The 72,089-nt window shown below is 34.0% G+C and overlaps 2 protein-coding genes across 3 annotated transcripts; both read left to right on the forward strand.

Moving 5' to 3' along the window:
- The first annotated feature begins 4,440 nt into the window (after nucleotides 1-4,440).
- Nucleotides 4,441-24,101, forward strand: LOC132722755 (flap endonuclease GEN homolog 1-like). Of its 2 annotated transcripts, XM_060707300.1 has the most exons (7): nucleotides 4,441-5,791; nucleotides 6,567-6,747; nucleotides 7,321-7,410; nucleotides 8,097-8,183; nucleotides 11,653-11,843; nucleotides 12,709-12,809; nucleotides 13,784-13,943. In XM_060707300.1, the coding sequence occupies exons 1-7, from the start codon at nucleotides 5,778-5,780 to the stop codon at nucleotides 13,801-13,803; spliced, it is 684 nt and encodes a 227-aa protein (XP_060563283.1). In that variant the 5' UTR covers nucleotides 4,441-5,777; the 3' UTR covers nucleotides 13,804-13,943. The 2 variants fall into 2 exon arrangements, with proteins under 2 accessions (XP_060563283.1, XP_060563282.1); XM_060707299.1 differs by lacking the exons at nucleotides 4,441-5,791; nucleotides 6,567-6,747; nucleotides 7,321-7,410; nucleotides 8,097-8,183; nucleotides 11,653-11,843 and adding exons at nucleotides 14,540-14,745; nucleotides 18,108-18,169; nucleotides 19,020-19,154; nucleotides 22,356-24,101 and having other exon boundaries at nucleotides 12,720-12,809; nucleotides 13,784-13,969.
- A 3,703-nt stretch (nucleotides 24,102-27,804) lies between these two features.
- On the forward strand, nucleotides 27,805-49,098 carry LOC132722756 (uncharacterized). The gene is made up of 7 exons (XM_060707301.1): nucleotides 27,805-28,085; nucleotides 28,332-28,362; nucleotides 34,406-34,454; nucleotides 37,181-37,367; nucleotides 39,943-40,028; nucleotides 44,767-44,824; nucleotides 49,026-49,098. The coding sequence occupies exons 1-7, from the start codon at nucleotides 28,072-28,074 to the stop codon at nucleotides 49,096-49,098; spliced, it is 498 nt and encodes a 165-aa protein (XP_060563284.1). The 5' UTR covers nucleotides 27,805-28,071.
- Nucleotides 49,099-72,089: the final 22,991 nt, after the last annotated feature.

Consider the following 72,089-nt stretch of genomic DNA (forward strand, 5'->3'; position numbering starts at 1 on the left):
TAAAAAAAATAAAGTATCCATGTATAACTTTTATAAACAATATTGCTATACGGTAATGTACATGTATCTTAGCAGGACCGGAAAGCACACGATATATTTTTTTCCTAAATACTCGGTAATAATTATCAATATATTTTTTTTATAAAAATAACTTGTCTGCAAGATTTTGATCTAATAAATCGATTGGTAAAACACTTTCAAAACCAAAAAATAAAGTTTTCATGTATAACTTTGATAAACAATATTGCTATCCGGTAATGTACATGTATCTTAACAGACCGGAAAGCAACTCATCGATATATCTATTTTCCTAAATACTCGTAATAATTATCAATATATATTTATAAAAATGACTTGTCTGAAAGATTTTGATCTAATAAATGGATTGGTAACACTTTCAAACCGATTAATTAACGTTTTCATATGTTTTTTATGAGAAATTTGAGTGCTTTCCGGTTTTTCGGTGCTATCCGGTGCTTTCCGGTTTTTCTATGCACCCCCAATGTACCGACATTCGAAAGTGGTCAGACTTTGATGAAACTGGACAGTACATAACAAAAACGTCTGTAAAATGGGTCTGCACTAAATCTGGGGCATATCATATAACATGACAAACCAGTGGGGCCCGGGCTTCAGGGCTGCAGCCCCCCAACCCAGCTCGGCCCAAAGATACCTTTACCAGCTGGGCTGGAATATATTTTTGCCAGTTGGCTGCAGTGTACTCCCTTATCAAAACAGTTATTGCTGTCATTCAGTTGTTAATCTCCTGCCTGGGGGCTTGATAGAGATCTTTATCTATCAACATGCTTGAATGACTTCAAAGTAACATTGCCACCCTGCCCAACCTGAATCAATTCAAACAGGCAGTGGTGGGTTTGCAGTACTAGTCTTACTCCCAGTGTTTTTAAACTATTTTATCTCTTATCATCTTGTTTCACTATTAACATTTTAACCATGACTAGAATACATTTCCAGTCTCACCTTCCAAGCATGTCAATGTTTGGACTTTTCTTATTTAGCTTTTCTTTTCACCTTTTACTAACAATCCGACGTGCACTAATTATAAATTCCTGCCTTTAACACTCGTAAGAGGGGTTGGCAGTATCCAGAGATAGATAGATAGATGTTTAAACTGCATAATTGATTGGTTTATTACTTTCCAAAAGTCTAATGAAATTAATAGTCACAGATAGTGGCAAATAGATGTGTAACATTGTACACTATATTTTACTATTATTTAGGAAATAGATATCAATTCTGAGTGCATTGTTGTAGAATAATGCACGGTTTGAGTTCAAATGCATAGTAATATAATCACGAAGGCCGATAGGCCTGAGTGATTAATTACAAAGCATTATAACGAAAAACGTGCATTATTATACAATAATGCACGAAGAATTAATATCTATTTCCATTCTAACATGTCAAGAAAAAATATAATTATTATGCCCCCTTTTGAAAAAAAGGGGGTATATTGCTTTGCACTTGTCGGTCCGTCGGTCCGTCGGTCCGTCGGTCCGTAGACCAAATGGTTTCCGAGTGATAACTAAAGAACCCTTAGGCCTAGGAACTTCAAACTTGGTATGGTGATTGGTCATGACAAGTAGATGACCCCTATTGATTTTGGGGTCAAGGGGTCAAAGGTCAAGGTCACATTGACCTTGTAAGCAAAAACGGTTTCCGATCAATAACTAAAGAACCTTAAGGCCTAGGAACTTCAAACTTGGTATGGTGATTTGTCATGATCAGTAGATGACCCCTATTGATTTTGGGGTCAAGGGGTCAAAGGTCAAGGTCACATTGACCTTGTAAGCAAAAACGGTTTCCGATCAATAACTAAAGAACCTTAAGGCCTACGAACTTTCAAACTTGGTATGGTGATTTATCATGATCAGTAGATGACCCCTATTGATTTGGGGTCAAGGGTCAAAGGTCAAGGTCACATTGACCTTGTAAGCAAAAAACGGTTTCCGATCAATAACTAAAGAACCTTAAGGCCTAGGAACTTCAAACTTGGTATGGTGATTTGTCATGATCAGTAGATGACCCCTATTGATTTTGGGGTCAAGGGGTCAAAGGTCAAGGTCACATTGACCTTGTAAGCAAAAACGGTTTCCGATCAATAAGTAAAGAACCCTAAGGCCTAGGAACTTCAAACTTGGTATGGTGATTGGTCATGATCAGTAGATGACCCCTAACGATTTTGGGGTCAAGGGGTCAAAGGTCAAGGTCACATTGACCTCTTGGGTAAAAACGGTTTTCCGATCAATAACAAAAGAACCCTTAGGCCTAGAAACTTCAAACTTGATATGGTGATTTGGTTATGACCAGCAGATGACCCCTATTGATTTTGGGGTTAAGTGGTCAAAGGTCAAGGTCACATTGACCTTGTAGGTAAAAACGGTTTCCGATCAATAACGAAAGAACCCTTAGGCCTAGGGACTTCAAACTTGTTATGGTGATTGGTCATTGATCAGTAGATGACCCCTATTGATTTTGGAGTTAAGGGGTTAAAGGTCAAGGTCACATTGACTTTGTAGGTAAAAACGGTTTCCGATCAATAACGAAAGAACCCTTAGGCCTAGGGACTACAAAACTTGATATGGTGATTGGTCATGATCAGTAGATGACCCCTATTGATTTTGGGGTCAAGGGGTCAAAGGTCAAGGTCACATTGACCTCTTAGGTAAAAAACAGTTTCGGATCAATAACTAAAGAACCCTTAGGCCTAGGAACTTCAAACTTGGTATGGTGATTGGTCATGATCAGTAGATGACCCCTATTGATTTTGGGGTCAATGGGTCAAAGGTCAAGGTCACATTGACCTCTTAGGTAAAAGCAGTTTCCGATCAATAACTAAAGAACCCTTAGGCCTAGGAACTTCAAACTTGGTATGGTGATTGGTCATGACCAGCAGATGACCCCTACTGATTTTGGGGTTAAGGGGTCAAAGGGAAAGGTCACATTGACCTTGTAGGTAAAAATGCTTTCCGATCAATAACTTAAGAACCCTTAGGCCTAGGAACTTCAAACTTGGTATGGTGATTGGTCATGACCAGCAGATGACCTATTGTTTTTTAGGGTCAAGGGGTCAAAGGTCATGTAATATTGACCTTGTAGGTAAAAACGGTTTCTGATCAATTAACTAAAAACGCTTAGGCCTAGGAACTTCAAACTTTGTATGATGATTGGTGGTGACCAGCAGATGACCCCTATTGAGTTTTGGGTCAAGGGGTCAAAGGTCAAGGTCACATCGACCTTGTAAGTAAAAACGGTTTCTGATCAATAACTTAAGAACGCTTAGGCCTAGGAACTTCAAACTTGGTATGGTGATTTTTCATAACCAGCAGATTCCCCCTTTCGATATTGGGATCAAGGGGTCAAAGGTCAAGGTCCCATTGACCTTGTAAGTAAAAACGGTTTCTGATCAATAACTAAAGAACACTTGGGCCTAGGAACTTCAAACTTGGCATAGTGATTGGTCATGATCAGCAGATGACCCCTATTGATTTTGGGGTCAAAGGTCAAGGTCACATTGACCTTGTATGTTAAAACGGTTTCGGATCAATAATAAAAGAACCCTTAGGCCTAGGAACTTCAAACTTGGCATGGTGATTAGTCATGACCAGCAAATGACCCCTATTGATTTTGGGGTCAAGGGGTCAAAGGTCAAGGTCACATTGACCTTGTAAGTAAAAACAGTTTCTGATCAATTAAGTAAAAACCCTTAGGCCTAGGAACTTCAAACTTTGTATGATGATTTGTCTTGACCAGCAGATGACCCTTATTGAGTTTTGGGTCAAGGGGTCAAAGGTCAAGGTCATGACCAGTAGATACTTGATAACCCTTATTAATTGTTTGATCACTTGGTCAGAAGTCATGCATAATTACCTTATCACATGAATAATTGGCTGCTGATAGGGGGCATACATGTTTTACAAACATATCTTGTTATTATAAAGTTGGACTTTATGTTTGGTGGTTAATTTTTTTTTTCGCCTCAGAGTTTCCAATAGAAACTGTTCCAGCGGGTTGAACTACCATGTGTAGAAACATTTTGAGGAAAACGTTGATAAAACTTTGTTTGTTTATTTTATTTCAGTCTATAATTTTTCAAGCAAAATACAAATTATTAAAAGTGAAATAAATGTTAAACTTAACTCGTTTGCGACATTAAAATAGCATACTTGATTTGATTGTTTTGCACGTGCTGTTTGGCGCTGCATTGTGACGTCATGTAAATAACACTTTTAAACGTCTGTACAGCGTTAACGACTGAATTAAAGATATTGGTGTTTGGATTCATTTTCTTTAGTTAGACCATTTTCTTTCATTCTAGATAGTTTTCACAACGAAATTGGACAAAAAAATTGTTTTTTATTTATCAGATTTTTTAAACAAAATGGTGCCCTGAATGTGAAAATACAGTGAGTGAGGGAGATAATAAGAACGGCGAGTGCATTGTTGTAGAATAATGCACGCTTCGGGCCTTCTTTGTTTATATAGAAAAATTTATGATAGTGTTAGAATTTTGTTTTTCCATTTTTTTTGCGAAAGCTCTAAAATTAAGAAATTGAAAATTATTATTTGTAAATTAAATGGTGGCAATTTTTATAAAGATTATATTTAAGGAATCTCATCATCATAACTGGTTTTACTAAGATTTTTATTAAGATTAAATGATTGGTCATTTGTTTTTTAATATTTTTTTATGGCAGTAACTGTTATATTTCTTAAATAAAATTTAAATTGTACTGACCTCTTCAATATCTAAAATGGATATATTGATGGAAAAAAATTCTTATTGAATATTTGTTTGAAATTATTATTTTTTGTACAATAGAAAAGCAGTATTTTAATAACACTTTACTTTGGGAAAGCGCTATTATATATTTAATATATAAAACTATTATTCAGACAAGTAAATTGATCGAGTGTTTGAAATTATTTTTATCAACGGTCACGCATACATTGGTAAGTATGCTGTTATTTTATAAATGCTTACTACTAAACACCAGGAGAATACTATTTGAAAGACGTTGCAAACACTAACCTATAAAAAAATACAATGTGATGTTAAATCATCCAAAAGGTATCATACACAGCACTAGAAAGTCAAGGAAATAACACCATTTTCAATCTCATATTTCAAAATTTTCTCAGTCTATGGGATGGGACACCCCTCCCATACCCACCCCAATCACATGAAAATAAATTATAATTTGATCACGTAAAACAAAGATGCTGGCCCAAAAAAAAAAATCTTCAAACACGGGCGATTTTCACCTGTTCCACTGTTTTTCTTTTTTTTGTCAAAGTCTTCCATCCATATACCCTGTTCTGTATCCTCCCCTGCAAACAACTGTGGTCTGAAAATGATATTATGAAAATTTATCAATGTAATTTTTAATAAAACTTTTAGAAGCAATTTATAATTTAAACACTATGCTTATTGGTTGTTTGGGTGTCAGTTTGATGTTAATTAAAGTCTGTAACATAAGACATCTTGTCTAGTCAGTTGTTGCTTGTAAATAAGGCAAAAAAAAATCATAATAGAACCAGAGATTGTTTGAATATTTCTGTTAATTTTATGTAATTGTTCTCTTTCAGAAATTTATTTTATAGGACAACAGAATTTATGAAGGAGGATGTTGAGTTGGTATTTGTGACTGATGGCCGAGCACCTGATATTAAACAACAAGCGTTGCTGAAAAGACAACAGAACCAATTTGGTTCATCATCTAACACTGTGAACACTGACAGACCTTATCTTAGAAATGCTGTATCTCAGGTAAAGAATGATAGAAAAGATTTAAGGTGTTGAAACTGTTGGACAGTACATAACAAAAACATCTGTAAAATTGGTCTGCTCTTATATAACATGACAAACAACTGTGGTCTGAAAATGATATTATGAAAATTTATCAATGTTATTTTTTATAAAACTTTTAGAAGCAATTTATAATTTAAACACTATGCTTATTGGTTGTTTGGGTGTCAGTTTGATGTTAATTAAAGTCTGTAACATAAGACCTCTTGTCTAGTCAGTTGTTGCTTGTCCCGTTATACATGTTCTATGTTCCTGGCAAAATTAATGATGCTTATAGAGAATAAAATCTTTATTCATTGACAAGGAATATGAATAAACAATTAAATATACATCATTCTACATGTAGACCTAATCAGTATGCCTGATTGACCATAATTCTATAAATATAATTATATCATTTTGATAACTGATTTGAGATACTTCACTTTTAGGAAAAGATGTGTCTCTTGCCAGAAAAACGATTATTCAATCTTTTTTGGCATACTGGTCAAGTTCTGCTCAATTAATTATTGGGAAATTTTGGAGACTTGACATTGAACAAATAAATAACAATGAATCACTTGTTTGTTCAGTCCAGTTGTAATTTTTTTTTATTGATTGTTGACACCGTGTTGGGAAAAATTGGAATTTGTAGGAATTTGGAACATAACTGGTAAAAAAGGTGAAAAAAAAATCATTACATAACCAGAGATTGCTTGAATGTTTCTGCTACTTTCATGTAATTGTTCTCTTTCAGAAATTTATTTTATAGGACAATAGAATTTATGAAAGAGGGTATTGAGTTGGTATTTGTGACTGATGGCCGAGCACCGGACATTAAACAACAAGCGTTGCTGAAAAGACAACAGAACCAATTTGGGTCATCATCTAACACTGTGAACACTGACAGACCTTATCTTAGAAATGCTGTATCTCAGGTAAAGAATGATAGAAAAGATTTTAGGTGATAAATGTTTATCATCAGCTGGTACATATGTGTATCAAAGAATTGCAGTATATCATCATAGCATACCACATGCTATTAGATGATTGATATCAACTTTATAGTTTATATTTTATATTTGACACATTGAAAAGGCACTTGCAATTCATGTAAATTACCAAAAAGAGGTCAAAATATGTAAAAATATCACTTACTGTGTAAGTCATGCAGTGGAATTAGTCATGCAGTAGAAATATGGTGATAAATACTGTAAAATCAGTCGTTAATCACATAAAATGTAAATTATCCCTGGAATATTTAATCTTTTTGCTTTACTTAAAATCTTAGTACATTTTTTTATTTCCGTGAAATATTTTGGCTCATCTGGAGGCATGCAGCTCTAATGGACAAAGAATTATTTTCTAGTATTATCCTAGAATAGTATGGAATCATAAGTCTTGCAATTTGACCATGTGCCATGTTACTTTAAAAAATACTTTGTTTTTTTTTGTTTTTAAAGTTATATTTGTAAGGATATTCGTTTAGGTTTTATTTTGTTTATATCTAGTGTGTTAAGATGTTGGAATATCTTGGATTATTTTGTGTGGAGAGTTCTGGGGAGGCAGAGGCTTTGTGTGCTGAGCTAAACAGAAAACAGGTTTGTAATCAATTACTGTCTAGGCCTGTATGCTTCATTACATATCTGTTGCCTAGTTACATCAATAGGGAGAGTTCTGTGCAAATTGCAGTCTTCTTGATAACATTTACAGTACTTACTTGCCTAAAAGTTGGATTGCCTATAAGTCTGGGTCTATGATTTACATAATTGATGGTTGTTTGCTTCTACTTGAGTTTTAGAACTCGTATAAGTGAATGAATTGGAAAAGTTGTTATTGAGCATTGTCTCATGAAAACCTTTAAAACTACAATGTACTGATCACAGACATTAGGGCTGTGAGTTCAAATCCTGGGCATAATAATTGTCTTTTGTGTTGTACTACCAATTCAAGTTATGAATTATTTTAAGGAAATTTTCCAAATATAGACCGAACAGTAAACAGTACAGACAACACATATGTGCTGGCTAATCTTTTTCTGTGCATGACAGGGATAAAATCTTTTGCGGCAAGCAGGCAAAAGGTTTAAATGACAATATCTTGACCATATGATCCTTTTAAGCATAACCTTTATTATTTTATTAAATCACTTTCTTGTCATACTATAATACATGCCAAGTTAAGTTTGTAGTCACTGGCACTGGTAAATTTTTGTGTCAGATTATTTTGATAAACAGACCGTACAGGATGAGTTCTGATATTTATTACCATCATTTTTTATTTACAGCTTGTAGATGGGTGTTTAACAGAGGACAATGACTTCTTTCTGTATGGCGGTAAAACTTTGTATAGAAAACTTACCAAAGAAAATAAGGTAAATGTATTTCATTCTTGAGGGTAGGAGTATGACATTTCTATGGTTATTTGATAAAATTGTATCATATATATTATGTACATGTGTCATATTTTGAGGAATGGATGATAATTATGTCTCCCAAAATTTTGGGGAGATGTATTGTTTTTGCCTTCACCGTCTGTCTGTCCGCTCTCACGGGACAATAAATATGTGGCGAGAGGGACAATAGGTAACCGTTCTTTCTGTTTGATGTCATTCATTCCATAATGCTTTTATGTGGCTATTTTCTTTTGTGTGGCTAAAAAGAACAATAAAGAGAACAATAGAGTAGCCACATTATTACTGTCCCGTTAGAACATCTGTATGTCAGTCCGTGTCCGTCTGTCCGCATTAAGTTTGTTCTGCCTTCACAGGTTAAACTACTGGTGGGATTTAAATCAAACTTTACAGGAGTGATCAGTACCATCCCTAGTTATGCACATCACCGGCACATTCTGCTTTGCTGCACAAAATGGCCACCAGAGCTAAAAATAGAAAAATCTTGTCCGGCCTTCACAGGTCAAACTACTGGTGGGATTTCAACCAAACTTTACAGGAGTGATCAGTACCATTCCTAGTTATGCACTTCATCGGCATGTTCTGCTTTGCTGCACAAAATGGTGGCCAAGGTTTTTAGTGATCATTGGATTGGTCAATAATTATCACATCATAAAATAGCATAAATTTTGACATTTAAAGAATGGATAGAAATACCAAATACAGTATCAATAACATCTTTGGCCAACTTCTCAATATTGTTTCATCCAGAGCTTTTTAATTTTACTTTATGTTTATTTTTTGCAAGCAGGTGTCCAAAATATTTATTTCAGTTAGTAGCATCATTGTAAGTTGACTGGCATAAATATGATCTCTTTTAAAAAGATTCCTTAATTTAGGAAGATTTATTTTACGAGGGCTGTTCAAAAAGTGGACTGCGGCTCTACTGTTCACATCTTTTAATTTGCGTATATGATTTTACAAGAGACATATATGAAAATATGTCCTTAATAAACAATGAAAAAATCAATACAATATGTTTACAAATAACAATTCTGTGACAGTTACAAATCACAAGGGGTGCACAATCCGGCGCACGCTGATGATGAAACAAAATGATGTTCGTGACGTCGCAATATAAATGGACAATTTTACCAGCGTCATTGTTTCTGAAAGTACTCTTTTTAGTGTTCAAGATCTGCAGATCATATACCAAAACCATTTTTCTTTTTGTGATGATGACCCGAGATATATAGTGGTCATCTTTTCGCTCCATTCTCCGTATAAAGGTACGAGTGCCGCATACTTTCCGCCCTTTATCAGGATTTTTGAGTGATTTCGATACTTAACGAACAGTGTTATTAAGTTAATTCAATTGTTAATTTATAGTTTCAATTTGAAACCGCCCTCGTCCGATCTTTTAACAATATGATTATCAATGATAAAGAAAAATATTTTATCAACTGACAATTATTTTATGCGGTAAATCTACTGAACACCGGCTAGCATTAATTATCAAACAGACCAGGGTAAATATACGTAATACAAATAATAACTACAATTATTTATTAAAAATACGCATATATCCTGATGAATGAAATAAAATATTATTTTAATTATATTAAATTGTTTTGTCAGAATTGAATGCATAGACCCGATGCAGAAATTAAACATGTCGGGCATCTCGCAAAACTTTCATAATGTCTGGACTTCTGTAGATCTTTTGCAATTGACGTTATAAACGTGCTAAAAATTATCTGTTGCCCTTTCTGTCTGTGAGTATGTATTTGCCGTATTTGAATTGCTTGCGCGACCTGAAACCAAGAAACTTGCTCGCCAACTCATTGTTCTTCGTTAATTTAATCACCTCATAAAAATATAAAGGGGTATCCCACATTTATTGATAAAAATTTCCGAAAGAGCGAATTTTTAGTTTTCAAACGGGCTTTATACTTCCCAACTTACCAATCTGTCTACTGCTGCTCAAAACCTGTTTGTTCAGCTATTCAACGTACAAACGTCAAATTTCAGATTTATGTCATTTAAATATTAATAGATGATTTCTTGTATTTTACTTCATAAAACAATCATTCAGTTTGTTTCAACATTTGTTTATATTTAAACATTATATGAAAATTTCGGCATGCGCCGATGTTGCGTTACCATGGTTATTAAAGTGCACATAACTCGTATAACAATAAAAGTAAATCTTACTTTTATAGGGTTAACGCACGTTTTTCCGTGTTATAACGTCTGCAGAGTCCCGAGGAACGGTTGGTGCCCGAGCCCGGTAGGGCGAGGGCTCCAACAGTTCCGAGGGACTCTGCAGACTTTATAACACGAAATAAACGTGCGTTGACGCTATTATAGCATAAAATTTTAAAACAGATTCATGATGTATATTATGTATAAAACACAAACATTAAATCTTTGTGCTTGAACGGTATTTATCCAACTCTAAATGTTTTACGTATGCGTTTTATTTTTTCCGGGGCCAACAAATTGAGAACCGAACGAAATTTCAAATTTTAATTGATTTAACAAAGTTTAACTTTGGAGATATAATAACTTAAGAAAAACATAACATTACTCTACCCAAGACAAAACAGGTGCCTCAGAAATTCCTAGAATGATTACAGATTGGCGGTAGGAAAAAGATCAGTGACATCAGATTCAATTTCAGAATCGGTTTTTTTAAGCACGCAAGTTTAAAAAAAATCAGGCATAAAACATTATTCTCTCAAAGAAACATACAGAACATTTATCAATATAAACTTCAATAAAACAACGTTTTCTTATATTCATTTTGTGCTTTCCATTTTTGTAATTAATCGGGGGATTTTAAACTGAATGACAGATTTGTTTACACTGACAACTGTCCGTTTCTAAGAAAGGGCGACAACCAAGATAAGCGGCGATGTCTATAAGCCGTATTGCCGGCATAATTACTTGAATGCTGCTCGCCGTTATGCGACTGAGGCCCTCGAATTAATAATTCCAATATAACAAGAGCGCATTACTCTGGCAAACAGGCCAAATCGTCATTTTTTGTTTGTTTACTGGGCCCTCTATGTATTGCGCATAGGTAAAACCGGGCTATAACAAGAGCGCGTGACTATGTTAACGCATGGCTTTGGCCCCGTTATAACATGGGCAAAAAAGGGAAAAATAGCCGATTTTATGCTATAATAGAAATAAAGACACTATTTCGATTCATATCAACTAAGGGTGTTTTTATTAACAAAGTAAAAAATAACAGCAAAAATCCACGAACTTTTTGAACATACCTCGTACTTCAACTGAAAAATACTCCGTTAACAAAATTTTAATACATGATGCAGATTTAACTTGTGATATGATTTTATTGCTTTGATGTAATAGTGTACACTTCTCTAAGTGAAAGTACAGCTATTTTAGGCAGTATGATAACGCATTTTGTATTCTTTTACAGATGTATTTGGTTGACAGAGTTGATATGGATCAAATAAAATCTGACCTTGACCTAGATAGAAATGACCTTGTAGCATTGGCACTACTGTTAGGGTCGGATTATGATGAGAAAGGAGTTAAATGTATAGGAAAGGAGAAAGGAAAGGCACTGATCAAATTACTTAAATCTAGAAACTTTAATCCACTTGACAGGTAAATACGTGTATGATGAATTATGGAATGTTAGTTCTTCATGTATGCCAATGCTTTTGAGAACTTGAAATTGTGTGTGATCTAGTGGTTAAAGTTTGTACATTTGCATATGGGTTTGGTTTTATAAAGAATTTATTTTAGTTCACGATTTTGTACGAAGTTATAACCTTATAGACACACTTTCGAATTCGTTCCTGGAACCAAACCAGTACAGAGCAATGAGTGTAAATTTCTTGCTCAAGGAAACAACAACTTGCCCCGTAAGGGGTTTGAACCAATACAGTTAACAATCGCTAGATTACTGGTCAGACTTGCTAACCACTTGGTCATGCCACCACTTAATATAAAGTTTATGGGTTTAAATTGTAGTTGCAATTAGGGGTGTCATGGTTAGAAAAAATGCAAACCGTTTAAATGGCAACATAATAACCGTGTTAAACATTTAACCGAACATACTAATAAAATCCTTAGTTTTTCAACATTAACTTTGTTTTCCGCTAGGGTCGTACCATATTCGATCAGATCAGAAAAGAAACATTGTTGAGTACAGCTTAAATTTAAACAATTGTTATATTAAATCATAAAAAAACTAAGTCAAATACTAACCTCGGTTACTGTTTATTGAATTTTCTAACCGGTTTTTAGCTAAAAACCGACCGTACCTGTTTAAACAAATAAACATGACACCCATAGTTGCAATGCTACATGTTTTCATATGAGGAAAATAACTACCAAGCTGGCTTACAAAAGTTTGTTTGTTATATGATCTTCTGCTATGATACAAAATTGTGGTAGGACAGCCTTGCACACTTTGAGTGTATTGAATACAAACTATGTATAATTTATTTTAATGAAATTGTTTAAGGTTACAAGGATGGAGGGAAAATAAAGAACTTGACAGAATTCAAGAACGGTTGTCAGTAGAAACCAAGAAGGAATGTCACTGTAGCAAATGTGATCATCTAGGTTTGTTGACAAATTTTATTGAACTTTAACCCTTAGCAACTGAATATACATGTACCCATGCGACCTGCCTTCTGATAAAGATCTCCTGGCACATCCATGTTGTTTGATCATGGTCTGCAATATTAACTGTTCAGTCAGTACATATTTTTGATATTTTGTCTAAAATTAAAGAATGGAGTTGTTAAGGTTGAATGATAGACAAGTCCATTTAAGATATTTAGTGTGATAAAGTTGTCCAGTGATTTTATTTTAAAGAACCTGACTGTGGCTTTCTGAATAGGAAAATACAGCATGATAAATTAGAAAAAGGAAAAATCTGAAATGTAGCTCATACAACTGACACATAGCCAAACGTATGAGCCGTGTCATGACAAAACCAACATAATTGGTTTGCGACCAGCATGGATCCAGACCAGCCTGCACATCCGCGCAGTCTGATCAGGATCCATGCTGTTCGCTTACAAACCCTATAACAAGTAGAGAAACTGATAGCGAACAGCATGGATCCTGATCAGGACTGTGCGGATGCGCAGGCTGGTCTGGATCCATGCTGGTCGCAAACGCACTATGTTGGTTTTGTCGTGACGTGGCTCATATAATCAATATTCTAGATTTAACATGCCTGATTCACAGCAGAGGCAATCTATAGTGACAGTTTTCTATAATTCAGTTCATTAAATTTATCAACAAGCTAATCTTAGCCACTGTTTAGTCATAGTTTTGGTGACAAATGTGCACTGTGGCATTGTAGTGAAAATATAGCACTTTTTTGGGGAAATATACATGTAGCTTTTATGGAAGAAGGGTAACAGCCTGTATTTGACAGATAAAAGAAATATAATCTCTGATGTGTTATTGTATAAGTCACCAATTGGAGTGTGCAGGGTTGGTGTGACGTAAAACCCAATTAAAAAAAGAGGTATAAATTAAAATAAAGGAGTGAATATAAGTTATATGCCATTATTTATTTTCAGGTCTTATAAGTGCACAATGAATCATCAGGTTGCAAGGATTGTGGGATGGACATTGGTTGCCAGGATACAAGTATAGTCACATGTGACTGCCCCTGGCATAAACAGGAAGCTCTGAGGAAACAGCACAAACTTGAGGTCTCCTTGCGGCAGAAATCACTGGAGAATGTTTCCTTTCCAAATAAAAAGGTATACATGTACATTATCAGTTCATTAATTAAAAAAAGTTTATGATGCAATCTTTACAACACATGTATATTTGAATGTTTATCAAATCTTAATTCCTGTTTGTGTTATACTCTGTTAGATGATATCAAAGAAGCTTATTATCTAAATGAAATCATTTGAGATAAGGAAATATAAAAGTGAGAACAATCATGCCACTAAGTACAGGATTTCTTACTTTAAAGATATTTTTCCTTCTTTTAAGTCTGTTCTTTATTAACTTTAACTTTTGACTTTACCGTACAACGCTTTCCATGGAATGGCATGTACATGTCACTTTGAAAGCTCTGTGATTACGACCATGTGAACACATGTGCTGGTGTTCTGAATTCAAATCGGGAATGATTCATGTTAAATGTTGATTCTGGTTAAGCCGGTGCTGGGGAGCGTGGGCAGTAGCTTGCACTCTTACCACTACCCTCCATGAACAGACTCGATCGAATTGAGCCTGCAGTATTTTCAATTTTGACATTTTTTGGCATTCTTTAGGGATTTTTTATTACTTTTTTTTAAACAAATTTCTTATATCATTAGGTGATAGAAGAATACCTGAACCCTGGTCTCAAGTCTTGTTCGGAAATCCCAAAATCATCCATAAATGTGCCAAAGCTATTGACATTCTTGAAACATCATCTTGGTTGGCAGTCTGAGGAAGTTTTAGGCAAGATGGTTCCCATTGTGATATTGAAGGAGATGAGGGAAGCTGGGAGCCAACCTGATTTAATGTTTACTCCAGTCAGGTAAGTACAGAAAATATGGTATTATGGGGATGTTAAGAAATACCACTTGATTTTGAGTGTGTTGTAGTAAAATATAGCACAGTATGGAGTTTAGATGTGCAGGAATATAATCACAAAGGCATACAATTACCCGGTAAAGTTACTAAACATACTTTCAGATTAGACTTTAAGTCAAGGTCCCGTGAATGTGTGCTTAAACACTTGGCACGTTAAATAACCAGAAGAAGCTTCTGAAATTGGGGCATCTGCTTGTACTATCTCCAAAAAATCTAAAAATCTCGGCCATATTGGTAACCTGTGGCAAGTATATATAAAATAAATATACACAACAAGGAAAAAACATATAAACAACATACAGTTTAATATAATTATGCTACATTAAGCACTCAAAAGCAAGATATATTTCAGTTGTTACATGTAAGTGCAATGAAGGAGAAGGAAAAGCGATGTTGGACTACAGGCTACATGTATTCTAATCTGCAGCAAAAGATTTCAGAGATAAAATCTTTTGTGCAATTATTTTAAGATTTCCAAATTTTGAAAACATTAATTTACATTCCGTAAGGCCATTATTTTTTGATATTTCGGTTTACAGACCCGCCGACTCTGCATTTTGGGAAAATGAAAAAAAAAAAAAAATCTGCCCCCAAAAAAATTCTGTGTTGTCTTGAAATACGCTGCTAATAATACGACTTGTCAAAGAAATGTCGCGGTAAGTATTTTAATTAACTGTTAAACCTACCACATGCCAGACTATTTTACCTACGATTTATACACGCAACCGGTTATCTTTACTCGAGAATAGCCTGTCGTCTGCTAGTTGGGCAAAGTGTTTATTGGTGTATTATGAAAGAATGTCTGTTAAATGGGGTCAAGCCATTCTCACAGAATTATAATTAGGCTTTGATCATATTTCATCAATGCATTGAAGGTCGAAATGCGTAAAAATGTAAAACAACCAAACAACCAAACAAAAAAAAAAAAACACGCCAAATTACGTAAGCAATTACATTCAAGGACAGAGCGAGAGAAATCTGCTGCAATTGACAAGATCAGTATTTTCAGATTTAACAAAAATTTTTAGTCTTTAAAAGCAGATTGAATACAGGTTTCAAACCACAGGGACCCAGCACAGTGTTGGGATAGTGTAAAAAAGTATTTTTAAAAAAATATATATATTGTATATACAGTATAAATTTTTTTCTAGAATTACTTTTTTTACACTATCCCAACACTGTGCCGGGTCCCTTTGTTTCAAACAAACAAAATTAAAAAAAATGCCCGCACTTACTTTTAATAGATTTTTTATGTCAAAAATTGACCCGCTAATTATCCGATAAAAATATTTTCACAATGGGCAAAATTGAACATGACTTTGTGTAATCTTTTCTTGACAGTTTTTTTTTTTAACATCTGATCTATAAAGAAATGAGTGCAAGTCAGCTGATTTTCGGCACCTTTGATGATTCAGATTACACAGCAGTGTGTAAACATCAAAGAATGACAGATTCTTTTGAAGAGCTCGCTTGCCACTTGTCATAAGTCATTGTGTGTAGATTTCATGTGTGTTTTTAAACAATGGCAATATGAGCAAAAGTTTTTTTTGTGTGTATTTAAACAATCTTTGGAATAGACAATCGGCGATGTATTTAATTTCATTGCTCTAGTAAGTACTATGTATATGTATGCACCACATTTATAGTTATGAAAACTTTTTTTTTTTTTTTTTTCCCGCCGCCGACCCTACCTTTTTTTGGAAAAAATCAGTAAACCAAAATATAAAAAAAAATTGGCCTAACCTAGCTAGTTGTTGATCGTGTTTATTACACGAAGGAAATCCTGATGCGTCAGAATCCGAGTTGAACTTGAGACATGCTCATCCTTATATACAGGATTGGGAGGGAATTAGAATTGGCATTGTTTAAGAAATAATATATCCCAAACAGTGAATTTATCGCTCAATAACATCACTGTTCGGAGTTCGGTTGCGACGAATTAAATCACGAGGGCGTAGCCCAAGTGATATAATGATGCGCATCAGAATGACAAACAGTGATGTTATCAAGGCATAATATCACTGATTTGGATATATTATTTCGATTCTAACACAACATCAACAAATAAATGCTATTAAAGCAAAATTGCGCCTGATATGTTTCCGTACTTATTTTCAGCGCGTCGGATTCTTTTAGAGTTACGTCACATGTATAATGATTACGTCACATATCTATATATAGAACGTCAACTGTAACTTTATTGCAGTTGTTACATGTAGGTGCCATGAAGGAGAAGGAAAATAACAGGTTACATGTATTTCAATCGGCAGCAACAGCTTTCAGAGATTAAGTCATTTGTGCAATTATTTTAAGAATAACACATTATGAAAACATTTATTTACATTCCATAACTTACGTACATGTAGTTGTTGATCATGTTTAATTACACGAAGGAAATCATAATGCCTCGGAATCCAAGTTGAACTGGAGACATGCTCATCCTTATATGTAGGATTGGGAGGGAATTAGAAATTAGAGGTTTAAGAAATAATATATGCAAAACAGTGAATTTATTGCTCAATAACATCACTGTTTGGAGTTCTGATGCGACAAATTATATCACGAGGGTGTAGGCTGAGTGATATAATGATGCGCATTCGGACAACAAACAGTGATGTTATCAAGCGATAAAATCACCGATTTGGATATATTAAATCCATTCTAACACAACATCAACAAATAAATGCTGCAGTACCTGATATTAAAGCAAAATTGCGCCTGATTTGTTTCGGTACTTATTTTCAGAGCGTCAGATTCTTTTAGATTTACGTCACATATATAATGATAACATGACGTATCTAAATATAGAAGGTCAACTGTGACTTTATTGCATAATAACACACTTTAGGTTCTTCTATTTTCAAAAGTGAAAAATGCGGGTCGTGTTAGAATATGAAATAACACACGCTCTAGCCATCTTTGTTTATAAAGGAAAGTCTTTGATGGGCAACTTAAAAAGTCTTTTTTGAATACATTTTATGGGTCTTTAAGGGCTCAATATTACATGTAACTTATGTTATTTTGATGTGATTTTAAACAGTATCAAAGCTAACGATTTATTAAAAAGAAATACGGGACTTTCATATTCATGAATATGTTAAAGATTAATGTCTTTATGGGTAGTGCATAAAAATAATTGTGACCAATAAAATGAATTTGCATTATATACTTGTAATATCAAATGTTTGTAAAGAATATTTGGGTTTTACTAGGAATTCAAACTCCAGGTTCCAATGAATTAAATATATAAAATAAGGTTTTCTAAGCAAGAAATCAGAGGTTGTATGTAAATTTTTTCTATTTCAGGATATTAAGGGCCTGTAAAGAGAATCATGTAGATTGTTATGAAGTGCTGTGGGACAAAACAGGTAGGTTGGACTATAGTTTATAAGGCAATATTAACTGAGTTTTGCCAACAGTCTACAGCCTGCCAGGTGGTACATTTTGGCAAGACTCTCTACTTTTTGCTTCTCATTGAGTTTAGGTGTTTTCATACTGAACTCCCTTACAGTTCTAATGGACTGTTCCAAATTCAAAGCAGGGCAAGTCCATTATACAAATTTAGCATGATAGGGGGGGGGGTCATATTTTCTTTATTTTGGCAGGGTTTGGGTTCCATTTTGATGGATAGAAAGATGAAAGTTTTATCAATACAGTACTTATGTGGTTACTCTATTGTTCTCCCAATGTGCTTTAAGCCACATAAAGGAAAATAGACACATAAAAGCTTATGGAATAAATGACATCAAAGAGAATGTACTGTCACCTATTGTTCCTATAGCCACCTAAGTATTCTCCAATAAGTGCGGACAGATGGGCACACTAAGAGATTATACAGTTTGTATGTCTACTGGACAAAAATTATTCTACAAACTTGTACAATCTCTATCATCTAGATAACTGCAATATACAAATGAGCCGCGTCACGACAAAACCAACGCTATGCGTTTGCGAGCAGCATGGATTCAGACCAGCCTGGGCATCCACGCAGTCTGATCAGGATCCATGCTGTTCGCTATCAATTTCTCTACTTGTTATAGGGTTTGTAAGCGAATAGCATGGATCCTGATCAGACTGTGCGGATGCGCAGGCTGGTCTGGATCCATGCTGGTCGCAAATGCACTATGTTGGTTTTGTCATAGCGCAGCTCAAATAATTTTGTTGAATCATTTACTATGTTCTATTTATTCTGATGCATTGTTTTTTTTATAATATTAGATAGGAACCATTGGGCAGGTGCAAATTTTTCAACAAACATAAAGGAAAAGGTGGAAAAGTCCCTGTTAAAGACTGTTTATCCAGTACTGGTCACAAGGTTTGAACAAGAACTGACAGAGAAGAAGACTGGAAGTGGTTAGTAAATGTTTAAAACTGTAGTTTAATAGTAAAAGTTTATATTATTTCCGTTTATGCTTCAAGAGATAGGGTGTTTAAGCTGTTAATGTGGTATTGAAATGATTTTTATGCTGTTTGTTATTTATGAAGAGTTTTAGGCACTGTATGTTTTATTCATTTAGTTATCTATTATAAAACCATGTACAGTCATTTGCATATGATTACCTGTTATGTAAAACTTAGAGTGACGTTATGCCCATCCAAGGGTATATAGTGAGTGAAGAGGTGAAAGTAAAAATAAGTTTACATTTTCCCATGATTCCTTTCAATTTTATAATTTTCTTCACATGGACGATAAGTAACTTAGGTGGCTCAATGAAATGTCTGTAAATATCCTTCAGATTTTACATGTAATATTCAATATATAAAAAGAGTGGGACAGTCTTTTGATATTTTAAGCAGATTTATATTTTTTCCTAATCATTTTCCAGTATTTGTCAATCACCATTATAGTAGGTAATCTCTTGGAATAATATTGTCAATTTGGCACCACTTGGCAAAGAAAAATGAGCATAATGTCACTTAATACTCATATACATGTATACCTAAAAGAAGGTTTTAATTTCAAAAAATGCTAGAATTTTAAAGTCCCTGATTCCAACAATGATGAATGATAAAGTTGAAATTTCTTTAAAAGTGAAAATTTGACCTTAAAGGTTATTGTCATTAAAGGGTCAAGGTCATATTTTAGTATGTCAGAATGAAACTTATCTCCAGATGTATGTTACGTTCAAGTATGAAGGCTGTGGCTAATGAAATGAAGATCTAAAGATTTGTTATTTATCTTTCATCTTAACATAATTTGAGCCGCGCCATGACAAAACCAACATAGTGCATTTGCGACCAGCATGGATCCAGACCAGTCTGTGCATCCGTGCAGTCTGATCAGGATCCATGATTTTTGCTTACAAACCCTATAACAAGTAGAGAAACTGATAGCGAACAGCATGGATCCGGATGTGCAGGCTGGTCTGATCCATACTGGTCGCAAACTTATTATGTTGGTTTTGTCATGATGTGGCTCAATTATTGTCCATCAAATATTTTTTTTATGAAAACTAAGCAGTGTTTATTCTAGGAATTGAAAAATAGGGGTGATTTTCCCCCCTCTATTTCAAAAAAGGGGGCGATTTTCAAAATAAAGGGGTGCCAAAATAAACTGCCAATGTTAAATCGTCTGCATTTAGTTTACACTGAGGCGTTATTTGTTTAAGGCAGCAGAAGTTGTCCCCCCTTAATTTTTAAACGAAAACAAATTATTACAGAACTGCCGCGATTGATTATTAAGGGATTGACAATACAAACAATCAACCTATCTTTCACGTCTAGATCGTAGCCAAGCTAGGAATTGCCTCGTTTTTCTTGATTATTTACTACACTAAAATGGCGCCCAACTGTCAGACCGAGCACACTAGTTCCGGTTGGTACGGAACATTCCGTAAATTTCCGTCAACACACGTAACCAGTACCATACGGTACTTAATTATTATAATTAGCTAACAGTTACCTCCCTTCGGTTTCCGATGTAAATGTAAACAAAACAACCAAATATAATGTGGGATGGAAGTTTTACGATTTTATTAACTTTTTTTATAGATGCGCGATTTTCACGCACATGATTTTGAATTGTGCGCGATCTGTGAAATACTAGCGTGAATCGCGCAATCGCGCGTCCTAGAATAGACACTGACTAAGTGTCAAGTTATTACCTGTACATCTGTAGTTACACCTCTCAAAATATCAATAGAGCAGCCGTAAATTTCCATGTGGTCTTCGTGACCTTTGACAGGTGTTAATGAGGTTAATTTTCTGAAAATCTATAAATAGTAACAAACTTATTTATAACTTGTAATGAGCTAACAAGTGGTTTATTGTTTAAGATAGTTGTCTTTCTGAATACTTTTACCCAAGAGAAATGTGATGTTTATGGATTATAAGACAGACCATGTCAATTCCTCGGTTACAGGGTAATGACCGACCTTGCTAAATGCCGGTATTATGAAGTAAGGGTCTAACACATCATATCACAGTATTAAGAAGGAATAGATAAACACGACAAATCATGGTTCTATGAAGTAAAGGGTTAAAGTTGTCCCCAGACAGACAGAATGAAAAACATGCTTGTCAATGATGATTGCCATAAAGGCTTACATTTTTGTATAACAACCATTTGGTGTATATAGGCATGATAAAGTTATGACATTGTGTTTAATGTATTTAATATACACGGATATGTTAATATGACCTATTAGACCGCCTCCGTGGTCGAGGGGTTTGAGTCGATGACTTCTAACCCAGTTACCTCTCTGGCGTGGGATCGATCCCCGGAAGATGCTTTGGTAGTTTAGCACGGAGGAAGGTAGTCTAGTATAGGTGTAACTCTCCAGGAACGATGGTTAGGAAACTACCCGCCTATATGACTGAAATACTGTTGGGAAAAGGCGTAAAATGAAACATATAAACAAACATAATATGACCTATTAGCTAGTTAAAATGGACAGGTTATATGACCTGTTATCTAGTTAAAATAGAATGGTTATATGACCTATTATCTAGTTAAAATGGACATGTTATATGACCATTATAATACTGCACGTTTGTAACGTCATTTTTCATTGGATAATCGTGACGTTTATAAAGTTTTATATACATGGCTGCTGTCGATTCATGAAGAAATCTTACTTTTTTCTCTAAAAAATCATGCTTGCTGTATTATAAATTAATTATAAAGACTGTTGACAGGTTATATGGCCGTATATAAACGGCTGTTTGCAATATAACCCTCGTCAAGCGGCTCGGGTTATATTTACAAATAGCCATTTATATAGGGCCATATAACCTGTCAACAATCCTTTTAACTAATATTATAAACAATTGTAAGGTTATAGCAACTGGACTGCTAGATGATGGTTATATAGCAAACAAACATTTATACATGACCATATAACTTATCAACAATATTTATAACAGCACAATACCTTTACTTGTGGAAGAATGAAAATTCATAAATTTGGATAAGTAGTGTATATAGGTTATATGTACATCATGATTATCCAATAAAAATTAACGTTACATATGCATGTAGTAATATTACTATACATTGAAAACAGGCAAAGTCAAGTGATATTTAATGATATCAATATTTTATTTTATACATAGGAAAGAAGAGGAAAGCTGAGGGGTTGAAAGGTCAGCCAAAACTTACACAGTTCACAAAGATCAAGAAAAAACTTCCGTTTACTGAAGAAATGAGTGCTGGCACTCAGAAGGACGACTTTATTAACATAGATGACAACAGTGTTGTTGATTTAACAAAGGTTGATGATACTAGACTGTCAAGAAAAACATCTGCAGATCTCCATGAAGATGACAAAGGGAAAATTGATACAAATAACTGTGGTCCAGAAAATTCATTACAGATTAAGAATTCCAAACAAAAAACACTAAATGAGGATGGAAAATTAGGAAAATGTTTTCAGAAAAAGTCTGTCAGGCAAGGTGCCTCTGGGAAGAGAAAAGGTGACAAAACACCAGATGGAATGACTTCTATCAGAAGCTTTTTTGTGAAGAAAGATGTTGCATCAGTTGAATTTAAGAAAAATGACACTTCAGCATTTAAAAAGATGAATACATAGGTAAAAAAGAATACTGCAAAATCATTATTATTCACGGGTCTCTAATTTTCATGGTTTTCATGAATTAAAGATCCAACAAAGTCTTCTTTAACTTCAAAACACTTGACAATCTGATTTATATATAGTACAAATCAGATAACCTTGTGTTTTGATATATATAGGTATGGTATGGCTATAAAAGTGATGATGTCACAATGAAGTTAAAAAAAAAACTTTGATATATAAGCCATTAAGGTCAGTTAGCACGAAGAATATGCAACAGTTGCTGTCACAGCCTGTGGTGTAGTGGTTCACGTACTGGACTGACAATCAAGGGACTTGTGGTTTGAGTACCGGTTATGACGTGCAAATTTTTTTGTGTGATTTTTCAGCATATATTGGTCTATGTGTTAATCTTTTATCTGATGCAGCTATAATTTGGTCTAATCTTATAAAAACTGCCAGTGTTTTTAATGACACTATGTTATCATACTGCGATAACCTGCAGTCCGTAGAGTTTAAAACATAACATATTTTCTCTGTGTGTGTTGGTGTTTAAAAGATGTTTGTTTTACATTTGAAAAGAGTCAGTATAGTAATAATCATCTGTAAGTTTAGTTAACTTTTTACGTAAATTTGGACTCGCGAAAAAAGTAAAATTACGTTAGTTGCATTTTACTAAATTTACATCCGCAGTTCATGATTGTAACTTGATGTTTAAATGTGTACCTAAGAAAGTTTAGAGAAACGCAAATAAATACGTAGGTTCTGCTTACGCAAAAAGTTATGTTCAAACTTGCGTTACGATAACGTAAGTACGTTTGTGAAACGCACCCCAGAGTTTTCAAAAAGGGGTCAAATTTGTTGGACAAGCCACTAGGGATTAAACGATGATCGAGTATAATAAAAAATTGATCGTTTATTGGACAGGACGGCGATGATCGAATACCAAGTTGAATAATCGATAATAGGTAATTTTCAATGATCGATTATGACTTTTGTCCGATTAAGAAACCCTACAATCCACTATTAAATAAGGGATGCATGGTTATAGTGTTAGTGTGGTTATTCTATTCTTTAAACCAGTTTCCTGCAAAAGAATACGGTTACCATTAATTATTAAAAAATATCACTTACATATAAATATGAATAATCTTAATAAAGGTCAAACAACTTGATAGTTTTGCATCATTTGTATCTCAGGTGAGAGATCCAGGGCCATGATGGCCCTCTTGTTATGCTAAGTTATAGTGCATTAAATTATGATTGTTATTAAAATTCTAGTCACGTATATTGTACTGTGATTTTAATATAATTTTTTTTTATCTAAATTGAAATTCTCTATGTGTATTTTGTAGAAGAATTTATAAACCAATATTTTCTTACTTTCATGTTTTATTATTGTTTTGACTTTTTAGCTCACCTGAGCTCAAAATGATCAGAGCTGAGCTTTTGTGATGGTATTGTCTCATCTATCATATTCTGTCATAATCCGCAATTTCTTTAAACAACATTTTCACCAAAACCAGTGAAATATTTTTTCCATTATAATAATAATTATATAATTGATAAAATGTGCTACTATTTTTTTGTATCTTCTACATAATAGAAAATATACTTTGGAAATGATTTTTTTATTTTTTGTTTTTATGTTTAACATGGCTCTTGTTTTGATTTGATTTTGTGATTCCAGTCTATTGCTTATGTTAAACTTAAGAAATGATTCAGAATGCAATTGTACACGATTTCGGATATATCACTATTTCGAGTGACACAAGGATATAATTCTGTTGAAAGATTGTATAACTGACCAACTACAGTTGTTACCTAACGTCTGAACATCACCCTGATCCCTGCGGGTTGATTCCAGGAAAAATGTGTAAATTAGATTTTACCTTTATGCTGTCCTAATACTTCAGTGCCTTGTGTTTTGTTTCACGAGTAAATCACAGAGGTGAAACTTTGTGTTGAATCATTACTCTAGCGTCTGACTCTTGCCGCTGTAGGTTCAAGCCACACAAGGGTCTTCTGATTTTCTTATGTGAGAAAACTATCTAGCTAGCTTACAGAATGTCGGTGGTTCTACTCAGGTGCCTTAAATAATGCACAGAGGGACACATGAGGTCTTCCTAAACCAGTAAAGCTGGAAAGTCAACATATGACTTCTACTGTGTTTGTGCGATGTAAAACCCAGCCAAAAAAAAAAAAGGTATTTAGGTCTACAAATAGAAGTATATATCACTAAAGGCTTGTTAGCCAAAGAATTCATTTCCTTATTTATGTAAAGAAATCGTTATATGTAATCATGTATGATATGTTTATTGGAAAATTTATTTTAAAAAAACTTGCAGTAACTTACAGAAATTTATGCGAATTAGTACTGGTGTAAAAAGAGTGATATTTTTGGAAAATACTGGCAGTTGCTTGTGTATTTGAAAATCTGGCAGTTACTTGCCTAAACACAGTTATTTATTTTGAAAAAAACTGGCACATATTTGCTGTTATTTTCTTGTAGAATTACATAGAGGATGTTGTTTGTTTTGAGTGAATGTGCTATTATCGCACTGATCAGCAAGAAAAATGCAATATTCTCACGAGCACATAGAGCAAGTGAAAACAAACAAAACTCCCTTCAAAACAACAATACTTCCTTCTCTAAAAGATAAAGCCTACACAGTACAAGTGTGCCTTCCCTAAACTCCAAAACTCGCATATTTGCTAGCTTAATGATTTTACATTTGCATGTAGATAGCTTTTCATTGAAACATGATATGTACAATTCATCTAAAACAATGTAAGGCTGTATATATCTACAAATAAACTGACAAAATGTTACTCCTGGAATAGACGCAACAATAAAAACAGTCTATTATATAGCCTTAAACCCAGAGTAACAAAAGTTGTCTGTATTTAAGTTTCATGCTTTTCTAGCTATAAAAGAACATACATTTTGTATTTCAGACAGATAGAGATGCCGTGGCAGACACACAGGAAACAAACTTTTATGTTTCTGATTTAAAAGTTATCAGAATAATTACAATATATTTTGCAAAGAATTTATTAACCTCTGTTGTTAGTTTTTTAGCTTGACTTTTTTATTGTTGAAAAAAAAAAGTAGAGGTATTGCTATAGTCACGGTGGCATTGCCGTCCGCAAACTTGTACCTGGATCATAACTTTTTTATTTCATGGTGTATTGTCTTCATACTTGGCCACAACAACCCTTGGGACAAGACCTTTCAGTAGACCACACTAACCTTGACCTTCATCCATAAATGACCTTGACCTTCAAGGTTAAAAGTCCAAATTTTGCTTGGCTGTAACTTTGTTATTTTTGAATGGATTGTCTTCAAACTTGAACATATTCATCTTCAAGGATATCCCTTAAACATAACCAGACAAACTTTGACCTTCACTCATAAATGACCCTGACTTTGAAGGTCAAATGATTGAAATTTTCATTTTTTTGGCTATTATTGGCTGTAACTTTGTTATTTTTGAATGGATTGTCTTCAAACTTGAACATAATAATCTTCAAGGATAACCCTTAAAAATAACCAGACAGACCTTGACCATCACTCATTAATGACCTTGACTTTGAAGTTCAAATTATTGAAATTTTCATTGGCACTCTACCAAGTGACCTTACCATGTGACACCACCATGTGACTTCAAGACGTGACTCCACCACGTGACTTCACCACGTGACTCCACCACGTGACTCCACCACATGACTCTACTATATGACTGTACCACGTGACACCACCACATGACTTTACCACGTGACTCTACCACATGACTTTACCAAGTGACTCTAACACGTAACACCACCACGCGACTTCACCACGTGACTACACCACATGACTTCACTACGAGACTCCGCCATATGATTTGGCCACGTGACTCTGCCTTGTGACTCCACCACGTGACACCACCAAGTGACTCAACCACGTGACTTTACCACGACGTGACTTTACCACGTGACTCAACCACGTGACACCACCACATGACTCCACCACGTGACTCCACCAAGTACCTTAACCACGTGACACCACCACATGACTCCACCACGTGACACCAACACGTGTCAACCACGTGACACCACCACGTGTATCTATATATAGTATTGCATGTTTCTATTTATAGAATTATCTGTTTATAGAATTGCGTGTTTCTATTTAGTATATTTATATATTCAAAATATATAGACAAAACTTATGTGACAAGACAGACAGATTAATTTTATAAAAAGGAAATGTTAAGATTTTGTTAAAACATTTCTTTGTTTGCCTTTAGTGAAAGTAAAAAGTCGAGCGTTGCCCCCGCCCCGCGGTGGCTCTTGTTGGTATTAGACACCATTGGTGTTATATCAATATCATCATTGCATGCTACTTCAAACTTAAGTTCTGGTTTGAGAATGATATCAGATCAAACAAAACTCGAGTTACATTTTTTAAACATAATCTTTACCAAACACAAGACAAGCATGTTTGCTTATGAATGAGATGTCAAGTAGTTAATGTAAGGCGTGTAACTTGAGAACTTTTTAAGTGGGATCTCTTTCAATAATTAGTGTTTATTAAATACTTATAAATGAAATATTGAGAAATATTGATGAAATAAAATGCGTATTTTCATTTTCCGTATTTTCACTGTAAAAATTTATTTTTCACTGCAGTGAAACATATTTTCCGTATTTTCACTGGTGTCTTGCCGGACTACTTTCTTTTAAATTCTGCCAGTACACAAAATTTAAGGGAAAGTCTTTTAAATTTTAATGTGAAAAAAGAGAAAAATGTATATAATAAACAGAAAATTCAAGGTTTTTCTATAAATACATGATTTATTTTCATCTTGTGGCATGAAAATTACCATATTTCACTCGTGGCTACCGCCACTCATGAAATATTTATTTTCATACCACTCAATGAAAATAAATCATGTATTTATAGAAAAAACTTGAATATCCTCTATGTCTTTGTTATGTACTGTAATGTACATATATTGATTTCAAATGTTCGCGCGCAATATTGTCAATTATACGAATAGCTCCTTTTATGTTGGCCGTTGAAGATAGGTCAAATATTTTTATACAAAAGGAACTTTTTTGTTTATTGAAAGCTTGATTTATTTAATATTTGTCTTTTGATGAGAGATAATTGGATGTAAAAAAAAAAAATATAATTTTGGTATGTTATGTAAGATAACGTCCACGAGATTTCACGAGATAGACAGTGACTCAGTGTCACAATATCAATCAAAATGTCTGTTGAAAGGTAATTGCAAATTTTTTTTTTTAACTCAACACTTATGGAATAACAAAAGTGGAATATGTTGTTTTTACTTTCAACATTTTGTACTAATTTTGAAATTCAGAGTTAAGAGGTCCAATGTATGTACATGGTTAAAATCAAGAACAAAATATTCAGTAGCATGTGGTAACACCTTGATATCCAAGGTGAAATACAGGACTGGTTTATAATCATATTTATCTGAAAATCTGCACTTATTTTATTTTCCAGCAAAAGATTAAATCCTGATTATCCAGCTATGGTAAGTTTGAATAATTATTATTTTAATCATGATAATATATTTGATTCTCCATCAGTAGTTGCTGACATTTCTTTAATACTTCATTAAAAATAAGGCGGAAGTTAGTGATAAAACAAAGTTTCACCTTTATTGTAAAAATTTTATTCATACTTCAGGCATAAAACAAAATGTATTTTTATAACCAGGGGCTTGTCATATCAACGGTCGTCAACCGTTTTTATGGTACGATTGTCGTACGCCGATCGTATGATTTTGTCGGTGTCTTATCAAACGTCGAAGATTTTCATAATTGTAGGATTATCGTAAGATCGTGCATTTTTTCTACGATCGCTGAGAAGCAGTCGTAGATCAAATAAATGGCTGCCGTGCTTCCTGTAAATGCTACAAGGCCGTAGAAAAAGTAGGCCTTTCGGGCATCAAGTGCAACTATTGGATTGCCCGAGTGGTCATTTAGTTGTTGCCGACTATCAGCTTGGTTAATTTTCATTTAAGAAACCTATGATCTTAAGATCTTGATTAAGTTTCAACAACTTAATTGCATATTATACTTTAATAAACAAATTTTGAAACAGTACTGCTTCCTTAATAATATTATTCATAAAAAAATTGTTTCTTACAATAATTCTCACCATGAGAGAAAATAATATAAATAAAACTAAAATTGTGTAGAAAAAAAAATGAAAATAAATATATGAAATTTTTTTGAGGGGTGTTGGGGGCTGTTAGGAGAGGAAAACGATGGAAACAGTACGATTGAGAACTGTCAGACGGAGGAACTGGATAGGGTGAGAATAGTCTGTCATTCATCCAAGACATGTGTGTTTCTTTTTCTTTCTGAAAAATAAGAAGTTTTTTTTTGAAATGTGAAACAGTAAATTCATGTAATATAGAAATTAGAAAGTGGTAAATGATGATTTATCTTTATATGACTTTAATCTAGCCCCAATAAACACATTTAGATATAATGTAAGACTGTTATCAATTTGCTTTAGTACTAAACAACAAATAATGTAAAAAATCAAATATAACTACATGTACATGTACAAGTTAGCTTGTAATACATGTCTGCAAAATTCATTTTCACTATTTATCTATATTGTCTGCGTTTCTCGCAAGTTCTATATACTATATATTGTCTGCATTTTACTATAATTATACTGTTAATAAAAGATATACATGTCTGCAAAATTTATTTTCACTATATATCTATACTGTCTGCGTTTCTCGCAGGTACTATATACGCTATATCGTGTGCATTTTATTCTAGGTTTATCAGCAGTATAGAACATATAGTAAAATGCAGACAATATGGAGTATATGGTAATTGCAAGAAACACAGACAATATAGATATATAAAGTGGTTTGATATTGTAAATACATATTTTTTTAATTTTAATTATATTTATATTTTTACATCACATTGTTGTTTTTTTAATAATTATAAATGCTTTGTAACATTGTTTTATTAACTGTTTAATGATTACTTTGTAGATGGACTATGTATAAAAATCAAATAAAAATATGTTCTGTATTTAGCTCACCTGAGCAATGCTCAGGGTGAGCTATTGTGATGACCCTGTGTCCAACGTGCTTCGTCGTGCGTCGTGCATCGTCAACTTTTGAAGATTAACAACATCTCCTCTGAAACCAATGACTGCACATCAACCAAACTTTAAAGAAATGATCTTTGGGTGGTCCCCTTTCAAAGTTGTTCAAATGGTTCCGGTCTGTTGCATATGTAGGTCATAGGGCCAGAAAAGGATTTCAAAAAACTCAAAATTAAAAAAATTTCTTGTCTGAAAGTACATGGGCCAGAGCTTTGATTTTTGGTATATGGTAACATCTATGGGTCCTCTACCAAAGTTGTTCAAATTTTGTCCCTAGTGTCAAAATTGGCCCCGCCCCGGGGGGTCATAGGTTTTTCCTTATATGTATATAGTAAAATCTAAAAAATCTTCTTCTCTGAATTGGCAAAGGCTACAGATTAGATATTTGGCATGAAACATTGTGTAGTAGACCTCTATCAAGATTGTTCAAATAATGGCCCTAGGGTCAAAATTGGCCCTGCCCCGGGGGGGTCATTGATTTTCATTACATACATATAGTGAAAACTTGAAAAATCTTCTGGTCTGAAAGTAAATGCCCTAGATCTTTGATATTTGGTCTATGGTATCATCTGAAGGTCCAATACCAAAGTTGTACAAATTTTGTCCTTAGTGTCAAAATTGGACCCACCCCGGGGGGGGGGTCATAGGTTTTTCTAATATGTATATAGTAAAACATAAAAAAATCTTCTTCTCTGAATTGGCAAAGGCTACAGGTAAGATATTTGGCATGAAACATTGTGTGGTAGACCTCTACCAAGATTGTTCAAATAATGGCCCTCGGTCAAAATTGGCCCGCCCTCGGGGTCATTGATTTTCATTATATACATATAGTGAAAACTTGAAAAATCTTCTGGTCTGAAAGTAAATGGCCTAGAGCTTTGATATTTGGTCTATGGTATCATCTATAGGTCCAAAACCAAAGTTGTTCAAATTTTGTTCCTAGAATTAAATCGGCCCCGCCCTGGGGGTCATAGGTTTTTCCTTATATGTATATTGTAAAACCTAAAAAAAATCTACTTCTCTGAATTTGTAAAGGCTACAGGTTAGATATTTGGCATGAAACAATGTAAAGTTGATCTCTACCAAGATTGTTCAAATAATGGCCCTCGGGTCAAAATTGGCCCTGCCCCAGGGAGTCATTGATTTTCATTATATACATATAGTGAAAACTTGAAAAATCTTCTAGTCTGAAAGTAAATGGCCTAGAGCTTTGATATTTGGTATATTGTATTATCTGAAGCTCCAATACCAAAGTTGATCAAATTTTGTCCCTAGTATCAAACTTGGCCCCGCCCTGGGGGGTCATATGTTTTTAGCTTTTTTGAGCTTTTGTGATCGCTTTTCGTCCGGCGTCCCTAAACTTTTACTTTAAATGACATCTCCTCATTAACTGCTGAGCCAATTTCATCCAAACTTCACAGGAATATTCCTTTGGTGGTCACCTTTAAAAATTGTTCAAAGAATTTAATTCCATGCAGAACTCTGGTTGCCATGGCAACGGTTAGAAAAAACTTAAAATATCTTCTTTTAAAAAAACCCAAAAAGGTAGAGCTTAGATATTTGGCATGAAACATCTTCTAGTGAGTGTCTATCAAGTTTGTTCAAATAAAAGCCCTGGGGTCAAAATTGGCCCCGCCCAAGGGGGTCATTGATTTTCCCTATATGCATATAGTAAAAACTTAAAAAAATCTTCTTTTAAAGAACCCAAAGAGCTAGAGCTAAGATATTTAGCATGAAACATCTTCTAATGAGTGTCTATCAAGTTTGTTCAAATAAAAGCCCTGGGGTCAAAATTGGCCCCGCCCCAGGTGGTCATTGATTTTCCCTATATGCATAATTAGTAAAAACTTATAAAATCTTCTTTTAAAGAACCCAAAGAGCTAGAGCTAAGATATTTAGCATGAAACATGTTCTAATGGGTGTCTACCAAATTTGTTCAAATAAGAGCCCTGGGTCAAAATTTGCCCTGCCCCAGGGGTCATTGATTTTCCTTATATGTGTAAAGCAAAAACTTAAAAAAAAAATCTTCTTTGAAAAAAAACAAATAGCTAGAGTTTTGTTACTAAGCATGAAACATCTTCTAGTGAGTGTCTACAAAGTTTGTTCATATAAAAGCCCTTGGGTCAAAATTGGCCTCACCCCAGGGGGTCATTGATTTTATTTATGTGTTTAGCAAAAACTTAAAAAAACTTCTTTGAAAAAACCCAAATAGCTAGAGTTAAGATATTAAGCATGAAACATCTTCCAGTTAGTGTCTTCAAAGTTTGTTCAAATAAAAGCCCTAGGGTCAAAATTGGCCTTGCCCCGGGGGACATTGATTTTCCTTATATGTGTTTAGCAAAAACTTAAAAATCTGATTTAAAAACAAAACCAAATAGCTAGAGTTTAGATATTAAGCATGAAACATCTTCTAGTGAGTGTCAAATGGGGTCAAAACTGGCCCCCGCCCTAGGGTGTCATTGCTTTTAACTATATGTGTATAGTTAAATCTTAAAAAAATCTTTTTTAAAAAACTCAACGAGCCAAACCTTAAATGTTTAGCATGAAATATCTTCTAATGCCAGGTGTCTACCAAGTTTGTTCAAACAAAAGCCCTATAGGGTTTAAACTGGCCCCGCTCTGGGGGCCTATATACAGGTGAGCGACTTCAGGGCCATCATGGCCCTCTTGTTTAAATTTGTTATGAAATTTACTTTATTGTCCCCATTAAAATTCTGCTTATTAAAGTTAACAAAACTTATATTAGACATTTTCTCTTAAATTCATAAAAGTTAATACAAATCAAGCATAATATGTCAAAAAATCTTTTTAATATCACTATTTATTATTTCTTAATTTATATCATCTTAATAAAAAATCATAAAAAATATTTCTATTCTTAAATTTCTAATCTATTATCAAATATTTATACCTACAAATCTTTGATATCTTAAACTTTCAATCTTAAACATACAAATCTAAACAGCTTTTAAGTATCTTATTTACACCTTCTTATTCTATATTGTCTGTGTTTTGTGAAAACACTCTATATCTATATTGTCTGCATTTACTATAAATATATAGACCGACTCGTGATACTGCGCAGGCGTAAGAACCGTGAGTCTATGAAAATCATAAGATTTTAGGTTGAACGTGATAAGACAGTCTTACGATCGAGCGTACGTACGACAATCGTAGATCAAAATCGTACAATAAGATTTCCAAAATCGTATGATTGTTGATAAGACGGGCCCGGCAGTAGTTTAACTTTATAAAAGCTCAGAATACCTGGTGTTTGACATTTTTTCGCTCCACTTAAGATCACCTGAGTAAATTTGGGTGACCTATTGCTTTCTGAATTTCATGACTCCAGGATCAAGTTTGTTTTTTGTTGTTTTTTTTTAGGGGGGCGGGGGGTATTCATACCCCCCCGCCCCCCTCCATGTGGCCAGACGGTTTTAGCTAAAACCATAGAAATTAATGCAATCTTTAAACTTCTTCTTCTTTACTCCTGGGAATCAAGCAGTCAGACTGTTCACATGATTGAAATAAGCATTGAGACCATTATCAAAATTGCAGTCATCATTAATAATTCCTTTATACACCTGTAACATATTGGAACTTACACGTTTTTTCTCTCCTCAAGAGTCTAAACCTGGGCAATTTTTACAGTGATTGACTACAATATTATAGAACATACACATATTTCTTTGCTTCAGCCTAGGAACCCTGAATTTTTTTCTTAAAATATACATTTGTATTTTAAATCAGGATTGGGTGTAAACTTAAGAAAGTTCTGCATTTCTAATGGTAATGTGACAACATTTTGGCAAAAAGATCAAAACATAAAACGGATCATTATTTAATATTGTTTATTGATCTATATTGATTTTTTTCAAAATTACATTTTTATACATATCCAGGTTTTATTATATTTTTTAAAGCCATTTCAAGCAGATAATTATTTTACAATAAACAACTGTAACGGTTAAAAATGTATTTTAAGCTTGATTTTTGTTTTGTACTGTAGAATGAATTTAAAAACAATGAGAAAAATTGTAACAGAATTGAAAATTGTGAAAAACATGCACTTTTAGTAACATTATAAGCATTATAGGTAGAAATAGCCCCGGTTCTGAGAAGAGAAATAGTGTATACTTTCAATACACTATAGCATTTGACTGCAAAAATTTGACCAGGGGTCTAAAGGATATGTAATATGCAAGGAAAAGAATTATACACTGGCTCTGGCCACAGACAGGAATAATTTATCTAGCTCTGGTCCACTGTTCAGATGAAAATTTGGCAAATACCCGGTGCTTCACTTAACAGCTTTTCTTGAGCTAGATATTCTGGTCTGTAATTGCATGGGTGTAAGATTCAATTATCACAGTTTCAAAAAATTGTTGAGAAAGGCTGATTACATCTTAAATATAAATTATGTTTTAACTATTCAGGAACAGGAATATTCTGATACCAATGATTTTGCACCATCATGTTCTACAGGTAAAGTTTTATGTATTTTTATTGTTGTTGCATTCAAGATATTATTGTTTTTGAAATTAAAAAGTAAATTTGCATCTAAAGGAAAAACTATTTCTGATTATTTTTCAATCATTATTAACCAGCTAGATTTTCCAACAGAATTATCTCTTTCTTTGATTTCCTGCATTGAATTATAATGATGCCAGTGGTCAGTGATATACTCTTTTGCCGTCTCCTGTTTTGTTTGGTGTCCTGCATGGCTTCTTGCCTGTAGTCCTATGTTGCTGGTTTTTATTTGTTTGGGTCGTCAGACCAAAAACAAAATAATGGTAGCGAAATTTCAGACTCTAATGCTATTAATTGCAAATGCAGAAAGTAGTCCGCTTAAATTTGAACGGTTACTTCTAACGCCGAAAAATTCAGTGGAGATCATTGTGTAAAGATGGTGAAATGACAGGCGCATTAATTTTCAAGCAAAATTATTCCCGAATGGTCGAAGATTTCTAATATTGTTTTATTCTTTATAGATATACATGCGCCATGATTATTTACACAAGTGTTAAACAACAGTTAGCGTCGTTACAAACCCTAATTTAGAATAATATGGTTTTCTCCAGGCCGTTTACATATAAATTTGCCGTGATTGAGGGGTTTGCGCGCTCGCTTAGGAAGCGAGAGGTCTGGAGTTCAAATCCCAGTTAAGGCAACTCATTTGTTTTTCAAATTGTTTAAGTCAAATAAACATTGGATTGAATATCAGTGTTGCAATTAGTCTTTTAGCCAATTAACTACAATTAAAACGCTGGAAAGCATTGGTGGCACTTAGATACAAAAACAAATTGGTTTATAATCTCACAACCTTCACCTTTCTGACATTTTCAGACCCAAACAAATCCAGTGCCTTCTGTGCTTTGATTATTGAAGGATGTGTTCATTGAATGTTGCCCTTTCATATTTGAAAATTGTTCAATTTGCTGTCATTGATTCAGTGCAAAGCATATTGATGATACATCGGATGACACATATTTTGATACATCGATATATGGATAAATACTCCTAATTTCTTGTATATAATTCAGTTTTATAAATGTTTGAATGATTTTAGTAAAAAACATGTTCTCTTTAAACGAATATGTTGTGTTCTGTTTATAAATGTCCTTTGGATAATTTTTTCTGACCAATTTTGTCAACATTGCTATGAAATGTGTCCATTATTTTACAACAGCTTGGTGTTAGACGGCCACCTGCTTTTGTATATGTTTTGGGTGAATTAATCAAAATTTTTGATTTTATTCAAAAGTTTATCGATTATTGATTGACAGAAAAATATCAACAATACATTGATATTGTCTATCGATGACATCTATTTTTGTGCCCTCACTTTTGTGGCGGGCATTTAGATTTACCCTTGTCCGTCTGTCCGTCCGTCCGTCCGTTAGCAATTTGGTTTCCAAAGCATAACTTTAGTTCCATTTGGCCCACAGTATTCAAACTTCATAGGATGATTGTTCATATTGGGTACACGACCCCTATTGATTTTGGGGTCATAAGGTCAAAGGTCAAGGTCACTATTACCTAAAAACTGAAAACAGTTTCTGGAGCATAAGTTTCTTTTGGCCCACAATATTAAAACTTCATAAGATGATTATCCATATTTGGTAGAAGACCTCTATTGATTTTGGGGTCACAAGGTCAAAGGTCAAGGTCACTATTACCTTAAAACTGAAAACAGTTTCCAGAGCATAACTTAAGTTCCATTTTGTCCACAATATTCAAACTTCACAATTGGGTAGAAGACCCCTATTGATTTTGGGGTCGCAAGGTCAAGTGTCAAGGTCACTATTACCTTAAAACTGAAATCAGTTTCGGAGCATAACTTAAGATCCATTTTGCCCACAATATCAAACTTCATAGGATGATTGTCCATATTGGGTAGAAGATCCCTTTTGATTTTGGGGTCATAAGGTCAAAGGTCAGTGTCTCAATGATCTTTAGACTGAAAATTGTGGTTTCTGGAGCATAACACAAGTTCCATTTGGCCCACAGTGTTCAAACTTCATAGGATGATTGTCAATATTGAGTTGAAGACCCCTATTACTTTTTTGGTCACAAGGTCAAGGTCATTATAACCTTAAAACGGTTTTCGCTCAATAACTGAAGTATTAATCAACCTACAGCTGTATAATTTTATAGGATGAACAGCCATGTCCAATACATGACCCAGGCTCATAAGATCAAAGGTCAGGGTCACAATGACCTTAACACTGAAAATTGTGCTTTCTGGAGCATAACACAAGTTCTGTTTGGCTTACAGTATACAAACTTCATAGGATGATTGCCTATATTGAATAAAAGATCTATATTGGGGTCACAAGGTCAATATCAAATGACCTTAATATTGTTAAAAGTTTTAAAACTGTCAAACTTCATAGGATGATCACATATATTGAGTACATTAATTATTTTCCCTAAAAAAATTTGCTTATATTATGTTATATCCCTGGGTTCATTCTGTCCATCTGTCATAGTAAAATTATTTAATTCCCATGTCTTACAAATGCTTCATTCTTTCTAAAAAAAATATCTTTCAGGCATATAATGCTCCGCCTATTGGTGCTCTTGTTATATATTATACACTTTTTGAAAAAAATCTTTTGCCTTATGTATAACCTTTTTTGCTATTTTTGATTATCAGTTTTTGCTTATTTTGATTACCTGTAATAAGGAGCTCATTTATGTATTGATAGGTCAAGGATTTGGCGGAGGTTTAAGGGACAGTTACAGTAGTGCTAGGGGTGGTTCTAGCTTTGAAAGTAGAGGCGGCGGATTTAGAGGGCGTGACTCGCCTAGACATGACAGAGGAGGAAGAGGCGATTTTGGTAGTCCTGGTAGAAGTGGTGATCGACCAATGGGAGGGAGTTATGGTGTTGACAGGTTTGTTCTCTTGTTACAGTTGAAATAATCTGCTTAGGTTTGTCCAAATTTAAGCATATATATATATATATATATATATTATAACAAGATATGTTTGTAAAACATGTATGCCCCCTATCAGCAGCCAATTATTCATGTGATCAGGTTATTATGCATGACTTCTGACCCAGTGAACAAACAATTAATAAGGGTTATCTAGTATCTTCTGGTCATGTCTAGTCACAAGGTAATAATTATTGTGACCCCATAGGTTGTGTGCAGCAATTTAAGTTATTACAAATCTTACCAAATAATATATGCATAAATTTTATGAATCATGTAGCCAATAACAGCCAAATTGTTATATTACATAAGACCTTCAAATGTGTTTACCAAAAGCATTTTTAGTTCAATATAAAAATATCCACCAAAGCAACTTGAGCTGTTGAGTTATTGGTCAGAAACCTTCATTAAGTACAGGGTCAATATGAGATTGACCCCTTGACCCCAAAATCAATAGGGGTCTTCTACTGGTCATGACCAATCATTATACCAAGTTTGAAGTTCCTAGGCCTAAGCCTTCTTTAGTTATTGATCGGAAACCGTTTTTACCTACAAGGTCAATGTGACCTTGACCTTGGACCCCTTGACCCCAAAATCAATAGGGGTCATCTGCTGGCTATGACCAATTATCATACCAAGTTTGAAGTTTCTAGGCCTAAGAGTTCTTTAGTAATTGATTGGAAACCGTTTTTTCCAACAAAGTCAATGTGACCTTGACCTTTGACCCAAAATCAATAGGGGTCTTCTACTGGTCATGACCAATCATTATACCAAGTTTGAAGTTCCTAGGCCTAAGCCTTCTTTAGTTATTGATCGGAAACCGTTTTACTAACAAGGTCAATGTGACCTTTACCTTTGACCCCTTGACCCAAAGTTCAAAAGGGGTCATCTGCTTGCCACGACCAACCATCATAGAAAGTTTGAAGTTCCTAGGCCTAAGCATTCTTTAGTTAATTGATCGGAAACCGTTTTTACCTACAAGGTCAATGTGACCTTGACCTTTGACCCCTTGACCCAAAAATCAATAGGGGTCATTCGCTGGTCATGACCAATCCCCAAACCAAATTTGAAGTTCCTAGGCCTAAGGGTTCTTAAGTTATTGATCGGAAACTGTTTTTACCTACAAGGTCAATGTGACCTTGACCTTTGAGCCCTTAACCCCAAAATCAATAGGGGTCATCTGCTGGTCATGACCAATCACTATACCAAGTTTGAAGTTCCTAAGCTTAAGGGTTCTTTAGTTATCACTTGGAAACCGTTTTTACCTAAGAGGTCAATGTGACCTTGACCTTTGACCCCTTGACCCCAAAATCAATAGGGGTCATCTACTGATCATGACCAATCACCATATCAAGTTTGAAGTCCCTAGGCCTAAGGGTTCTTTAGTAATTGATCAGAAACCGTTTTTACCTACAAGGTCAATGTGACCTTGACCTTTGACCCCTTAACTCCAAAATGAATAGGGTCATCTGCTGGTCATGACCAATCACCATACCAAGTTTGAAGTTGCTTGGTCTATGGGTTTCTTTAGTTATTGATCGGAAACCGTTTTTACCTAAGAGGTGAATGTGACCTTGACCTTTGACCCCTTGACCCCAAAATCAATAGGGGTCATCTACTGATCATGACCAATCACCATACCAAGTTTGAAGTTCCTAGGCCTAAGGGTTCTTTAGTTATTGATCGGAAACCGTTTTTGCTTACAAGGTCAATGTGACCTTGACCTTTGACCCCCTTGACCCTAAAATCAATAGGGGTCATCTACTGGTCATGACCAATCACCATACCAAGTTTGAAGTTCTTAGGCCTAAGGGTTCTTTAGTTATCACTCGGAAACCATTTGGTCTACGGACCGACGGACCGACAAGTGCAAAGCAATATACCCCCTCTTCTTCGAAGTGGGGGCATAATAATTATGAAAAATCAGTTATTTTGAAAAAGAGAAGTAGAAACTAAGAATACTAGCACATGAATTAAACAGGTATGCATTTTCCTTCACATCCTTATTAGTGACATTTCTTTCTAGAATGTGAAAATCTTGCCAAGGTATATTCACTTATAGAACTTTTAAGCCTCACTTCCAGCAGAAACTTTTTTCATTTACACAAAGGAAATAAAGTTGTATTCTGAAACTTTACTCACTCTTTTTTTCCTCAATTTAATATAAAGACCTGTCATACTCAGCTGGGCATATGTTTCTGGGTCACATTTTTGGTTAAGATTTAAGTGCAGCCATTTCATTTCCAATACCATTTGAGGTATTGCTGTGAAACTTGGTTTTCTTGTTAGAGACCATCATACCCACTTCCTGGCAAGTACTTATGATAGTCAAGGGTGCTGTCTTACCGACAGTTTTCTTGTGATAACTTGTACTAACTTATACTAACTTACTTTAGGCTTTATAATTAGAATGTTAGGCGCAACATGACCAGTGTCAATGTGCAATTAAAACCAAACACACAAACTTAGATCTATTGAGTATTGGTTTTAAATAACCATATCCTAAATTTTGATTTAATTCCATGATGTACAGGAGAGGTCCCCCACAAAGACATAGTTCAATGGACAGAAGTTACAGTGACAGAGCACAACCAGCCATGAGGAGAGGTAAACAGATTGGTAATTTAATAATTATGATATTTGATGTCATTCATTCCATAATGCTTTTATGCGGCTATTTTCTTTTTGTGTGTTTAAAAAGAACAATAGAGAGAACAATCGAGTAGCCACATAATTACTGGCCTGTGAGAATGTCCGTCTGTCTGTCAGTCCATCTGTTAGCAATTTGGTTTCCGGAGCATAACTCAAGTTCCATTCGGTCCACAATATTAAAACTTCATAGGATGACTGTCAATATTGGGTAAAAGACCCCTATTGATTTTGGGGTCACAAGGTCAAAGGTTAAGGTCACTATTTCTCAAAACTGAAAACAGTTTTTGGAACATTACTTAAGTTCCATTTGGCCCACAATATTCAAACTTCATAGGATGATTGTCCATATTGGGTAGACGTCCCCTCTTGATTTTGGGGTCAAAAGGTCAAAGGTCAAGGTCACTATTACCTTAAAACTGAAAACAGTTTTTGCTCAATAATTTAAAGATCCTGTAACACATTTTTTTCATGGTTTTATTTCATAAATATGATGCTCAAATTAAGATTTGTCAATCTTGTAAGTTCAAATAAGCATTATTTATAAAGATACTACCCAATTTAACATTTTGCGTAAATAAAGGGAGGTAATTAGAAATTTATTTTCTATAAATTCCAAGTCAAATTTTCCAATAAGAAATAAATGCATGTAACTTATTGATTAAATATAATGTGCACAAATATTTGCAGCACACATTTTACATATTCTTGGATGTTTGAAAATTGTTTTATTTGCATAATTATATACATATATAATATTTTGCAAGTGTGGTATACACACAGTAATAATATCAATCACAAAACATACAGGATCTTTAAGTATTAATCAACCTACAAGCTATAAAATTTAATAGGATGAACAGCCATGTCCAATACATGACCCCTATTGATTTTAGGCTCATAAGATCAGGGTCACAATGACCTTAACACTGAAAATTATGCTTTCCGGAGCTTAAGTCAAGTTCCATTTGGCTTACAGTGTTCAAACTTCATAGCATGATTGCCTATATTGAATAAAAGATCCATATCTATATTTGGGTCACAGGGTCAAAGGTCAATATCAAATGACATTAATATTGTTAAAAGTTTTACAACTGTCAAACTTCATAGGATGATCACATATATTGAGTACATTAATTAATTTATGCCCTAAAAAATTTGCTTATATTATGTTATATCCCTGGCATCATTCTGTCCATCCGTCCTAGTAAAATTATTTAATTCCCATGTCTTACAAATGCTTCAGTCTTTCTGTAAAAAATCACTTTCGAGCATGTTTACTGTTGTTGCATTCAAGATTTTATTGTTTATGAAATTAAAAAGTAAATTTGCATCTAAAGGAAAAAACTATTTCTAATTATTTTTCAATTATTATAAACCAGCTAGATTTTCCAACAGAATTATCTATTCTTTGATTTCCTCATTCACAATTTCTTTATACAACATCTCCTTCCAAACAACTAGGTGGATTTTGACAAGACTTGGGTCAATCATGGCCCACCTTGAGGGTCATTTAATTTACATTGACTTATAACAGTAAAATATATTAAAATCTTCTTCACCTAAACTGCAATGTGTAGGATAGGAGAATAGATTTGTTAGATTTGTTGAACAGTAGACCTCTACAAAATACAAATCATGTCCCTTGGGGGGAGGCCACATTAGAAATGTCTGAAAATCTCTATGAATCTACATGGCATGGACTTAGATATAAGGCACATAGCATCACATTGTGGTGTTCTACAAAATAACATCAATTTTGAATTTTGCCGCTGGTGTAACAAAATGGCCCTACCGGAGGGGACACTTTGTTTATATAGATTTCTATAGAACTTTCCCTTATGAAAACTGTTTTGTTCAGATCTTAAATATATTTATTTTTTATTTATTTTTCCAATTTATAAGATGAGTTTGAAATATTTTTTAGTTTTAGTTTGATTGTCTTTGAAGCTATATAAGCTTGTTGAAACACTCACAAATCAGTTCCTGGAACCAACCAGTACTGAGCAATGAGTGTAAAGTCTCCTGCTTATGGAAACAACATCTTTCCCCTCACGTTGTTTTAACCCATGCGGCCAGCAATTCTTAGTTTACTTGTCCGACATTACAGGGATTTTTTTTGCTTATTTTATAGCCGATATTCAGTTATATACCTGGTCATGGAAAATTGCATATTACTAGAGTTATGAATGAGATATGATAATTAAACTTGGTATATAGCAAGCTTACATGAAGACCCTGGTTTGGATTGCATTTTGACCCAATGGAGTCAAGGTCACTATTAATAAAAATCCTGACAATAACTACAGTTAAGAATGAGATATTGTAATCTAACTTGGTATATAGCAAATTTAAGTTAAGACTATGGCTTGGTTTAGTTTTGGACCCCCTGGGGTCAAGGTCACTGGTCCTCCCAAACCATTTGGTGGATTTTGACAGAAGTTGGGTGAAAAATAGCCCCACATTGGGAATCATTTCGTTACATTGACTTCAAAGAGTAAATTATCTTAAAATCATCTTCACCTAAACTGCAATGTGTTGGATAAGAGAATACATTTATTAATAAGTATTCATTTGTGACACTACAATGTTAAGAGCTTAGACATTTGGCATGTAGTATTGCCTTGTGGATCAAAGTCATGCCTCACACCACCCTGGGGGTCACTTAGTATACATAGACTTCTATGGTAAAAATATCTTAAATACCTTCATCTCTTAAAGTACAATGCCAGGGATAAGATATTTGGTATGTAGCATCACCTTATGATCCTATACAAAAGTTTTTAAATCATGCCACTGGGGTCTTAATTGGCCATGCCTCAGTTGTCACTTACTTTATATCAACTTATATATAATCAAAGTGCTGCAGCACTGAATGCGAGGGACATGCAACCGGAGAGACATTAAGGCTTCTTTTAGAAAAAAAAACAAAACAAAAACAAAACACAAAATATATAACAGAGAAAATTTGTTCCATACAAGTTCGAGATTTGTAGAGCAATATATTTTGTGTCCCAAATTGATATAACTCAGATTTTCTACATGTACTTTCAAGCACTTAAATACAGAATGAAATTTATGCCTAAAAACTCTGGTCAAACTTGTAAATCAGTGTCCTTATCGATTTATTCTAAGAAATGATATGTAAATAGAAAAAAAAAACTATCACGAAAATATTTCTAGAAAAAATCCAGGCAAATAACTTCAAACATAATACATAATACATTTGAGAATGCTATTTAGAATTGCTTCGTGTTATATCATAGTGGGCATACAGACAATAAAAATATAAGTCATTTGTATTTTTATTTCTCTTGGATATGTCTCATTAAAAAAAAATTGGTTAAAATCAATCAGCAATTAATAGTGTATTTCTTAGATTTTTTTTTATTTACAAGGTAAAGATGTAGAGGCCAGAGCACATCGTTTTTATTTTAATTTAAATGTCACTTAAGCACTACAGTGTTTAGTTGTCCTTTTCAACTTTCACACTAAATTCCATTTTCAACTTGTTTGCTTCTTACAATTGTAGATCTATAGCATTTCTAAAAGTATTGCATTACAATCCGCTGGTTTATTAATTACATGTTGATGTGTACTTCCTAATCGCCTGTCCAAATTCAGAACAGGTGAAGCAGAATCTATTTTTAGAATAGCGAAGGTTAACTCATATCATGACCTTAGTAAAATATGTAAACAAACCACAAGAATCGGAAGTAGAACTGATATTATAACTTTCCTTACCATGAAAAACTACATGGCGGTAAAATGTCTTACATGCATTTTCAAAAATAGATATTTATACTAGCCATTGTACTGTATCTAATATATTAATAACTGCTGAATATTCAGCTAAACCCGCGGTATGAGTCACGAAAATAGTTCTTCTTTTATTAATGCGCGAGTTATCCTAGAGTCACGAAAAACTTTTGATTTGTTAATAATAATGTTTTGTATAATGTAGAAATATTTATTTCCTACTAATAATGTCTTGGAACTCAGAGGTTAAACCTTTATTGTAGTATAATTTGCTGTCCTACTTTTTCGACAGCGGTAAATCGTCTTACAGCAGTAATTTGCATATTGCGCAATAATACTACGGGACTACAACGTTTTTATCAATAATATACGTTCATATTTTAACTTGGATAACTTAATTTGAAATTGAAAAGGCTAAATATGGAAGACATTAAGATATCCAGACAAAGTATGGGAGTTTTGAAGGATCAAATTCATGTACTATTTCTTGGGCTGTTAATTGGTTTAGGACACATTGCGCGATTGTAGCCAACGAAATCCCATGTGTAGATGACTTAGCTCTGAACGCGCCTGAGGGCGCGTCCGTCGCAAAAATACATATAAGTCTTCGTTTTTGAAGAGCTTAGATATTTGGTGTGAAAAAAATTAATAATATTAATATAAATCATGTCCATTCTGCCATGCCTCCACTCAAAAACAGGTTTGACTTGGTATAGAATAAGGCTAAGAGATAATTGCATGAAAAATGGTCTCTGAACAATTAGTTGAAATTCTGTTTGAAAAATATTCTCGAGACATTAAGCTCCCTTAACAGCAGTAAAATCAGTATGAAAAAGTGGAAATCAAAGAAACAGTTTGTTCTGTTTGTTTTTAAGTAACCAAGAAAGGTAATTAAAGTACAATTGTCCTTAAAATATGTAGGTTTATAATAATAAATCTATCTTTTCAGTTCCTCCTGTGGTAGATGAATGGAGTGTTCAACCAACTTTGACACAAAATTTCATCAGGTAAATACTTTTGCATTCGTTTAAGGGTTAATAATTTCATTTTACTTGATTGATGATTTTAAATAGTCATTTTATTTTAAAATATGTATTGCATAAATTATAATTTCTCATCAAGGTGTGTGTGCAAGTTGGTTACTAAAACTTCTTAAGGGAATGGTTTAAAACTTCATGTGCTTGTTCTCTGTGATTAGCACAAGTCCGATGATTCTTATTTGCTTTTTGTGCCCCCACTTTAGTGGCGGGCATTTAGATTTACCCTTTTGTCCGTCCGTCCGTTCTCTTTTGTGTGGCACGTAACTCAAAAAGTATTTGACCTAGAGTCATGAAACTTTACAAGAATTGTTGATCAGCATGTGTAGTTGTGCACCTGAGTATTTTCGTCTCGATATTTTTAGGATTTTTAGAGTTAATGCTTTTGACTTAGTAAAATTTTGCAATTTTCAACTTGTGTCGCATGTAACTCAAAAAGTATTTGACCTAGAGTCATGAAACTTTACAGGAATGTTGATCAGCATATGTAGTTGTGCATCTGGGTATTTTTGTCTGGATTTATTTAGTAGTTTTAGAGTAATGGCCCTTGACTTAGTAAAATTTTGCAATTTTCAACTTGTGTCGCATGTAACTCAAAAAGTATTTGACCTAGAGTCATGAAACTTTACAGGAATATTGATCAGCCTGTGAAGTTGTGCACCTGTGTATTTTTGTCTGGATTAATTTAGAATTTTTAGAGTTATTGCCCTTGACTTAGAAAATTTTTGCAATTTTCAACTTGTGTCGCATGTAACTCAAAAAGGATTTTACATAGAGTCATTAAACCTTACGGGAAGGTTGTTCAGCATATTTAGTTTTGCACCTGGGGTTTCCCTTGTGGATTTATCCAGTATTTGTAGAGTTATTTCCCTTGACTTAGTAAAAACAGTTTCATTATGTTGTTATTTGTTCCTTGAGTGCTTGAGTTAAAATCAACCCACTTTACAGGAATAATGATCAACATCACTAAATTACAGGAATAATGATTCACATCACTGTGAAGCTATGCACCTGGGACTTTGCATGTGAATTTTTTCAGTTTTGTTAGAGTTATTGCCCTTGACTTACAGTAGTATAAATTTGCGATTTTCAGCTTGTCCATGTATAGCTCAAAAAGTATTTCACCTGTAGGCCTGAAAGTTTACAAGAATATTGGTCAGCATGTGTACTTATGCACCTTGGGGTTTGCTTGTGGATTTATTTAGTATTTGTAAAATTGTTGCGCCTTACTTAGTAAAAGATTTTTAGTTTTCAAAAAATATTTGACCTAGAGTCATAAGATTGACAGAACAGTGGCGCGGTGGGGGCACCCGTGTCCTACGGACACATTTCTAGTTTGCATAATTATGCCCCTTTTTGACATAGTAGAGTTTTTGCGTGTAAGCTGGAATCTCCAAAATTACTGAAGGATGGGTTGAAACCTCACAGAAAAGCATAACATTTGAGAGCATAATAGGAGGTCACCATCCAAGGCCCATAACTGTAACATGGGTATGAACAGAACTATGAGCCTTTTTAAACTTGTACATTATTCAGACTCTTGTAAATATCAAGAACTAAAAATAGTTGAGCATGTTGTCCTCTCGACAGCTCTTGTTATGTATGTAATATTTATGGTTATATATATTTGCCTCATTATAAAATGATGATGAATTATTTTTCATTAATTTTTAGCTCGACTATTCGAAGAATATGAGAGCTATTGTAGTCGCCCCGGCGTCGGCGTCTGCGTCAGCGTCCGCGTCGGCGTCTGCGTTGGTTAAAGTTTTTTGTAAAGTCAAATATCTCAATTATTACTTGAGATATTCAATTGAAACTTACAATACTTATTTATAGTAACAAGGTACATCAGATTGACAAGTTGGATAACTCTGCCTACAATATTGACAGAATTATGCCCCTTTTTAACTTAGAAATTTTGGTTAAAGTTTTTTGTAAAGTCAAATATCTCAATTATTGCTTGAGATATTCAATTGAAACTTACAATACTTATTTATAGTAACAAGGTACATCAGATTGACAAGTTGGATAACTCTGCCTACAATATTGACAGAATAATGCCCCTTTTTAACTTAGAAATTTTGGTTAAAGTTTTTTGTAAAGTCAAATATCTCAATTATTGCTTGAGATATTCAATTGAAACTTACAATACTTATTTATAGTAACAAGGTACATCAGATTGACAAGTTGGATAACTCTGCCTACAATATTGACAGAATTATGCCCCTTTTTAACTTAGAAATTTTGGTTAAAGTTTTTTGTAAAGTCAAATATCTCAATTATTGCTTGAGATATTCAATTGAAACTTACAATACTTATTTATAGTAACAAGGTACATCAGATTGACAAGTTGGATAACTCTGCCTACAATATTGACAGAATAATGCCCCTTTTTAACTTAGAAATTTTGGTTAAAGTTTTTTGTAAAGTCAAATATCTCAATTATTGCTTGAGATATTCAATTGAAACTTACAATACTTATTTATAGTAACAATGTACATCAGATTGACAAGTTGGATAACTCTGCCTACCATATTGACAGAATTATGCCCCTTTGGAACTTAGAAATTTTGGTTAAAGTTTTTTTGTAAAGTCAAATATCTCAATTATTGCTTGAGATATTCAATTGAAATTTAAAATACTTATTTAAGGTAACAATGTACATCAGTTTGCAAAATTGCATAACTGTCTGCAATATTTGCAGAATTATTTGCCCCTTTGAAACTTAGAAATTTTGGTTAAAGGTTAACGGTCTTCAAAGATATTTACTTGAAACTTTACACATGCACTTAGGGTCATATTTGGAGGGTCATAATTGTATGTCACTGACCAAGTTCCATAACTCTATCTTGCATTAAGGCTGATTCATATCCCCTTTTCTACTTAGTTTCTTGGTTAATGTTTACATGCAAGTTTTACATATCTCAATAACTATTAAAGATATTTATTTAAAACTTCAAATATGCATTTAGGGTCATAATTGTAGGTCACTGACAAAGATCCATAATTCTATCTTGCATTTAGGCTGATTTTTCTCCCCTTTTTCAACTTAGAAATTCATGGTACAGTTTTGCTTGTAAGCTGTTATCTCAATAACTACTGAAGGGTTTGTGCCTTTTTTGGGACAATTTTATGCATTCATAATAATAAAGCAGTGATTTACTTGATTAAACATCTTAATAACAAACCTTTGTACCTTTTTGTCAAATTTATGTATTCATAGGTAATTAGTATTATTATACTCAATAAAAAACCCTTGTGACATTACCTTCCGAATAGTCAAGCCAATTCTGTATAATTAGACTCTCTCTAAGGCCTATAACATGAATTTATAAAAAAAAAATTAGCCCTTTTGTGAACTTAAAAAATTTAACAATATCAAGGCTCTTTTACTATCAAGCACTTAGAATAGTCGAGCATGCTGTCCTACAGACAGCTCTTGTTTTTTAAAAGGATGTCTTTTTGTTTGACACTTCTTTTTTGTGGGTAATGTATCATAATTCTCTTAGGTACAATATATTAAGAAACTTCTATCAATGATTTATATCATTCAGCATAAGTATCAATTCATCAAATTTGTTGTTTTTTTTATCAGTATTTATTACTGTATTCATAATGGCATTTTTCTCTTTTGCTGCTCAGTTTTTGCAAGAACTGCACTTTAAGAATGTCACTGTATATGATAGCATTATATCTAAGGCAATGTTGTAATAATAGACACTATAGAACTTGCTTATTAATTTTGATATATTAGAAAATTTTGACAGCAAACTTTTTTATAACTCCTGTTGTATATGATTTAAATTCTCTTAATTTTAATCTTGTACTTCTTTTCCCACAAGTTCAGTCTTAAGGAAATTGCCTCTCTTCAGTTCATATTAATGCTATGTTATCATAATATGTATTGTTCTTTATCATTTCATGTATATATTTGTATGTTTTGTATGCATATATGTTATGCTCTTAAGCAATTGGAGGAAATAAGACTATAATAGTGTTGTAAGATGAAATTTTCCGCCACTAGTGCAAACACTAGAAAATCCAGCCTGATGAGCAAGACATAGCATACAAATATACATTGCATACAAAGACAGCATTTGTTGAAAGCATAACATCTTATCAAATATTTTTTTAACATTTCTAAACATGTCTTTACTTGCCAATATTACAGTGTTGGGGATAACAGTTTGAAAGTAGGACCAGATGCTCGCCAATCAATCTCAAAGGCAAGATACTTTACTTGATCTCACCTCTTAAATAAATTTTAATTTGAAACATCAATAAGAAATTTATAAATGTTATATATGCTTTTATTCATCATTCTGGGTGCCAGGATGAACCCATATCTGTGTGCTTGCTGGTACGGCTGTACAGCCTACATCAGCTGACACTTTTCATGCAGATCTTACTAAACATGTTCTTCGTACAGTAAGGGTCAGGAGTCGACAAAAATGTCCAAGGTATCATTGTCTTTTAAGGGCCACCCCCTGAGTTAGTCACGACAGGTAAACCAATCATCTCTGTAACGTGAAATGACTTGACCTTGACCTGCATTGTGCCTTTTTTGCGACTTGCATGCCTTGAAAGGGATTTAGAGTAGAAATCTTTAAAGAAATGTCCTTTCATATTTATAAAAAGGACATGGTGGTAACAAGATTAAAGAAACTTTATTTTAAGTTGTTAAATTTTACAAATCATATATAATTAACTAATAAGCTATTTACAGAGTTAAAAGATAAAATTGATCAAATTTTCAACCATTAAAAATGATTCATCTATGATAATTGCAATGCTACCAGACCTCCCTGACAAAAGCATTTCATTTTAATAAATAGAGTTCACAAAAGCTGTCCCATCAAAATAACAGCTAGGACAAAGCCTGCCTCTTGAAATTTATAGAAAGAAAATTACATTAGAACAAACTGCAAAAGAGAGTAACTGCCACAACTGTTATTAGTAGTATAATTATGCCCCCCCCCCCCTTTAAAGAAGTGGGGGTATATTGCTTTGCATTCGTCTATTTAACTAAAGAACGCTTAGGCCTAGGAACTTCAAACTAGAATTGTAACATTAGATTTTGTATCAACTAACATAGAAACTTTAATATCATATAACTGAGCAGGCAAGAAAAATCCAACATCTTTCGACAAATTTTGATTAGAATTTATTGTGTCTGATTTGGACCTCTGGCTGGGTTTCGAAATTCGGTACTTAAACTTTAGCCGCGCCCGTTTCCTGAGTAGTTATTTTGCTTAAATGATTGGACTTTGTCTAGTCCTTTATGAAATGGTCTTCCTCGTCCTTGATGATTATAGATCCTATCAACCCTGTTATCAAACCTATACCCTATTTTATTTGTTTCATTACCCCTGTGAAATTGCTTTATGTTGTTGTTGTCTTAATAGTCTTGAACCTGAGCTGTTAACTTTTTCATTTGATAAGACAACTCATTTAATTTTCCTGTCTGTTTGATTTACTTCAGGTGCAGCATTTCTCAATTGATTCCTTACCACCCCTGCTTTTATCAGCTTCCTTATGAGCATCTAACCTTACTGCAATTCGTTCTGCCTCATTAATAGACTTTGGGCCTACTTCCCTTTATCTCAATCGTATGTCAGTATCTGGTATAGCATGGACAAAATAATCTAATGCTAGTAAATCAACGACCTCAGATGAAGCACTCGGATAAGCCTTTCTTGCATATCAGACTGGCGTTTCCGTTAGTTTTACCCATGCCGGAAATTTCATCTGGCATGGGGGGTTCCAGATGAGTCGCGTGCTGTACAATGGCACGATAAAGATGACGTCATTTTACCGTTATGAATGATTTTGTAATTCATACGCTGTTGAATGAAAGTAGTTACGGTTGTAATGATATAAGTTTTCATTAAAAAGAAAGATAAAGAATTTGAAATATAATGGAATATGGTAGAATATGCAAGAAAAAATATCTGACATATGTTTGCGGTTCGGATCGGAATATCCGTCCCTCGGTCACCCGCCCATGGGCGGTAACTCGGCAAGCCTCGTTACTGCCCAATGGGCGGGTCACCTCGGGACGGATATTGCGATCCGAACCGCAAAATATGACAGATATTATTATTCTAGTTAACTTCCTAACAGACTGTGCTTACTCTGGTATTGTTTCATTTCTACCAAGTGTTCTACTTTGCAGATGTGAGCGAAATATTTCTGCTTTGTGGTGCAGTACATATACAATAGAATCAAAATCACGTCTTTTCTCGTTATCTAGTTGCATAAGATCGCCTGTGCACCCCCTACTAAGAAAAGGCGATTTAGTTGTATAACTATAATTATTCAATTCCGCTACAATATTAAATTGAGCTAAATATTCGCCTAAATCATCAGACCCGTCATATGTCTGTGGTTTTAGTTTATTATGTGTTACGTCACTACCCTGGTATGGTCGTTGCCTATTATCATGTTGACCATATGGTATCAATGCTACAAAATTGTTATTACTTAATATATAATAGCTATGATAAGAAAATTAAAAAATTGAAACATTGAACATGAACTTTTTTATGTATATTTTAATGTTGACTGTTACTTAATGTACACCTTTTTTCATGTTTACAATTTTTTTCAAGCGTAAAACTATTTTCATTTTAGGTTGTGCCACGTAGAAAAGAGGCAACCGTAGGTAAGTATTCATGGCTTTCACATATAATCAATAAGTCTTATGGGCTAGTGAAACGTTACTCCAAAAAAGTTTTTTTTAAGTTTTTTCTTCGTTACTGTAAATAGTATATATATTTGAAAATTGTTTTTTTTCCACTTTTCATCTATATTACTATAAACGGTATCTTGTAACTATAGACTTAAGAACATTGTTCCTTGTCATCTCTCACATTATGTATGACATGGTTCATAAATCTAGCATCTTTATTTCAAGAGTAATCTTCTCTTTAGTTTAAGAATTTTGCTTTTAAAAATGTTATATTCTAGTAAATAAAGATTTGCCCTCTGTCTGTCCATCCCTTAAAACTGTTTCCTTAGAAACTTTTAAGAAACTTTGAACTGTTCCAACAAATGTACTTAAAGAAGAGATTTTGTTTGTTTGTTTTTGGGTTTTACGTCACATCGACACAGTATAGGTCATATCGCGACGTTCCAGCTTTACTGGTGGAGGAAGACCTCAGGTGCCCTTCCGTGCATTATTTCAGGCACGAACGGGTACCTGAGTAGAACCACCGACGTTCCGTAAGCTAGCTGGATAGCTTCCTCACATTAAAGAATCCAAAGTCCCTGTCGGGATTCGAACCCACAGCGGTGAGGGGCAAGTGGTTTGAAGTCAACGACCTTAACCACTCGGCCACGGACGCCCCAAGAAGAGATTTAAGAATAGAAACAATAGTTACACATATTCATACTGAGAAAATTTTTGGATCTTTTTGATTATCTGTTGTATAAACATAATTTCCTTACTAGGCAGGGAAACTTTACACATAACAATGATTCAGACAAACTAAGAACTCAAAAGTTTATTCATGTAATCCACAATGGCATTTTTGAATGGTCATTGTCCTTCAGAATGTTGCTGATAAACTTTTTGTGGGGTTCTTACCAGTAGGGAACTTTTGTATTGCTATAAATACTTTAATAAATGCTTGTGTAACTATGTCTTAAATTACATTTATTGAAATATTTGAATTTGATTTAAGTATTTACATTAAATTCTTCTAATGAAGTTTACAATAACATGGATTTGACCAGTAGCAAAATTTTATCATGTCACTTTAATGTGTGCTTTCTAAATAAGCCTTGATATATTATGACTTGATAGAAAGAAAATCATGTCACCTCACTGCATTATCCCTAAATTTACTTGATGAGCATATCATGTTATCACATTTGTTTCCAACACAAACCTTGTTTTAATCAATGGCAACAATCATGTTATCTCACTTTTCTAAATAATGTAATTTTAATGTTTTTGTTTAAAGTGCCTGCAGATGCATTCCAGTTTTATCCAGACAATCAATTTATTGATATTATTAAAAGTGAAAAAACATTTGAACATTTTTCCATACAGATTTCATAATTTTAAAGCTACAGATCTGAAAATTTCTTATGGTACAGCTAGGTTTTACTCCTGACTAACAAACTAGTTTCTTTATTTCTGATTATATTGACACTTATAACTGAGGCCCGTCAAGGAGGGTATCAAAAATAACCTAAATTGTCCACATTACAGTACCATGATTCCGGACAGATTTGTACATGATTTGATTTAATCCAGATAAAAGCTTGGGTGTTTTAATTTTTAGCTCGACTATTCGATAAGAATAAGTAGAGCTATTGCAGTCACCCGAGCATCGGCGTCGGCGTAACCACTTATGTTAAAGTTTTTGTAATAGTTCAAATATTTTCAAAGTCCATTGACATATGGCTTTGAAACTTTGCACACTTGTTCACCATCATGACCCCAACCTGTAGACAGGAGAAGGTAACTCTATCAAGCATTTTGACAGAATTATGCCCCTTTTTGACTTAGAATTTACGTTAAAGTTTTTGTAATAGTTCAAATATTTTCAAAGTCCATTGACATATGGCTTTGAAACTTTGCACACTTGTTCACCATCATGACCCCAACCTGTAGACAGGAGGAGGTAACTCTATCAAGCATTTTGACAGAATTATGCCCCTTTTTGACTTAGAATTTACGTTAAAGTTTTTGTAATAGTTCAAATATTTTCAAAGTCCATAGACATATGGCTTTGAAACTTTGCACACTTGTTCACCATCATGACCCCAACCTGTAGACAGGAGGAGGTAACTCTATCAAGCATTTTGACAGAATTATGCCCCATTTTCGACTTAGAATTTACATTAAAGTTTTTGTAATAGTTCAAATATTTTCAAAGTCCATTGACATATGGCTTTGAAACTTTGCACACTTGTTCAACATCATGACCCCAACCTGTAAACAGGAGGAGGTAACTCTATCAAGCATTTTTTTTACTATCAAGCACTAAGAATAGTCGAGCGTTGCTGTCCTACTGACAGCTCTTGTTTGTGTTGCTACACATAAGCTTGTTGGGACTACTCCTCAGGATGGGGCCACTTAGTTAATACATAGATAGTTTACATAGACTTCTATTATAAAAATGTATTCAATAACTTCATATTTTAAAGTACAATGCCAGGGATAAGATATTTGGTATGTAGCATCACCTTATGATCCTATACAAAAGTTTTTAAATCATGCCACTGGGGTCTAAATTTGGCCTGCCACAGTTGTCACTAGATTTTTTCCACCTTTTTGATCGGATATTAATCCGTTGAAAGAAATTGATATTACTGAGCCAGACGGGTAATATACACACTAAATATACCCGTTTGGTACCCCACGTTGTAAACAACATGCCTTGTGGCGATGCGCGTACGGTTCGATTTTACGCTGTGTAAATTCCGATTTACAAGCACTTTTTGAATGTCAAATGAAAAATATTTACCAAAAGAAAGTAATGATGAATATTCTCATCAGTATTGAAAACAAAAATGGCCTCGGAAAACAAAAATGGCCTTGCCAATGCTTGATATTTATTACAAAAAAGTGTCTTCGACAGACTACCCCCTTTTCTCTTGTTTACATTCGTGAGGTAAAAAAGCAAATACGTCATGTATTTATGTGACGTCATGTTGTGGTGAAGGGGTACCCTAAAGGGAATCTTATTTCGACATTTCAATTGAAACAGCAATGATTTATTTTAAAATCTTACTCGCATGGGAAGGGTAATATAAAATCTTGCCAGGTAATATATCCACATGTATCACTCCAAAACCAAAATAACATAAATATAGGAAAGTACAAATAAGTCTTCTTTTTTAGCTCACCTGTCACAAAGTGACAGGGTTAGCTTTTGTGATCGCTTTTCGTCCGGCGTCTGTCCGTCCGTCCGTCCGTCCGTAAACTTTTGCTTTAAATGACATCTCCTCATAAACCACTAGGCCAATTTCATCCAAACTTCACAGGAATGTTCCTTTGGTGGTCACCTTTAAAAATTGTTCAAAGAATTTAATTCCATGCAGAACTCTGGTTGCCATGGCAACCAAAAGAAAAAACTTTAAACATCTTCTTCTAAAAAACCCAAAGAGCTAGAGCTTAGATATTTGTCATGAAACATGTTCTAATGGATGTCTATCAAGTTTGTTCAAATAAAAGCCCTAGGGTCAAAATTGGCCCCGCCCCAGGGGGTCATTGATTTTCCCTATATGCATATAGTAAAAACTTAAAAAAATTTCTTTTAAAGAATCCAAAGAGCTAGAGCTAAGATATTTAGCATGAAACATCTTCTTATGGGTGTCTACGAAGTTTGTTCAAATAAAAGCCCTGGGGTCAAAATTGGCCCCACCCCAGAGGGTCATTGATTTTCCCTTTATGCATATAGTAAAAACTTAAAAAATCTTCTTTTAAAGAACTCAAAGTGCTAGAGCTAAGATATTTAGCATGAAACATGTTCTAATGGATGTCTACCAAGTTTGTTCAAATAAAAGCCCTGGGGTCAAAATTGGCCCCGCCCCAGGGGTCTATTGATTTTCCCTATATGCATATAGTAAAAACTTAAACAATCTTCTTCTAAAAACCCAAAGAGCTAGAGCTTAGATATTTGGCATGAAACATGTTCTAATGGATGTCTACCAAGTTTGTTCAAATAAAAGCCCTGGGGTCAAAATTGGCCCCGCCCCAGGGGTTCTTTGATTTTACCTATAGGCATATAGTAAAAACTTAAAAAATTTTCTTTTAAAGAACCCAAAGAGCTAGAGCTAAGATATTTACCATGAAACATCTTCTTATGGGTGTCTACCAAATACGTTCAAATAAAAGCCCTGGGGTCAAAATTGGCCCCACCCCAAGGGGTCATTGATTTTCCCTATATGCATAATAGTAAAAACTTTAAAAATCTTCTTTTAAAGAACCCAAAGAGCTAGAGCTAAGATATTTAGCATGAAACATGTTCTAATGGATGTCTACCAAGTTTGTTCAAATAAGAGCCCTGGGGTCAAAATTGGCCCTGCCCCAGGGGGGTCATTGATTTTCCTTATATGTGTATAGAAAAAACTTAAAAAATCTTCTTTGAAAAAAACCAAATAGCTAGAGTTTAGATACTAAGCATGAAACATCTTCTAGTGATTGTCTACCAAGTTTGTTCAAATAAAAGCCCTGGGGTTAAAATTGGCCCCGCCCCGGGGGTCATTCCTTTTCCTTATATGTGTTATACAAAAACTTTAAAAAATCTTCTTTGAAAAAACTCAAATAGCTAGAGTTTAGATATTAAGCACAAAGCATCTTCTAGTGAGTGTCTACAAAGTTTGTTCAAATAAAAGCCCTGGGGTCAAAATTGGCCCCGCCCCGGCTGACATTGATTTTCCTTATATGTGTATAGCAAAAAATTAAAAGTCTTCTTTGAAAAAACCCGAATAGCTAGAGTTTAGATATTAAGCATGAAACATTTTCTAGTAAGTGTCTACAAAGATTGTTCAAATAAAAGCCCTTGGGTCAAAACTGGCCCTGCCCCAGGTGTGTCATTGTTTTTAACTATATGTGTAAAGAAAAAAACTTGACCAGCTAGACCTTGGATGTTAAGCATGAAATATCTTCTAATGGTTGCTACCAAGTTAGTTCAAATAAAAGCCCTGGGGTTTAAACTGGCCCCGCTCCAGGGGTTTATATACAGGTGAGCGACTTCAGGGCCATCATGGCCCTCTTGTTTAAGCTACAACACCAATATCTTAGATATTTGGTGTGAAAAAAGTTAATATAATACAAATCATGTCCATTCTGCCATACCTCCACTCAAAAACAGGCTTGACTTGGTATAGAATACGGCTAAGAGATAATGGCATGAAAAATGGTCTCTGAACAATTAGTTGAAATCCTGTTTGACAGTAAGCTCCCTTAACAGCAGTAAAATCAATATGAAAAAGTGGAAATCAAAGATTCAGTTTGTTCTAATGTAATAAAGAAAGGTAATAAAAGTACAATTGTCATTAAAATATATAGGTTTATAATAATAAATCTATCTTTTTAGTTGTTCCTTAAGCCTAAACATGGACCTGTACATTCTGTAATAACTTATAGAAATATGAAAACTTTTAATGAAAATGAATATCTCATTGAATTACAAAATCAACCTTGGTCAGTACTTGACATATTTACAGATACTGATGATGCATTAGACTATTTTATTAATACCTTAACATCAGTCCTAAACAAACATGCACCACACATAACAAGGCGAGTTAAATATGTAAATCAGCCAGACTGGTTCACTCATGAAATAGCCGAAACAATTAAAGAAAGAGATAAAGCAAAACAGGCCGTAAAATATGATACTTATAAAATACTTCGTTCAAAAGTCAAGAAACTTACTGCAGAAGCTAAAAAGAATTTTTTCAACACAGTAATCAATGAAAATAAAAAAGATACAAAGAAAATGTGGCAAAATTTAAAACACCTATCAGGGAAAAATACTAATACTCAAACTCAATTCATTAACGATGAAAATGGAGAACCAATCACTGATCCTGCTGAAAGCGCAACAAAATTTAATGAATTCTTCACAAGTATTTTTAAAAGGGCACCTACTGTTAAAAACTATCCCGAATCATATAAAACTAGACTAAGAGATCATAATTCAAATTGTTTCAAAACTGACCAATTGTTTCGAATTCCTCCAATATCTGAAAAATTTGTGAGGAACGTGCTTGAAACTCTAGACTGTAGCAAAGCAACTGGCCTTGACCAAATAAGTGCTCGTTTCTTAAAACTAAGCTGCCATGTTATCTCAAGCCATTTGGTTAAAATAATTAACCTAAGTATTGATACAGGTAAATTTCCTACCGCATTTAAAATGGCTAAAGTAATTCCAATCTACAAAAAAGGGTCTAAATTTGATAAAAATAACTATAGACCAATCTCTGTTTTACCTGTTTTATCAAAAATCATTGAAAAGCATGTATCTGATAGTCTCAAACAATTTCTTGAAGACAATAACCTTTTTCATCAAAAACAATCTGGGTTTAGAACAAGTCACTCTTGTGAAACTGGTCTAACATCCATAGTAGACAACTGGATTGATCAAATCAATAACAACAATCTTGTAGGAACCATATTTCTTGACCTAACAAAAGCATTTGATCTAGTTAACCATACACTACTCATTGAAAAACTTAGTTGTTATAACATCTCAGATCATACATTACAGTGGATCCAATCATACCTAACAGAAAGATCTCAGAAGGTATCTGTGTCAGGCACCACATCTGAGTCTTTGGGTGTATCAGCTGGAGTCCCTCAAGGATCTGTCTTAGGGCCCATTTTATTCTTGATCTATATAAATGATTTACCTTTACATCTTGAACACTCAGAAATGGATATGTTTGCAGATGATGCTACAATAAGTGCTACAGGACGTTCCACTGAAACTTTAAATGTAAAACTTCAAAAAGACCTACACTCTATTCAAGAATGGTGCACTCACAGTGCTATGATACCTAATACAGACAAAACTAAAGCTATGTACATATCAGCCTCAAAAAAGACCCAACATTACATTCATGCATCAACAAGTACACCACTTCAATTATTTAACAATAATATAGAGTTCACTGAATCTGAAAAGCTTCTTGGAGTACAAGTTGACAATTGCCTAACGTGGAAACTTCAAGTAGAACAAACAATAAAGAAATGCAATAGTAATCTCTATCTTCTTTTAAGGTTAAAACAATATCTCAATTTACATGCCAGGAAACTTTTCTATAATGCCTATATTTTACCTCATATAGACTATTGCTGTTCAATTTGGGGAAATTGCTCAAAAGAACTTCTTGAGAGAATACTAAAATTTCAAAAACGAGCAGCTCGCATTATCCTAGATAAAGCTGCAGATGCACCATCTGAACCTCTTTTCAAAGAATTAAGATGGATGAAATTTAATGACAGGGTTGAGTACAAAAAGGCAATCCTGATATACAAATCATTACATGAAGAAAACTCACCATGCTACATGAAAGAAAAATTTCATTTTATCTCAACTTTACATAACAGAAATCTTAGATCAACAAACAATCTTAATCTACATGTCCCTAAACCTAATCTTGAGTTTTACCGTAAATCACTTTCTTATTCTGGAACTAAAATCTGGAATAATATACCACTTTATGTACGTCAGTCTGAAAGTACTGAAAAATTCAAAAAAGCTTACATAAAGTGGAAGTACTCTGGTTAAACCAATACCATAGTATTATGTTTGTATAATTATGTTTACTGCAGTTTTCATTGTTAATGGTTAATATTTATGTTTAGTTTGTTATTGCATTTATAACTAGTTAATACCATGTTTTATAATATTACATTGTCTTTTGTATAATTGTTTGATGTAAATATGTTGTAAATATGTTGAGGTACATATGGAAGATCGTTTTGGCGAATATGTAGCCTCGTTAAATAAAGCCTTTATTATTATTATTATTATTATTATTGTTCCTGTGGAAGAAGCAAATATACCACAACCCTTCACCAGGTAAGTACTTGTACATGAGTTAAAAGGTCAATAATTTCATTTTACATGATTGATGATTTTAAATAGTCATTTTATTTTAAAATATGTAATGCATAAATGATAATTTCTCATCAAGGTGTCTGCGTCACACTTTGTTTAAGATTTTGCTAGCATGTTGGTAACTCTAAAAATTCTAAAGTGAATGGTTTGAAACTTCACATGCTTGTTCTCTGTGATTATCTTATATGAAAGTACAAGTCCCATAATTCTGATTTGCTTTTTTTGTCCCCAATCTTTTTGAAGAAAAAAGGGGGATATAGAAATAGAAATATAGATATAGATAGGGATATAGAAATAGTCCATCTGTCTGTCTGTCCGTCACACTTTTGTGTCCGGTCCATAACTTTGTCATTTATCAAAGGAATCTGAAATGACTTGGCACAAATGTTTGTTTTAATAAGACGATGTGTCATGCGCAACAACCAGATCCCTACCTCCAAGGTCAAGGTCGCACTTGCTCATTTAAGGTCAACATTGTCTATTTGAGGGTATATGTCGTGTCTGGTCCATAACTTTCTTATCTTTTAAGGGATTTTGTAAATACTTGCCACAATTGTTCACAATAATGAGACAATGTGTCATGTGCAACAACCAGTCACCTACCTCCAAGGTCACACTTGGAGGTCAAAGATTGACATAGTCTGTTATAGGGTATATTTTGTGTCCTGTCCATAACTTTTCCATAGATCGAAAGATTTTGTATATACTTGCCACATATAGTCACTATAATAAGAAAATGTGTCATGCATATCACCTGCATCCCTACCTCCAAGTTCAAGGTCACATTTAGAGGTCAAAAGTTAACATAGTCTGTTTAAGGGTACATTTTGTGTCCGATCAAGAACTTCTTCAGGATTTTAAAATAACTAGGCACAAAAAGTCACAATAAGTAGACGATATGTCAAGTACAACACCTGCACCCCTACCTCCAAGGTCAAGGTCACACTTAGAGGTCAAAGGTTAACAGTCTGTTATATGGTATATTTTTGTGTCCTGTCCATAACTTCTTCATAGATCAAGGGATTTTGAAAATACTTGGCACAAATAGTCACAATGATAAGATGATATGCCATGCGTAACTCCTGTGTCCCTACCTCCAAGGTCAAGGTCACACTTAGAGGTCAAAGATTTACATAGTCTGTTATAGGGTATATTTTGTGTCCGATCTATAATTTCTTCATAGTTCAAGGGATTATGAAATTACTTGGCACAAATAGTTACAATTATAAGACGATATGTCATGCATAACATCTGCACCCCTACCTCCAAGGTCAAGGTCACACTTAGAGGTCAAATCTTTACATGATAAATTTTTTAATTCTGTGTTTTATTTTATTTCTTTAATAAATGTATTGTTGCATTTGCAGATCTAGCATTGATCATAAGTTTGGACTGAAAGTCCTGAGATCCATACCTTAATCTTTTGAAATAGCACAATTTTATGCTTTGTATAAAAATTCCCCGAGGCGGGGGACGTTGGTAACTCTGTTACAAATTCTTGTTTTGCATAATTATGCCCTTTTTGTGTCACCTTGAAAAAGGCGACATATAGGTATTACTTTTGTTGGCGGTGTGTGTCGGCGTACCCTTAGGCTTGTCCGGAGCATAACTCAGTCACTATAAGTCAGATTGACTCCAAACTAGGTATACATGCTTCTTTCAATGACCTAAAGTGCAGAGCACAAGAAGAATTACTATGCACTTCTTTATTTTTGAGTTATTGCCCTTTGTTAATTTTCATACTTTATTTTTTTCTGGGCTATTTCTCATTAACTATAAAAACTATGGACTTGAAACTTCATAGGATGATAGATCTCATTAAGAAGTGCAGTACACAAGAACCGGTACTCTGCACTCTTTATTTTTGAGTAATTGCCCTTTTGTTAATTTTCATACTTTATTTTTGTCTGGGCTATTTCTCATTAACTATAAAAACTATGGACTTGAAACTTCATAGGATGATAGATCTCATTTAGAAGAATTGCAGTACACAAGAACCGGTACTCTGCACTCTTTATTTTTGAGTAATTGCCCTTTGTTAATTTTCATAGGTTATTTTTGTCCAGGCTATTTCTCCTAAACAATAAAAGATCTGGACTTGAAACTTCATAGGATGATAGATCTCATTTAGAAATAGTGTATTGCATAAAAACCGGTACTCTGCACTTCTAAATTTTTGAGTAATTGTCCTTTGTTTATTTTCATGCTTTAAGTTTTTTCTTGGCTATTTCTCATAAACTATAAAAGCTATGGACTTGAAACTTTATGTGATGATAAATCTTGTTGAGATAAAGTGCAATTTTCAAAAACCGATACTCTATACTTGATGATTTTTTAGTTATTGCCCTTTGTTAATTTAGTACTTTTTTTGTCCGTACATTGAAAAATAAAAAAACAATGTATTCAACATACTACTATATATTTGCTGCAGGAGGGTTTATGTCCGCCTGTTATTTTCACAATTCTAAGGGCTTTTATCCCCCCCCCCCCTCTGATTTTCATGTTGGGAGGGCTTATGTCTTACACTTTTGATAATCATTTTAAATAAATCATCAGAAAGTCTGCATCTATTTATTTTATTTATTTATTAATTTTTTTAGATCATATGCAGATGTTGTATCCGGATTAAAAACTGTGGTAAGTTGGAATTGACATTCAATTTTGAATTATTATCTTAGTCATGATAATATCTTTCATTCTCCATCAGTACTTGCTGACATAAAGTCTTAAATATTAAATCCTTTTTAAATTTTTATCATTTGGAAAAATAATTCATCTATGATAATTGCAATGCTTCCAGACCTCCCTGACAAAAGCATTTCATTTTAATAAATAGAGTTCACAAAAGCCCTCCCATCAAATTTACAACAAGGACAAAGCCTTCCTCTTGAAATTTATAGAAAGAAAATTACATTAGAACAAACTGCAAAAGAGACTAACTGCCACAACTGTTATTAGTAGTATTATTATGCCCACTTCAAAGAAGTGGGGGTATATTGCTTTGCATTTGTCTGTCGGTCGGTGTGTGGTCCATAGACCAAAATAATGGTTTCCGATCAATAACTAAAGAACGCTTAGGCCTAGGAACTTCAAACTTGTTGAAGAATTGTAACATTAGATCTTGTATCAACTAACATAGAAACTTTAATATCATAATACTGAGCAGGCAAGAAAAATCCATCATCTTTCGATAAATTTTGATTAGAATTTATTGTGTCTGATTTGGACCTCTGGCTGGGTCTCGAATTTCGGTCCTTAAACTCGAGCCGCGCCCGTTTCCCGAGTAGTTATTTTGCTTAAATGCTTGGACCTTGTCTGGGCCTTTATGAAATGATCTTCCTCGTCCTTGATAATTATGGGTCCTATCAACCCTGTTATCAAACCTATGCCCTATTTTGTTTGTTTCATTACCCCTATGAAATTGCTTTAGGTTGTTATTGTCATGAACCTGAGCTGTTAACATTTTCATTTGATAAGACAACTCATTTAATTTTCTGTCGGTTTGATTTACCTCAGGTGCAATATTTCTTACATGATTCCTACCGCCCCTGCTTTTATCAGCTTCCTTATGAGCATCTAACCTTACTGCAATTCGTTCTGCTTCATTAATAGACTTTGGGCCTACTTCTCTTAATCTCAATCGTATGTCAGTATCTGGTATAGCATCGACAAAATAATCTAATGCTAGTAAATCAACGACCTCAGATGAAGCACTCGGATAAGCCTTTCTTGTTAACTTCCTAACAGACTGTGCTTACTCTGGTATTGTTTCATTTCTACCAAGTGTTCTACTTTGTAGATGTGAGCGAAATATTTCTGCTTTGTGGTGCAGTACATATACAATAGAATCAAAATCACGTCTTTTCTCGTTATCTAGTTGCATAAGATCACCTGTGCACCCCCTACTAAGAAAAGGCGATTTAGTTGTATAACTATAATTATTCAATTCCGCTACAATATTAAATTGAGCTAAATATTCGCCTAAATCATCAGACCCGTCATATGTCTGTGGTTTTAGTTTATTATGTGTTACGTCACTACCCTGGTATGGTCGTTGCCTATTATCATGTTGACCATATGGTATCAATGCTACAAAATTGTTATTACTTATATATAATAGCTATGATAAGACAATTAAAATTGAACATTGAACATGAACTTTTTATGTATATTTTAATGTTGACTGTTACTTAATGTACACCTTTTCATGTTTACAATTTTTTTCAAGCGTAAAACTATTTTCATTTTAGGTTGTGCCACGTAGAAAAGAGGCAACCGTAGGTAAGTATTCATGGCTTTCACATATAATCAATAAGTCTTATGGGCTAGTGAAACGTTACTCCAAAAAAGTTTTTTTTAAGTTTTTTCTTTGTTACTGTAAATAGTATATATATTTGAAAATTGTTTTTTTCCACTTTTCATCTATATAACTATAAACGGTATCTTGTAACTATAGACTTAAGAACATTGTTCCTAATTGTCATCACTCACATTATGTATGACATGGTTCATAAATCTAGCATCTTTATTTCAAGAGTAATCTTCTCTTTAGTTTAAGAATTTTGCTTTTAAAAATGTTATATTCTAGTAAATAAAGATTTGCCCTCTGTCTGTCCATCCCTTAAAACTGTTTCCTTAGAAACTTTTAAGAAACTTTGAACTGTTCCAACAAATGTACTTAAAGTAGAGATTTAAGAATTGAAACAATAGTTACACATATTCATACTGAGAAAATTTTTGGATCTTTTTGATTATCTGTTGTATAAACATAATTTCCTTACTAGGCAGGGAAACTTTACACATAACAATGATTGAGACAAACTAAGAACTCAAAAGCTTATTCATGTAATCCACAATGACATTTTTGAATGGTCATTGTCCTTAAGAATGTTGCTGGTGAACTTTTTGTGGGGTTCTTACCAGTAGGGAACTTTTGTATTGCTATAAATACTTTAATAAATGCTTGTGTAACTATGTCTTAAATGACATTTATTGAAATATTTGAATCAGATTTAAGTATTTAAATTAAATTTTTCTAATGAAGTTTACAATAACATGGATTTGACCAGTAGCAAAAATATCATGTCACTTTAATGTGTTCTTTCTAAATAAGCCTTGATATATTATGACTTGATAGAAAGAAAATCATGTCACCTCACTGCATTATCCCTAAATTTACTTGATGAGCATATCATGTTATCACACTTGTTTCCAACACAAACCTTGTTTTAATCAATGGCAAAATCATGTTATCTCACTTTTCTAAATAATGTAATTTTAATGTTTTTGTTTAAAGTGCCTGCAGATGCATTCCAGTTTTATCCAGACAATCAATTTATTGATATTATTAAAAGTGAAAAAAATATTTGAACATTTCATAATTTTAAAGCTACAGATCTGAAAATTTCTTATGGTACAGCTATGTTTTACTCCTGACTAACAAACTAGTTTCTTTATTTCTGATTATATTGACACTTATAACTGAGGCCCGTCAAGGAGGGTATCAAATGCTTGATATTTATTACAAAAAAGTGTCTTCGACAGACTACCCCTTTTCTCTTGTTTACATTCGTGAGGTACAAAAGCAAATACGTCATGTATTTATGTGACGTCATGTTGTGGTGAAGGGGTACCCTAAAGGGAATCTTATTTCGACGTTTCAATTGAAACAGCAATGATTTATTTTAAAATCTTACTCGCAAGGGAAGGGTAATATAAAATCTTGCCAGGTAATATATCCACATATATCACTCCAAAACCAAAACAACATATAATATAGGAAAGTACATATAAGTCTTCTTTTTTGAAGCTACAACACACCAATATCTTAGATATTTGGTGTGAAAAAAGTTAATATAATACAAATCATGTCCATTCTGCCATACCTCCACTCAAAAACAGGCTTGACTTGGTATAGAATAAGGCTAAGAGATAATGGCATGAAAAATGGTCTCTGAAATAGTTGAAATTCTGTTTGAAAAATATTCTCGAGACAGTAAGCTCCCTTAACAGCAGTAAAATCAGTACGAAAAAGTGGAAATAAAGATTCAAGTTGTTCTGTTTGTTCTAATGTAATCAAGAAAGGTACTAAAAGTACAATTGTCCTTAAAATATATAGGTTTATAATAATAAATTTATCTTTTTAGTTGCTCCTGTGAAAGATGAACCAACTTTGATACAACAGTCCATCAGGTAAATACTTGAACATGAGTTTAAGGGTTAATATTCATAATTTCATTTTACTTAATTGATGATTTTGAATAATCATTTTTAGCTCACCTGTCACATAGTGACAGTGTGAGCTTTTGTGATCGCTTTTCGTCCGGCGTCCGTCCGTCTTCCGTAAACTTTTACTTTAAATGACATCTCCTCATAAACCACTCAGCCAATTTCATCCAAACTTCACAGGAATGTTCCTTTGGTGGTCACCTTTAAAAATTGTTCAAAGAATTTAATTCCATGCAGAACTCTGGTTGCCATGGCAACCGAAAGAAAAAACTTTAAATATCTTCTTTTAAAAAACCCTAAGAGCTAGAGCTTAGATATTTGGCATGAAACATCTTCTAGTGAGTGTCTACCAAATTTGTTCAAATAAAAGCCTTGGGGTCAAAATTGGCCCCGCCCCAGGGGGTCATTGATTTTCCCTATATGCATATAGTAAAAACTTAAAAAATCTTCTTTTAAAGAACTGAAAGAGCTAGAGCTAAGATATTTAGCATGAAACATGTTCTAATGAGTGTCTACCAAGTTTGTTCAAATAAAAGCCCTGGGGTCAAAATTTGCCTTGCCCCAGGGGGTCATTGATTTTCCCTATATGCATAAAGTAAAAACTTAAAAAATCTTCTTTTAAAGAACTCAAAGAGCTAGAGCTAAGATATTTAGCATCAAACATGTTCTAATAGGTGTCTACCAAGTTTGTTCAAATAAAAGCCCTGGGGTCAAAATTGACCCTGCCTTGGGGGTCATTGATTTTCCTTATATGTGTATAGCAAAAACTTGGACCGCCTCTGTGGTCGAGGGGTTAGAGTCGATGACTTCTAATCCAGTTACCTCTCTGGCGTGGGTTCGATCCCCGGGAGATGCTTTGGTAGTTTAGCGCGGAGGAAGGTAGTCTAGTACTGGTGTAACTCTCCAGGAACGATGGTTAGGAAACTACCCGCCTATATAACTGAAATACTGTTGGAAAAAGGCGTAAAATGAAACAAACAAACAAACAAAATAGCAAAAACTTAAAAAATCTTCTGTAAAAAAACCCAAATTGCTAGAGCTTAGATATTAAGCATGAAACATCTTCTAGTGAGTGTCTACAAAGTTTGTTCAAATAAAAGACCTGGGGTCAAAATTGGCCCCACCCCCGGGGGTCATTGATTTTCCTTATATGTGTATAGCAAAAACTTAAAATCTTCTTTGAAAAAAACCAAATAGCTAGAGTTTAGATATTAAGCATGAAACATCTTCTAGTAAGTGTCTACAAAGTTTGTTCAAATAAAAGCCCTGGGGCCCCGCCCCAGGGGGTCATTGTTTTTAACTAAATGTGTATAGTAAAAACTTTAAAAAAATCTTCTTTTAAAAAGCCCAATGAGCTAGAGCTTAGATATTTAGCATGAAACATCCTCTTATGGGTGTCTACCTCTATGGGTGTCTACCAAGTTTGTTCAAATAAAATCTCTGGGGTCAAAATTGGCCCCACCCCAGGGGGTCATTGATTTTCCCTATATGCATATAGTAAAAACCTAAAAAATCTTCTTTTAAAGAACTCAAAGAGCTAGAGCTAAGATATTTAGCATCAAACATGTTCTAATAGGTGTCTACCAAGTTTGTTCAAATTAAAGCCCTGGGGTCAAAATTGGCCCCGCCCCGGGGGTCATTGATTTTCCTTATATGTGTATAGCAAAAACTTAAAAAATCTTCTTTGAAAAAACCCAAATAGCTAGAGTTTAGATATTAAGCATGAAACATCTTCTAGTAAGTGTCTACAAAGTTTGTTCAATAAAAGCCCTGGGGTCAAAACTGGCCCCGCCCCGGGGGTCATTGATTTTCCTTATATGTGTATAGCAAAAACTTAAAAATCTTCTTTGAAAAAACCCAAATAGCTAGAGTTTAGATATTAAGTATGAAACATCTGCTAGTAAGGGTTTACAAAGTTTGTTCAAATAAAAGTCCTAGGGTCAAAACTGGCCCCGCCCCAGGGGTGTCATTGTTTTTAACTATGTGTATAGTAAAAACTTAAAAAAATCTTCTTTTAAAAAGCCAGAGCTTAGATGTTTAGCATGAAACATCTTCTTATGGGTGTGGAGGGGGGGGGGGGCTATATACAGGTGAGCGACCTCAGGGCCATCATGGCCCTCTTGTATTTTAAAATATGTTATGCATAAATGATAATTTCTCATCAAGGTGTCTGCGTCACACTTTGTTTAAGATTTTGCTAGCATGTTGGTAACTCTAAAAATTCTAATGGGAATGGTTTGAAACTTCATATGCTTGTTCTCTGTGATTATCTTAGGCAATAATATAGGTATTACTTTTGTCGGCAGTGTGCCCTTAGGCTTGCCCTTTGTTAATTTTAATACTTTATTTTTGTCTGGGCAATTTCTCATTAACTATAAAAACTATGCACTTGAAACTTCATAGGATGCTGGATCTCATTAAGAAGAAGAGCAATACACAAGAACCAGTACTCTGCACTCTTTATTTTTGAGTAATTACCCTTTGTTAGTTTTCATAGTTTATTTTTGACCAGGCCATTTCTCCTGAACTATAAAAGCTCTGGACTTGAAACTTCATAGGATGATAGATCTCATTTAGAAATAGTGCAGTGCATAAGAACCAGTACTCTGCACTTTAAATTTTTTTAATAATTGCCCTTTGTTAATTTTCATACTTTTTGTGTTGCCTTTAAAAGGCGACATTTAGGGGTTACTTTTGTTGACGTCGTTGTTGTTGTCAGTGTCGGCGTCCCCTTAAGCTTGTCCGGAGAACAAGTCAGTCACTATAAGTCGGATTGACTTCAAATTTGGTATGCATGCTTCTTATAATGACTCGAAGTGCAGTGCACAAGAACCGGTACTTTGCACTTCTTAATTATTTTTGTTAACTTTCATACTTTATTTTTGTCCGGGTCATTTCTCCTAATGTATAAAGGCTATGGACTTGAAACTTCATAGGATGATAGATCTCATTAAGAAAAAGTGCAGTGCACAAGAACCGGTACTCTGTATTTCTTATTTTTTCAGTTAATGCCCTTTGTTAATTTTCATACTTTTTTTTTGCCCAGGCTATTTCTCCTAAAGTATAAAAGCTATTGACTTGAAACTTCATGGAATGATAGATCTCATTGAGAAGAAGTGCAGGGCACAAGAACTTGTACTCTGCGCTTTATTATTTGCCCTTTGTCAATTTCCTTACTTAATAGGCTTGTCCAGAGCATAACTTGGTCACTATAAGTTTGATTGACTCCAAATTTGGTATGTAAGCTGTCTTCATTGACCTGAAGTGCAGTGCTTTAGAATCCATTAAAGAGTCCTCAATTTGATCTGCCAGCGAAAACTTTTCCATGGTGTTTTTATTTTTGATAATATAACAGTTTTATTAATTCTCATGTAACATTGTTACAATCAGTTCAAATAACACTACTAAAGTTCAAGGTACATGTACATTGTAGATGCGGTGTTTATAAATAACCTATATTTAAGAAGAAAATGCCTTTGTGACAGCTATACTGAGCACAAGGTGATACATCCAATTTGAGGAGTTCTAATTTGACTTAGAAATTCTTGTTTGAGTTTTTTATGTAAGCTGAGTCATGTCCAAAAATGGCTCTTTTAAATTTCAAGAACTAATTATAGTTAAGCTTTCGACAGCTGATGTATGATATATATTTATGGTTGTATATATTTACCTCATTATAAAATGATAAATTATATTTTATTATCCCCCGTCGAAAATTTTTGGCGGAGGATATAGAAATAGTCTCCGTCAGTCCGTCCGTCCATCTGTCCGTCCTTCCGTCCGTCCTTCTGTCCGACATTTTTGTCCGGAGCATATCTCTAAAAGGATTTGAGTTATCAACTTGAAACTTCATAGGTGGATAGACCTCATTGAGGAGGAGTGCAGTGCACAAGAATGATAACCCTACCTTGCATGATTTTTGAGTTATTGCCCTTTGTTATTTTTCAAAATTGATTTTTGTCCAGAGCATAAATCCAAAAGCCTATGAGATATTAACATGAAACTTCATAGGTGCATAAATCTCACTCAGGAGGTGTGCAGTGCACATGAATGATAACTCTACCTTTCATAATTTTTGAGTTATTGCCCTTTGTTATTTTTCATACCTAATTTTTCACCTGAGTGGAGCATAACTCAAAAAGTGTTTGAGATATCAACATGAAATGTCATAGGTGGATAGATCTTATTGAGGAGGAATGTTATATGTGGATAGACCTCATTGAGGAGGAGTGCAGTGCACAAGAATGATAACTCTACCTTGCATGATTTTTGAGTTATTGCCCTTTGTTATTTTTCAAAATTGATTTTTGTCCTGAGCATAACTCCAAAAGCCTATGAGATATTAACATGAAACTTCATAGGTGCATAGATCTCACTCAGGAGGTGTGCAGTGCACATGAATGATAACTCTACCTTTAATAATTTTTGAGTTATTGCCCTTTGTTATTTTTCATACCTAATTTTTCACCTGAGTGGAGCATAACTCAAAAAGTGTTTGAGATATCAACATGAAATGTCATAAGTGGATAGATCTTATTGAGGAGGAATGTTGTGCGCAAGAATTATAACTCCCTATACAATTTTTGAGTTATTGCCCTTTGTTTTTTTTCATGCTATTTTGTCCAGAGCTTATCTCAAAAAGTATTTGAGGTATCAACTTGAAACTTCAAAGGTGGATGGATCTCATTGAGGAGGAGTGCAGTGCACAAGAATGATAACTCTACCCTGCATTATTTTTGAGTTATTGCCCTTTGTTATTTTTCAAAATTAATTTTTGTCCAGAGCATAAATCCAAAAGCCTATGAGATATTAACATGAAACTTCATAGGTGCATAGATCTCACTCAGGAGGTGTGCAGTGCACATGAATGATAACTCTACCTTTCATAATTTTTGAGTTATTGCCCTTTGTTATTTTTCATACCTAATTTTTCACCTGAGTGGAGCATAACTCAAAAAGTGTTTGAGATATCAACATGAAATGTCATAGGTGGATAGATCTTATTGAGGAAGTATGTTATATGTGGATAGACCTCATTGAGGAGAAGTGCAGTGCACAAGAATGATAACTCTACCCTGCATGATTTTTGAGTTATTGCCCTTTGTTATTTTTCAAAATTGATTTTTGTCCTGAGCATAACTCCAAAAGCCTATGAGATATTAACATGAAACTTCATAGGTGCATAGATCTCACTCAGGAGGTGTGCAGTGCACATGAATGATAACTCTACCTTTAATAATTTTTGAGTTATTGCCCTTTGTTATTTTTCATACCTAATTTTTCACCTGAGTGGAGCATAACTCAAAAAGTGTTTGAGATATCAACATGAAATGTCATAAGTGGATAGATCTTATTGAGGAGGAATGTTGTGCGCAAGAATTATAACTCCCTATACAATTTCTGAGTTATTGCCCTTTGTTTTTTTCCATGCTATTTTGTCCAGAGCTTATCTCAAAAAGTATTTGAGGTATCAACTTGAAACTTCAAAGGTGGATGGATCTCATTGAGGAGGAGTGCAGTGCACAAGAATGATAACTCTACCCTGCATTATTTTTGAGTTATTGCCCTTTGTTATTTTTCAAATTTAATTTTTGTCCAGAGCATAACTCAAAAAGCCTTTGAGATATCAAAATGAAACTTCATAGGTGCATAGATCTCACTCAGGAGGTGTGCACTGCACAAGAATGATAACTTTACCTTTTATAATTTTTGAGTTATTGCCCTTTGTTATTTTTCATACTTAATATTTCAATTCAATTTTTTTCTCAAAAAGTATTTGGGGTATCAACTTGAAACTTCATAGGTGGATAGATTTTACTGAGGAGGGATGCAGCACACAAGAATGATAACCAACCCTGCATTATTTTTCAGTTATTGCCCTTTGTTATTTTCAGCCATCAGTATTCACATAGGTTTCAAATCTGTAATCACTATAGCCATCAGTTTTCATTACCAAAAGACCTCTTCAAATGAAATTATTCTGTTCTACTACATATACATTCTTCCAATGAGCAAACACATTCGGCGGGGGATGGCCATGTTGACATGGCTCTTGTTATATTTGAAATGAATGACTGCTTATTTTTGTTGCCTTTGTATCATAATTTTCTGGGGTACATTAACCAAGTGATTTGTATCATTCAGAAAGGGGATATTAATTCATCAAATTTGCTTTCTGTATCAGAATTGATAACTATATTTTATAGTTACAAGATAATTTTCCACCACTAGTGCAAACACTAGAAAATCCATTCTGATGAGCAAGAAATAGCATACATTGCATACAAAGACAGCATTTGTTGAAAGCATGACATCTTATCAAATAATTATAAATATATAATAATAATGTTTTATATATAAAAAAAAAAATCGGGGAACCCCAAAAAAACGCATGCTGGGGGTTGGAAATCCGGCTGCAT

The sequence above is a fragment of the Ruditapes philippinarum genome, unplaced genomic scaffold (genome assembly GCF_026571515.1).
Source record: "Ruditapes philippinarum isolate M1 unplaced genomic scaffold, ASM2657151v2 ctg1885_1_1_1_1, whole genome shotgun sequence".
In the NCBI taxonomy this organism is placed as follows: Eukaryota; Metazoa; Mollusca; class Bivalvia; order Venerida; family Veneridae; genus Ruditapes; species Ruditapes philippinarum.

What these genes read in the sequence shown, in the direction of transcription:
- LOC132722755 (XM_060707299.1), top strand. Translation starts at nt 13,829, where the DNA reads ATGGACATTGGTTGCCAGGATACAAGTATAGTCACATGTGACTGCCCC. An exon ending in TTAATGTTTACTCCAGTCAG is followed by an intron (nt 14,746 to 18,107) that starts GTAAGTACAGAA and finishes TTTCTATTTCAG; the next exon opens with GATATTAAGGGCCTGTAAAG. An exon ending in AGTGCTGTGGGACAAAACAG is followed by an intron (nt 18,170 to 19,019) that starts GTAGGTTGGACT and finishes TTATAATATTAG; the next exon opens with ATAGGAACCATTGGGCAGGT.
- LOC132722756 (XM_060707301.1), top strand. An exon ending in ATCCTGATTATCCAGCTATG is followed by an intron (nt 28,363 to 34,405) that starts GTAAGTTTGAAT and finishes TTAACTATTCAG; the next exon opens with GAACAGGAATATTCTGATAC. An exon ending in TTGACACAAAATTTCATCAG is followed by an intron (nt 44,825 to 49,025) that starts GTAAATACTTTT and finishes CCAATATTACAG; the next exon opens with TGTTGGGGATAACAGTTTGA.